General features: G+C 39.3%; 1 protein-coding gene across 1 annotated transcript; it reads right to left on the bottom strand.

The window, feature by feature from the left end:
• Positions 1 to 17,845: 17,845 nt before the first annotated feature.
• Positions 17,846 to 57,248, bottom strand: LOC139744152 (prospero homeobox protein 1-like). Its single transcript, XM_071654606.1, has 5 exons — positions 56,892 to 57,248; positions 49,032 to 50,609; positions 41,643 to 41,859; positions 32,253 to 32,558; positions 17,846 to 18,740 (listed from the first exon to the last, which is right to left on the bottom strand). The coding sequence occupies exons 2-5, from the start codon at positions 50,444 to 50,446 to the stop codon at positions 18,558 to 18,560; spliced, it is 2,121 nt and encodes a 706-aa protein (XP_071510707.1). The 5' UTR covers positions 50,447 to 50,609; positions 56,892 to 57,248; the 3' UTR covers positions 17,846 to 18,557.
• Between the last annotated feature and the right edge of the window lie 8,891 nt (positions 57,249 to 66,139).

A 66,139-nucleotide genomic window follows, 5' to 3' on the forward strand; every position in this document is an offset into this window, starting at 1 on the left:
GATTTGAGCGAATGCCTCACTGAACGGTCCTTACACTCGACATTTGAGTTGAGAGGATCCTACTTGATTAACGCCACTATTTTCAATACTAGTGTGTCACTTGAAAATTTGGGAGTGATCACAAACCCCGCTTATGCTCCGATCGGATAAGAGACGAAACATTTCTTTCTTCCTCTGTGCGCGTGGTTGTAAATTCTCTACAGACGGGGAGGAGAAGAAAGAAAACCCTTATTTTTTACTGTCCATTTTTGTGTATTGACTGTGCAACTTAATTAGCATTTTCTCCCTCTCTCTCATGAATGTGCATGGTTCCATTGTTGCACATATTGCATCTGATGAGACTCTCGCCGAAAAAAAAGACGATCAGACAAAGTGGCCGACATGGCAGCTCCTTTATCGAGCCTATGATATCACTGTGGGTTCCAAGCCGTCCCCAAGTTCTCTCTCGGGCAAATGTCAACACTCCCCGGTCTGTTGTCATCGTAGAAGTATCACTCTAAGAAAAAAAAATCAACTTTGCACCTTTTCTCACACTGGAAGCACCCATACGGGTGCAACTTTGCACCCTTCAGACCAGGACAAGGTGCTCCGGGTGTGACATATAAAGGTGCAAAGTTTAACCTATTTTTTCTTCTTAGAGTTGACTGTATTTTCAAATTGCAGTCACCACTAGTGGCAGTACTTGAATACCCGCCTGTGATTGGTCAATGTAGAATGGCAATCGATTGTCATTGGCTGTTGGTAATTGGACTTAAGTTAAGTTTTAAGAGGACGGAATCCTGTTATCATGTAATAAAAAACTTAACGCCGTTTGAAAACAAAAAGAGAAAGGGTGCTACTGTCATCTCAACTGACGTTGATTAGACAAGTCAGGCAGAGAAGGATATTGAAATCTTTATATAGCTGTCGACTCTTTAAAGAATTTACCCTGATGATTATCAGTGGACTTACATTTCCTTTGTGTGGCCTCATACATTTGAAGACGCTGAAGTATTTATTTCAATTGATATGCAATGATAGAAAGAAATGAAGGAAATACAAAAAATCAAGAAAGATTAGGAAGAACAAACAGCACACGATACATACCAGGAGAATCTGGTTAGGCGAAGAGCGCGTTGTAGAATTGTCCAAGTATAAAAATAAATAATATTGTTGGCCTTCTAAGTCTGAGTTGTAAACATAATTCATCAAAAACATCTATAGAAACGCAGGATTCAATCTTTATTATACGGACCGCACTATTACACCCACTGAAGGGTTCTTCCGCGTTGGTTTTCTAAAGGCTTGGTTCCGGAGCTACTCTCGCATCGCGTTAAGTCGTCCTGCTCTATTCAACCCTTTTCCCTTTTGTGCAGCAGGAACGAGGCCCCTTCTTTATTGCGGTTCGTTTCTCGCAAGAAATGCGGGCATGAACATGTTTTTATTTCGAAGTCATAAAAGTGGTTCCAATCCATTCATTTCGATTTCTTTGGTTAATGATGAACCATTTCGTCTGCGATGATATACGCGCCGCCTGACTGAGTACCCGGTCAGAGAGGTCTCTGAGCCCATTTACTTTGGGAGCTACAAGTTCTGTGTTCAAGTCTTGGTTGATGTAAGAAACAAAATAAACACTAGATATTGTTGGTTTAAGCTTCACGGAAAAACAAAACAAAAACCAAACAAATATAAAAACTATATCATATAAACTATAGTAAAAAAAGAACTAATCTCAGTTCAGTTTGATTCCTTCTATCATGATACTTCCATTCAACGACCTCAAACTTTAACACACTGCAAACTGTATACTCAAAGGCTTTACTTAAAATTCTATTTCTATTCATTCTTCTACAGAAGAATGCATACAAGACTCAAGAAGTTACCCTTTTTGTTCAGGATAGTCATTCAAAGGATTGTCAATCAATCAAGAAACTGTTGCTATCATGTATAGGAAATTGTGCCATGAAAACTTAGAGATGATAACGTATAGATATCCATTTCTGATTGTGGTGTGACAAAGCCATGGTATTGCATTTCACAATTTCATTGATATTTAATTTCTGACAAGTTGCACGGTGACATAATTCGTTTCTTCCAAGCGATGTCTTAGATGAGAGCTTTAGTGAGAAAATGCATTGCATAAGGCAATACAAGCAACAACTTGTTGTTTTATTTTAGTATGTCATTTAATGGAGGTAGTTGGATCTATTCTGAATGTTGATTATGTGGTTATGTCAGAGTGAGACTTCAAGAAAGGGGTGGAAAAGCAGATTCAACTCTTGTTTTTTTTCATAATTATTACATAATTTTTTCATAATGTAAGGTTGTCTTTTTAAGCTTTTGTAGCATTGTTAGCAGAATGTGTTTAAGAAAAGCAAGGACACTCACACATGATAGTACAGTACATTTATTGATTATCACTGCAGGAAGTTTGACCCGATGTAAAAAGCGAGCAGTCTTATTTATTCATACAATCAATTTGGAATATATACCAGAAAACAAATTGCCAACACCACACTTTCGTGTTCTGCCTCAAACCAGCACTGATTGTTATGAAGTAGAAACATAATTATATACTGCTCTAACATATACCTTGCACGTATTACAAATATAATAACGGTAGATTTTTGAAGACTGAAGGACCAGAAAAAAAATCAACCTATCGAATCATCACGTGATAACGTCGTTTGCATGTACCGGTTAATCATGACCGAAAGGTAGACACGAAACGAGGAACGACGCCTTTCCCCCCTTTTTGTTCATCTTCGTGTAGCATATTAATGTAGCGACAAGACAACAAAGCAGGCATCTTTACGGCTTTCTGTGATTACTGCATGCATACCAGTACCTTTGCAGACACTTCGCAGTCTATCAAGTGAAATGCATTTTTTGTTTTCAAATACATTTTATTTTCCCTTTTTTATGAGGGAATCAATCACGCAGGATCTCTCTTTCTCCTCTTCAAAAGAGAGCTGTTTGACTGCTGTTGTTTGAGTGTCTTTCAGAGGAGACCGTCGTTGAGAGGATCCAATTGTTCCTCAAACATATTGCTTGAAGACAGTTCAGGGTACGCCACCCGTTTCGTGTGATTAATGGCGGTAGGCTTGCGTATGGAGCTACAGCAGATTACGCTCTCCTCGTCGCAGACGAGTTGTTTCGTTTTATTTTCTTACTTTTTCCTCTCTTTCCATGTTGACAGAAAGCGACGACGCTCGGTTGGATGGTGAGAGTTGCGCTTCTCACTTTGTTCCCCTGTACTGGCCATCGCGACCCGTATCCAAAGACGACACAAAGCGAGAACACAATAGATTTGACTATCTAATTATGATGAAATAAACACCAAATATCACTTCATTGTTGTTGCTTTTCTCCGAACAGCAGATGATCCCTTTCGTCTGTATTCCTGTGAGAAAATGATGCGGTTAAAATCATCTGATTCTTTTCGGGATACTTCTCTCCAAGACAACATATACTCAACTACATATCATATTATAATCATTTATTCTTGTTAGCGAACAACGTCGTGTTCATGCGTGGAAGAGCATAGTGGAGATGTCGTCAACTTAAAGGGCTACCATCTATCGCAAGAGAAGCTTTTGTAAAATTAAACATTTTATAAACTTTATAGGGCAACAGATCGTCTCAAGACTCTCAACAAGAGTCAAATAACGAGAATGCCGAGACCGTTAGAAAGTCTGTGCATAATTCAACATGGCGTCTTATGAACACAAGTAGGCCTATTCCAAATATTGAGGAGTGTTGTCTAACTGACGCCAAAGAATCTTAGATTGAATAAAACACAGAAGTAACGGCTACGATGATTATGCGGGTGGATGAATGGGCTGAACCCTCTGCATGCTACATTCATTTACTGTCCATTTACTTATGTGTGTGAAATTTGTGCACATTGAGTCACTGGCACAGAAAGAGTTACATGCCGACATTCGAGTGGGCGATGATACCAAATAGCACGGCTTAAAACGTTTCGTATACAAAAACAAAACAAAAACAAAAATCAACAACAAAATAACTAAACAAAAAACAATAACAAAAACCCCCACAAAAATGGTTAATCTTCGTAAAGAATTGTTGAGTCCTAACCGAATGGCTATAATATGTATAAATAAATAAATAAATAAATAAATAAATAAATAAATAAATAAATAAATATATATATATATATATATATATATATATACATATATAGACATATAAATAGAGAGAGAGGGGGGGGGGGGTGAGAGTAACAGTAAGTCATTTTGATGATACTATAACTTGAAATGAGATTACAATTCCACACCATACCATCTTTAGGTATCAATACCATCATATCCGTCTGTATTAAATTTGGATACTATAGGTTTTGTTTCTTTGTGTGTGGACTTATTTGTTTTTCGCTCCTTACCACCGTGTAGAATCATTGTCATGATTCAGAATCCAAATAACAGTGATGTTTTAATGGCTAAAATTAGGGATGTTCAAGACATTTTGCATCACTTTCAGTACTTCTAAACCTATGGAATTCACTTTGGCACATTACATAATGTTACGGGATATCAGTTTTGAAAGTTTGATGTGCGGCGCTGTGTCCAAATTTATGAAACTTTGGCATAAAAAAAGGAAGGAAACCGATATTCTAATTCTCTTTTACATTTCATGTCTACGTGCTCTTGAGTCATATAGGTAATTTAAACGAAAATTTGTCTTGAAAGCTATCATGTTAACCAGATAGGCCTATACTTATATTCGGCCTCTTTGTGTATTTTTTCCAAGGCATTTGCTTACGAAAATATTCGATGATATTTTCAGACAGTTAAGTTTTCTTTTTCAGATATTGTGCGTCTATACATAATCAGAACTAAGATAAGTCCAAGAGAAGGAATGATCGTAAGAGCCTAATTGTATTTTTGCTGATTTTTTTAAATGATTTGACATTCAAAAGAGAATATTGAAATCGTCTAGGCATTCTGCCCTCCAGCAGAGACACAATGTCATATTATAAGTGCGGAAATATTGCTGGTGCTCTTATAAACATCACAGTAACTTTACATAATTTCTTATCATTTATCATGACGTTAGTAGCACTATGTGACATTTTGATCTATTCAATGCAGCTAAGTGCAAATAATATATCGATTGTTTTATCACAGCAGATGATAACATCTACAAACAACCACTCCTCTTCAAATCAGCTCCTGCATCTGGACTCAGTATTCCAGTGCAATTTGTGGCGGTGAGGTCTTTGTGACTATTATTTTGAAGACAGAAGTAAATTGTCTCTTTTATTGAGATTACCTCGAGATGTGAGAACCTTCCAATTGCTCAGCTAGAAAAACATAACCATGGATAGAGCAGGAGGATACATTACCAGTTTACTCATGGCACTGATACATACTATACAGTATGAAAAACTGAATACAAAGAATATCACAGAGATCAAACAAGAATTGACGGCTACTGATAATATGAGGGGCGCACTCGCGGGCTCCGCGGCGCATCGCGCACACTGCACGTCTGTCTCTCGGATGGTGAGACGTGGAAAGACCACGCCTATTGCTGGAGAGTCGCCACGTAAGTGGAGTAAGCGGAATGAGCAAGTTTTCGCAAGTCCGCGGATCGCTATGGGGTCAGAGCGGTGTGACTTGTCGCTGGATTTTATGGGAGGGGAGTAAAGAGGAACTCCATTAAACGATATGGTAGATTGCGATAAATGCATGTTCAGTGTACATAGATGTTGCGATAATAATGTCATCAGTCTTTTGCCACAAGCAGGATAACGTGTTTTGTGTGGCAAGGTAAAGAATATAGCGACTTCCTTCTTTTAGCAGATTCACAGCTACAGTTAAAAAGGATGCAATGGTTTCAATGAAAATACTGATTAAAAAAAACTAAAAAAAAATTCGCACATTTCGGAAATCTTGTCTGCATTATTTTATTGTCAAAATTTTCATTTCGAATTCGATCATAATAATCATTTATACCCAGTAAATTTTTATGTCCTTATATTTATTATATAGTACGAGATGATTGATGCGGAGAGACCAATCGTAGATGGAATTATGAAATATCAAATATCAAATATCCTATCAAACAGTTATTAGCATGTAGGAAAGACGTGGTATCGATATCCACCATTGCATGATCATAGTTGCATCTTATACTAATAGAGCATATTGGTCCGTTAGTATCTCGACCATTGAAAGAGAAGCAGAACAGGAAAAGGTAGAATTTATGGAAAAATAGACAAAATATAGGCATTGTCATCAATATAATTCGCTCTCATCCCTGAAGAGAACAGAGATACATTTAAAACTTAAGTTTAATTTTCCTAAATCAACGCTGCTACGTAATCTGTGTTACATTTTTGTCTCTAAATTATCATCCACTCCCAAAGTCCAATAATCTAATCATCCATTGAAGTGAAGGGTCATGAACTTGGTCGACACTCTCGATCTAATGATTGAATGGGTGCGAGGCGATAGGAAACAAATTGCCTTCACGTGAGAATGTGTCATATCTCACTTGCCTTGTCATCCTTAATTTGTTATTAGTTTGGGTTTTGTGTTTGCCTAAATTCTGAGATATGCTTCATCTGCTTGAGACAAAATTGCGTTCATTTTCACAGTTATATATCACCATCTTCTGCACTTTGTCGCTTCTGCATTTTATTTTATTTTAAAGTATATAATAATAGCTGTTTGTTATTAGTGTCCTTCGAATGCATTGAATCCAATCCGTTTCCGGCTGTACTTTGCGCACACCCGTTCATTGCATGACAGCGATCCGATCGTGAAATTCATTATCTGCGGGTTTTTTTTTTTATGTCTTTCCTTTGGGTGGTGGTGGTGGTGGTGGTGGTGGGGGGGGGGGGGGGGGGGTAATCTTCCTACTCACCATGAGAACCACTCAGCTAGCAGTATCAGGTGTATGCTGATTGGATCATTACAGAGACGGAGTCAATTTATTCACTGTATGAACAAGATAAATATTATGTTAATGTATGAGAAGTGTTTTTATTACTATATCTTAGTTATTTTTTTTCATAATGATGTTTCGAAAGGACGTTTGTTCTCTTGTCAATACATTTTGTTGATTGATTATAGAGCCCTAGTTCTGCATTAAAGTTTACAAAATCTGCAAACAATCTTTGCAGATTAACAGGTAGCTGAAATAGTGTACAAACACGTGAAAGCAAACAGAAAGAATGTCCATTCAAATAAAATGATAGCAAATCAACTTATAAATAAGGGTAACTGTTACGTAATGCTGACTAAAACTTATCACAAATAAGCTTCGAGAAGAATGTCATGGTAATAATTGTCATAATCACCCAAGAATAAGATGTTGCAGAATAAATGGATACATGTACTAAAACAATCCTACCCCACTGTGATGCTTCTATTATCGTTTCCTCTCTCCCTCTCGTGTCTAACTGTCTGTCTGTCTGTATTCTGTTTCCTTCTCTCTTTCTATTTCTCTCTCTCGCGGTTGCGTCAAGGTTTGTATGAGTCAATCGAGTGGATGGAATATGTGTAGGAAAGGAAAAGATCTTGTCGCTTTATGACTCGTTAAAGTCACGCTAGCCCGATTCAAGGAGAGGGAAATATCAAGAGCCTATCGTTTCCCTGTCCCCAATTCGCGATCGTCACACTCAAGCATTCAAGCATCACGACATTGTGAAAACGAAATGCATCAATATGATCGAACTATAGGTACGCCTTCAGGGAGAAGAAGATAGAGATAGAGAGGGAGAGAAGACAAAACAAGAGAGAGAGAGAGAGAAAAAAAAGAGGGCAGATAGAGCATTATAGAGAGGGGGAGGGGAGGACAATGTTTCTTTTTCGTTCAGACCGCCAATCAAGTGAAGCTCTGATGAAACTGGCGCCCTTATGCTTCCTTTGCCCATGTATAAAATAAACCGATGATGATGCTAATCTGGTATCCTTGTAAGCCACGTTTGGCAATTCTTGCGTCGAGAAATTCCTTGGAAACAGAACTTATTTGAATCTTATAGACATCTTACAGACACCTGTAGCGTTCGTAGGAAGACACAATCAAAGTCAGGGGATCACTCCTCACTCCAAGAAGGTAAAAACAAAAGCAATTCGGTACTGTGAATTTAGAAGCCAGTCAGAAAAACAAAAATAAAACTTTAAAGGGATCGTATAGTTTTGGTCGAGACCTAATTTCAGGTTTCTTACATTTTTTGGTGAGATAATGAGAAACCTCTTATGAAATATGAAAGAGCATGTAATTCCATGAGGAATTCAATGTTTTTTTTGATGAAAATTGGTTTTGGAATGGCTGAGATATCCAAAACAGAGCATCAATATTCTAATAAAGTGTGGGATATACATTTTATTACGATCGCTTTGTTTTACTTTGTTTTTGGATGTTTCAGTCATTCCAAACTCGATTTTCATCAAATAAACTTTGAATTCCTCTTAAAATGGTATGCTCTGTACTACATCATAAGTGTTTTCTTGGTATCTCGCAAAAAGTTAAAAGCCCAATTCTCATCTCCACCAATACTGTACCATCCGTTTAAGTAATCTAATCAATGATCAGAAGGACCAGCATTGCTTGGCTTTCTTATGTCTTATCAGACCCAGAGCGCAGTAAAGTTTGTCTTCTGCTGTCCCATGCCTATATACACGTATATGTGTGTGCGTGCGTATGTGTGTGTATGTGTGTTAAGTAACCATTAATATGACCCAAATATTAGGGAAATGTGCCACCGTCCGTTAAAAATTCCACGCTTTAACGGTTCTCCGCACAACCAAAGTCCCGTTCTCATTTTTGTTGTTTGTTTTTCTGTATTCTGTCTTTCTCGCTTGTTCCAAGTCCCATCATCGTAGGAGGGAATTATTGACAGAACCTCGAGCCAAAGAAAGTTTCTTTCGAGCTAATGACGTCATTGTCTTTTTACTTGGAAGTTCGTCAAAGTCCGCCTTAGTCATTCTTTTTTTTTTTTTTCGCTTTTCCCGATGAGCTGACAGCAGGGAAACGCAGAGTCGCTTGCAACACTCCTCCCGCTAAGTTGGATCGCCTAAACTTACCCATCGCGTGCAAGTGATGACACTGCCTTGGCAATTTATTGGTAGTACGGCCTTCAGCTTTGTGCTTCGTAAACACCAGATTACACATTGCGGCAGTAAACAATTATTTGAAGACCTTTAGAGATCGAAACCAAACCTTCCTTCCTCTCTCTCCTTTAAATTAGAAATCTGATCGATTTTACTTGACGGGTATGATGCTTTTGTCCGCTCTCTTTCCCTCTCTCTTTCTCTTTGTTTTTTGTTTTTACATCATTTTACAAGTCAAAGTATACATGTCAAGTTGCATGGCAAATCAATGATTTGATAATTGTCAATACGTCGTGTCAAAAGTACAACTTTACAGAAAATCCGTTTGTGAGTCGCGATCATAATCCACGCAAATTGTCCTGTTGTATATTTTCTAGAGGTTTTTTTTTTTTGCCTCATGAGCAACTACTGCCTTTGTTTTGTTTATTTCAGCCTCATTCTTGGTTTACATCCGATTGTAAGTTGTTAATCCCATATAAGACGAATTGCTGGATTAAGGGATTAGTCCAAATCACTCCTGATGTAACGCGATAAAGAAACGCGAGAGAGTACGTGAGCGCGTGGCCCCTATCACGTGCCAGGAAGATGCACGGGTTGAGTGACAGCGCAATCCATGTATTTCGCCGGAGCTCTTTCTTCCACTGTAACCTTACGGCCATAGATGTAAAAGTATGTGTCAGATTTATCTTTAAGAGACAATCTCATGAATCAAATCTCTTATCAATAGATCAGTATGTAAGAATATCTGGCAATTGAGCAAATTGTGTCCTGTATTGTCCACGGATATCACTCCTCGATTTCTCTCTGTCACTCTCACTCCTTATTTTCACACACAAACATTCACACACACCAAAATGTACGAAAAAAACAAAACAAAACAAACCCTGCTCAAATATTACCAGTCCATCTCTCACCCCCCCCCCCCTCCTCTTAATTTCCCGGAAATAGTATGGGGGGGGGGGGGGGGGTGTACTAGTGTATAAATGTGCGTGCATGTGCGGAGTTGTGTGAGAAAAGGAACATAGTCGAATTGGGCAGCGGATGCTCCGGTAACGGTTTAGGAATTTGAAATGGGATTGTACTTTGGTCTAAATTCGTCTACATGTTGTATGTACGACCTCAAATTAGACCTTGGCACAGAAATGACCCGCTCATCAAAAGTCAATCGATGATTTCCGTCTACCTTCACGTTCACACACACGCACACATGCACACCATACACAAAACAGAACACACAAACAGTGCATTATAACATATTGAATGTCTTCGTATAAAGATAGATAACTGTCAAATCAAATCTGATTATGTAATTGTTTCCTTCGTATATATTCATATATTCATTATATATCTATCACAACAGGAATAAATGTAAGTACATACAGTATGTATCTAAACATATTTGTTCATATATATATATATATATATATATATATATATATATATATATGCATAATATACACACATAAATACATATGCATATGTATGTAGATATAAATTTTATATATTTCAGTTTTCTCTTACTCTCCGTCTTTCTGGTCTTTTATTGTGGCAAATCTTGGTGTATTTAGAAAAGAAATGTGAAATATAAAATTGAAATTGAAATTGCCTGTGCACACACACACACATACACACACACACATACACACTACACAACAAATACACTCACACATGCCACACATTTTGTTTGTGTTGCTCTTATTTTTTTTTTTTTGCATAAATATGATGGATGTCTACTAAAAGCAAATGAAATCCCTGGCAAAATTCTTAATCAGTCTAAATCACTCTACATGATAATATAATACAAAAATTATTTCAAGTCACTTGTAAACTTTTCTACTCATTCATTCAAGATATTTACTCTCTGCACAACAAATTACATTGAGGTATAATTATTGCCTGTCATACTTTTTACTACCAAAATTCATCTCCCTCATCTGGACAAACACACACTGATCAGTCTTAATGCTGAAATGAGGCAAGCTGTATTAGTACAATGACATTTGTTTCTTCATTTTTATTATAGGTATCCCTAGATTCCCAAGTACATCATAACAAAAAGAAGAAAGAACAAAGAAAAAACCTCAATGAAACTGATAAGTCAATCACATCATTATATACATATCACACCTACAAAATACCTTGTGATATTCTTCTAGATAGAGTTGTAAATAATCATGACATAAGTCCATATCACGTCAACATAGTGACTAAGCAAATCCCATTGCTAATACTATTCATATTTTTTTTTCCATCTGACTACAATAAATATCCACTTATTAAAATATGACCTGTAAAACTGTTGTGGTCCAAAGGACCACCTAAATGGCACTCCTGTGTATCACATCTCAAAACCAGCACACGTCAAATGTTTCTACCATTGTTTGATTGATTGACAAATATCAACAATCAAAATAGAAAAAAAAAAGAGAAATGTCATGGGATTTTCAATATCTGAACTCCAATGCTCACTGTAAAAGATGCCTTTAGAACTGACAAGTGCTCAGCCAAATTAATATATTTTTTTAATTTACCAGGGAGATTTGGAATATTCTACACATATTTGTCACAAGAAATTATGCCCTTTGTGCCATTTGTGGTCACAGGCATATAACCAATATGAAATGGTCGTCATACCTTTTAATACTGCCATGCACTGTGCTGCTTTGACAAAGGATATTTAACATACCAGTGGCACTGCTCAAAATGTTCTTGTGGATGGAAAATATATGATTGACATTCATTGATATACATAGAATATTGATTTGAGTTGATAAAGAAAGAAAAAAAAACTGGCAAGTTTTAGTTGATGAGTTGCTCCATAGACAATGGCACTTTCCTAATGTTATGGCAGAATGCTCAAAAGACTTGATGCTTTAAACACATGAATATAACTTAAAACAAAAACAACATTTCTGAGATGGCAGAAAAATACAGACTGATTCTTGGGGAAATGAACTGAATCAAAATATCACTTCATACAAAGAACATTCACCTCACACTCTGTGAAGATCCAACATTGCCAAAGGTATATACACTTCTCACAGCTGGTTGTCTGGTTCTAAATCACTGGAGAAACAATAACTGTCTTATCAAATGAGGACATACCAAGGACTTGATTTCAAAGCAGTAATATAAAGGACATTTAAAGATAAAAACCTTAATAATATATCAAGACATTCTCTAGAATACAAATAATTACAAATAATCATACAGGTATCGATGATAATCTCAACATCTAAAAGATACTTAGGCACAAGTACAGTGTCATTATCAGCCTTTCTGCTTTAAACCTACAAGAATGGAACCTAACAACACAGCAGTCCACATCACCAATTAAAAAAAAAATGACATGAACCAGCTTTGGCTGTTAAGTACATAAAGGATTTGTAAATTTCTCAGTTTAAATATTTACCACCTAAATCTTTTTGGAATAGACATCTGGTAAGTTCAGATCATAGTAAAACATTTACTACTACATTGTCTACATGCAAATCGACACCAGCACAACTGCAGGTAGAAAGAAGCTCCACTATTGGTTAAGAAAATTATTACAACAGGTCAGACAATCAAAGAACAATTATTGTTTCTCATGTTTTAATGACATCCTGTTGTCATACAAGGATGTAAAGGTACAGGCTTTCACTGATCAGAGGTACTTAACCAAATACTGAGGAGGAGGTTACAAGTCTCGTCATTATTACAAGCAACAAAACAATGAGGTAGACATACACTTTACAGAGGATACACTGGTGATGCACCAGTCTGCACATAATGGGTAAATAATTAACACCACCGAAAAAAAAAAGAAGAACCACAAAAGAAGAAAATTGTCAAATGTCAGCATGAGAAGACACATTCAACACAATGCTCTAGTCCCACACAATGAGTTCCATGTCCTGAAGAAGTCATGGACATCAGAGAAAGCTGTTTAACTGGTTCTTCCAAAGTAAGACCCATAAGTGCTGTAGTACTGCTCATGGAACTTCAGCCCCGATGCATCCCTTTGCCAACCTGACAAACACACCCTCTTCTAGTTTCTTTCGTCACGATCTTGGGAGTGGCATTTCACTCGCAGGCACTCATGAACATACTTTCACAAGATCATACATAAATACTAACCAAAATAACACTTATCTCCACAAGAAAGAAATAATCTATGCTATGATAATTCTACTCTACAATTGGAATGTCACAAACACCCATAAAATATTTATTCATAGTAATTTCAATCAAACTTTCTCTCCTTTTTTTTTGAATTTTCTAAATTGCTTTCATACTTTAATCATGCAAGAGAATCAAGTATAAAAGAGGCACAGCCTTGGTGGAAATGTAAACCACAGGCACTGTAATGATATAGAAGAGATTCTAGCAAATTTTACTTGAAATTTTCCTTATTCACAGAAGGCTACCAACCTTCTAACAGATAGAGCTAAGATACAAATATCTTTTAATAAAATAGTTTTACACATTATGCATAAAGATCGAGGTCTTACAAAATGATACATCCCCTGCACTGAATGTTATGCGGGGGAGATTGGTCTATTCATGAATCAATGCATGATTTAAGTAACATTATATGTATTTGCCACAACACTGCAATCATGTTTTTGAGATTCACTACACTGTATAGAAACAAAGATCACTGAATAGTTAAGCAAGAAGAATCAATGTACATAGAGATCATTAGACAAAAAGTGATTATTTGAACAGAGAGGGGGAAAAAAGGGCTGTGCAGTACAAAAATTGTCAAGATTTATTAGTAATGTTGATTGTCCATGTTGAATGCCCAAGTACCCATTAACAAGACATTCTTTTTTTAACGCAAGTTTTTTTCTTTTCTCTTTGATCATGTGAAGACCTTGAAGTCGTCATTGGTTGTAGTGGGGCCAAAGGTACGCAGAGAACTTCAAGCATCATATTTTGATATACAGCGTACAGTGATTTGTTATTGCCTTAGAGCACTGTGGATAATGAAGTTCAAGTACAAGATACACAGACACAATACCATGATGTCAACAGTTTGTGACACCAATCTACCCCATCTTCTCCATGCCCCCTCCCCCCCCCCCCCCCCCCAAAAAAAAGAAGAAGTTATACAGCAGATGCTGACAGCAGAGATAGAACAGTCTTTAGTCCATGGAAATTTTTGTACCTCAGCCAGAGAAAAAGACTACAAAAAGCACTTTAAGTGAATGCAATCTAAAAAGGTACTGAGAGCAACCTCTCATTTGTATGTACAATTTCTACAGTATACATATCATTCATGTACCATGCAAAAATGTACATGCACACACACACACACACCTACACACACCCACACAAGCACAAACACAATCACAAAACATATTTACCATAAGAGTAAGCATACATGATAGAAAGATAGAAATCAGCAGATTTTTTCTTCAATATATTGCATATCATACATAAATATATCTATGACCTATGGCTGCTTTGAAAGTGATTTGTTTCTCTGTCAGCATTATGATGGTTTTGAGCAAAGGAATTTACAGGCAGCCTGAAGTAGGGTGTTCCGGATGGAGCGCTACTTCAGACATGCAGACGAAAGCTCTCAGGTAGCTGGCTATGGGCAGGCGGGAACTTGAGTGCTAAATAATCAGTAAACAAGCTACTTTAGCCCCTGGTGCTAAACTAATCTACAGCAAAACTCTTATCAACAACTGGAAAGTTCACACACCTGTAGAGCTTGTGTGTGTGGTGTGTGTGAGTGTTTGTGTGTTTTCCTCTCTTTTCTCAATTTGTCCTATCTTTTTTTTTCCCCCTACCTGAATCATACATAAATATATTTTCCAGAGATTGAGCTGTAAAACTAATGAACAAGATCTATCTTCAGAGTTGAAGCCATATTTAGCATGTCTGCTGTTTACCCTGATCCTCAAGCACTCGAGAGTCTCCCCTTTGTTTTGACTTCCTTTCGTTCCCCACAATTCAAACAAGTGGAAGAAGCAGCACGCTACCTGCTCCACCATCAGAAACCCTTCGAATATTTACCCATGATGCAATTTGTCAGCAGCCAACATTGTAGGGAAAGGGAAGGAGGGGGGGGGGGGGGGGCAGGAGGAGAAGGGGAGACTGGAGGGAGAGAAGAGGGGAAGGGAAGGGGAGGGAAGGGGAGGGGATTATAGGGGCACAATCTGGCATGGTGCATGTGGCACATGAATCCAAACAGCTAAACCATCTCACAAAATGTGGAAACTGCAACAAGTACTTGATTATCCATGTGTCCCCAATATTCCCTAGTACAAGAATTTAACCTTTAATTTAGATACATCCTGATATACACTTTGAAGTCACAAAAGCTTTGTGGTTGGGAGTAGATTATTGGTTTCTCCAGCAAGAAAGACAAAGATTGCATTTTTCCTTTTATTGCATTCTGAAATGACAAAAAAAAAAAAAAAAAATCACTGTACTGTATTTGCACTTTTAATATTTGTCCCTAAGTGCTCTGACTTTGTGGTTTCTGGCCAAGAAGTATCCCTGCACCTTGGCAGACATTACATCAAGTTAACAAAAAAAAAAATCTGCTTCAAACTTTCACGTTTTTGGCACAAACAAGCATTTCTGCAGCATATGGTAATGACATTGAGTAGTGAATGAAAAGTTTGAGTGACTAGCGCTGTGGTGTTGAGTGTTCCACTGTAGCCAGACAAGACATCTTGCAGATGTTGTGCGTATGCAGTGCAAGCTGACGAGTGAAAAGATTATAACCTAATTACAGTCATGTATACGTTACATGGCTAATCCAGTCAAACTTTTGATATTGCTCTGAAGATACTGTTGACCTCATCACATCCTGCATTGTAAAGTCTTAGTAATGGACCATCACATCTTGAGACATGAGCACACTTTGTAGACTTAATTTTTCATGAAATTAATCCTGTATTTCATACCAGAGTTGAACAACAAACCTTCGCCATGGCTTGGCTGTCATATAAACTTTATCACGATACGTCCATATTTCACATAATTTGCTCATATCTTTAAATATTCAATCATTATTTATCCATACTTGTGACTCCCCGTACTAGATTTTCTTCATGAGTGTATAGCAGATGTATCAAACTGGTCAGTGTTAATAGTGTGTGGTCAAAATTTCAGTTACAAAGATGACATATGAAAATACAAAACTTACTTTACCGGAGGCCTTTGATGTCAGCCTATCTGTCAACATATCAAATCCTAAAGTTCTCAGACTCAATCAATTCATATCTACAACTAGAGAGATACACGAGTCAATATAAAGGAAAGACGTGTCACCTTTAAAGAGCATATAATGTACATCAAAATGTGATGAACAATTGCATGCGTAGCTAGAGATGGCAAAATCAAACTTCACGCCATACACAGTGCACACAGGAAAACTAAAGTTACAATTGAGAAAATGAAGTCGACAAAGGTGGATATTTGGGACCAATAGAAGCGAGAATGCCCCAAGAAGGGAGGTAGCAGAAGGGAGGGTCGAAGTGAGGAAGATCCGAAGGATGGTGGGGTACACGGCAAGGATCTCAGAACTTGCCAGCATGCACGAAAGCAGCATCGAGTGGGTTCCACGCAGACAGTCTGGTGGCATGTTTGTCTTCATGGTTTTAAGGAGAGCATAGTCAACACACCACAAAGGTCAGACATACCCTCTCTCAGCTGGTCTCAGGGGCCAAGATGAATTATTATTTCTGACAGGACCCACGTGTTTATCTTCCTTTGTTTTGCTTTGTTTTGTTCTCTCTTTTTTTTTTGGTCATCTTCTGAACTGGTGTACGGTATACTTGAAGGACTTGATCCAACACCAAAGACATTGACAATCTATCACTGTCTGGTGTTGGATAGGCTATTTAATTATTGTTAACGTATAAGACCACTCCCTACTTGGCTGGTAAGGGATAAAACCAAGGCAGGATTTCATTGTGATCTGCTCACCATGCTACTGTTGCATTGTCCCACACTTCTATTTGGCCTGACATGTACTGGCCCAAAGAAAATTACCATGCTTCAACTTCAATCTGTCAGTCTCTGTCCTTGGTTCTTCATTGATATGAAAATCAATTTGGCATCAATGTGACCAAAAAAAAGAAGAAAAAAAAAAAAGAAGGAAAAATATATGCACACGTCAAAGCAGAAAATTACTCCCCCAAATTCTAGACAATAAACAGCATTCCTTAGAAGAAGAATAAATCTGTAACAACTGACAGTCTACACAGGTAGTACAAGTCTCAATGATTGTATCCACTGAAATTATGGCACATATTCACACAGGTGAGCATACATTCACTAAACAAGCCATGATGCTCGCTGTCAGCACAGTGCTTGGTCAAGCATATCTCAGCCTTGATAAGTACAACTGCTAACAGTTTGACATGATAGCAGGATTGTGCTGGGAGTAGAAGAAAAAAGAAGGAAAAAATAAAAGGAAACAAGACTTCTTCTAAAGAAGCAGCTATAAAGGACATGTAAAAAAAACTGATTACATACAACACCAGAGATTAGGTACATCTACCATAAAACCTGTGATTATCTGCTTATTGCTTGGTCAGTCAGATGAAGAAAAACAAGACGAAAGCATTGTCCCACATATACTACATCACACTCATATTGCTCTCTTTAATTGCAAAAAAAAAAAAAAAGATAAAAAGTATGAGGAGCAAGCTCCTTCTTTATGATAAAACCCTTGTAATATTGGGCAAGGAAAACTCGCAGCAAAAAAAAAAAAACATAATAAACAAATAAAATCACAAATCCCAGCAGAAATTTTTTTTTTTTAACATGTCCACAATAATTTTTAATGCCATGTAGTAAGAAAAAAAATGAAACTATTCAAATCCATGCTGGAAATGGAGTGACAGTGATAGAAAGGGTTTTGCACTTAGAATAAACACTGAGAAAATTCAGTGTCAGTCTGATAAAATGTTAGCAAGTTACATTGGTTGTAAAGAACACGGAAACTCACATAAGAATATGAAGTCTGCTGGTATTGCTGCAAAGATGGGTGTTTGGATAGTACAAAAAGTGCTGGTTCGCAAAGGAAGGAAATAGTGCACACAAGATTTATTGGAGGAAACATGAAAGACTTGAGAGTTTGCTTCTTGCCACTCAACATGCTAATCTACGCATTAGACTATAGAGAGGAAGAAGAAGTAGGGTTGTGGAGAAATGCCACTTCCCAATGAGGCAAAGGAGAGACAACCATCTAGTCCACTGGTTCTCAGCCACTTTTGATGGACTCTCCGAAGTATACGACCTTCGTACAACTCACATATTTTTTTTTTAAATACATTATTTTGAGCATGAAATGTTCACATGAACATTTTTTCTCCTTACTCCTACATTTTTTGCATGGTTCCATGTCGTATGAAACCTGGTTGGGAAATTCAGATTTTTTTTTTCTTTCTTCCTCATCATCTCCTGAATCCAACTTTCAGTACTTTGAGTCCCCTCCCCAACCCCTGGAGTTATTGCAGCATCGTCGGATTGTGACACACCTCAGAGCGGGAGAAGGTCCAGACAGTTGGGATTCTTGAAGAACGGCGGCAATGGCTCGTCCAGTTTGCTGATCACCTTGTAGATGGTCTTCTTCCACGATGGCTCCGTGTCCTTCCCGGACTTGATTGCGGTGAAGAACTCGCGCAGCGTCGTCGTGGAAACGTGCAGGAAGCTCTCAGGTACCTGGAAGAATAAGATGGGGGAAGGTGGTCAGGTGACGTTTGGGAATCTCATCCAGTAATAATACTCTTGATGCAGAGAAAGAAGATTCTTGGTAGGGCTCTGTTCTGTACTATCCAGTGCCATGATTAAGGTGTATTCCATCTCAGAAAACCTATCAAAGGGGTTAACACAACTGCATTGCATATATTTAAAACCAATGTATCTCTCCCTTTTCTCAAGGTTTTATATCCTTTCAGGAGGTAGAGCTGAATGACAAGAGTGTGCCATGCTGTAACTATGACATTATAAAGGAGAATGAAATGATAAACCTTGTATCGCATGCATTCAACTATTACAAAACGTCGTCTCATTTCACTCACTTGCACACAATTTCTATCGCAGATCCTTTTTTTAACAGGTGGATTTTTCATTAACTTCAGCCATCAGTACACATATAACTGTATACACAACATAATTCCACAGAATCACATGCTCTCAATAATTACTCAAAATACCAACTGATACCCATGGATGTTTGGAAAAAGAAGCAACAAGATGTTAGATATCAATGTCTATCCTCTGCATTGCTGGATGAAATACTATATCCATGTCTACTTGCATGAATATTTCAATCATATTTAATGCCATATAGTAATGAAACTGCTTGATCTGACCATGATCAAATTTCTGGGGAACTATGTTCGTTACTAGCCAGACATGTGCTAGTTTAGGTGTTTATCTTGACTAGTCAGAGAATGCTGACTGGTTCATGACCATTTTGGCCATCTTGTTTCAGGGCGTCACTACACATGCCACGCTTCTTCTCAGTTTACATTCTACCTCACATATTCAATTCTACAGATATTTCTTATCCTTCATGTGGGTGTTGTTGTTATAGTTTTTCTTTTGGCAAACTAGTTCAGCCACACCGCAGTAGAGCCACAAGAGCTCTTGCCCTCGCTGGCACGATAACCTGCACGGAGTGTTTACTGGGAAACAAATAAGTGATTTTGATATATTCAGTGTCACAAGCCGGTCCCTAAGCCAAGAAAGTAATCTGAAGATGAATACACACTGATTGACTTGAAGCAGGTGTCTGCTCATCTGCAAATATCATCACGACGGATAGCTACCTGACATCCTTCCAATTATACATCGAGGATATCTTGCCATTTTTCCATCAAAAAAAGCAAATTATGCATTTATATCCATCATAGAAGACACACACGCATGCACAGAGAGAGACACACACACATATACAGTGTGTAGCTCGTCATGGCTTTAAATGCTTGTTCACATTGTTTACATGGCTTATAAAAAAAGAAAAAAAGAGAGACATTCATGTGTCTCTCAGAGAATTGCAGAAACAGAGCAGTCCTGATTTCTCTAAATATATCTGATTACCGGTAATTTTCAGCATGTAGCAGAACTCTGATTGCTGATGCCAAAAACATCCATTTTTATCCTTTGATCAAGTGTAATGTCTTAATGGCCAATTTTTTGTCACTTGGAATATTTCATGTTACAGAGAACTTTGTATTGAATAAATTAATCAAGACTTCTGTGTCACCTATAATGAACTATTTGTTCAAAAAACCACCATCATATGGTCAAAGACACTCTTGTCATTATTCCTGTTGTTTGCTCATTGAGTAACAACTAATGTGATATATCAGACTGATGAGTTCCAAGTTTTGACACAGCCCAGGTCATATCTGTACAATTATTCGCCTCTTGAAGTCGAGCAAGAGCAAAAATGATGGAATCATAGTCTTTGCTGTTTATTGACATAATATCACTCTACTCTCATCCCCTTTCATCTCTGGTCACATGACTAACTAGAAATCTTCCTTTCAATGCTGATCAGCGATTCCCAGCATGGTCACTCATCAAAAATCAACACAGGCCAATTATATTCAATCAGTGGGTATCATCGGGAAGAGTGCATGGATAAGGTATGGGACATGGCTACGTGGCGGGTGGGGGGGGGGGGGGGGGGGGAGTTCATTTTGATTAGGAGTAATAACAGCTTTCTTCCGGGATATTTTCCTCCTCTCTCGCTTCTCGCATCCCTGCTTTTTTATTATTGGACTATCACTTGTAATTTGCTCAATTCACACTTTCTCTCTGACGTATGAAGTATATATTTCAGAGTTGAAGAATTCAATGCTAGCACAATTAGTCACTGTCGAAGCTATACAAACCAGCCAGTCCAAAAGGGGCAGAAGCTTCAGCAGTGACTTGATGGAAGGCTAGTCGAGACCTTGGTCTTTAACCAGCACTTGATACTTTCTAATAATCCTGACATAATAGCTAAAAATCAAATTCTCTCGCTGGATAAACTGCAGATTGGCAGCACGATGTGGTATATGGCCAGAGATTTACATTGAATTTAGAACTCTGGCAAGATTTCAATGTTCTTTTCACATCAACTGCCGTTAGACCGACTGCAGTTTTATGCTGTGCAAATGCTGCTCCTAGATCGCCCTTAATCAGCTTAACCTTGTATTGTGAAGCAGAGATTCTGTCAACAAATCAAGTTCCAAGAGTAGAAAGATAAGAAGAGAGAAGAAGAAGAGGAAAGAGTAGGGATAGCTTGAGCAGGAGAGAGGCATAGAGAGTAAAGATGGCTTTATGGATTCATCCAAGCCAAGCAAACCACATCTTGCTGGGTTTAAAACCACTTCCCCTAGAAATTCATCTGAATAGATTTTGGGGGGATAAAATGAATGATGAATTCAATGATATAGAAGAGGTCAACTGCATTGCAAATGAAACTGGCCACAACTTGGATCTAACAAGCTGGCATCATCGTATTGATAGTAAAGTACTCTATACATTTCTAGATTTCAGCGTGGTGTAACTGGGATCTAGCCATGTCACTTACAAGGTAGTGACTTCTAACAAGACTGGTACACTGTGGCTGTCAGTCTTTCACATCAGCCATGAGTCAAAATTTTCTGGCTTGATCACACGGCAGGCACATGGCCTTGCCAAGACTCCACAGATATCAGAATAAGAAAACTGAAACAGACTTCAGACCGGAAGTTGAGCCCATTACCAAGACTAAGCAGATGATGTCAAAGTGTACTTTTTGATACAGTTCCTTCCTACTGCTTGTAGAAGACTACAAGGTCTTTCATCACCAACATAGAGAAAGGGAAAGAAAGCGAGGGAGTTGAGATATGGATATGATATTTAAACAGTATTCAAAGGAAGAAGAGGAAAAAAAAAAAGGAATCGTGAGAAGGAAGGAGCAAAAAAAAAAAAGTGCACTGGTAATCACTTAACCACAAAGTCTACAAAGTCAATGATGTGATGACAGGACTAGAGCCTCAGGAATCAAAACAATGCTACAGTTGTAGCAATGCACTGTTAACGGTTCACGGTCACTGCCAACGCTACGCCAGTCCCAAAAGGAAGAGAGGGAGAGAGCGAGAGAGTGAGAGAGAGCAAGCGGAAGAGATGGAAAGAGAAACCTAGAGTCTGCAAAGACCAAGAAGGTTGGTGGTTAAGGTTGGCAGAGGAAGTGTGAAGGAAGCTGGGCACGGATGACTGGAATCAAGAAGAGAGAGATTCTCACTCCCCATGACCCACGGCTCAAATGGAGCTGGGGATGACACGGTGGAGGTTGGAAGAAAAGAGAGATGAAGACTGAGTGGGGAAAGATGAGGGAAGACGTGGAGAGATAGAAACAGACGGGGGGAGAGGAGGAAAGATGGGGAGAGACAGAGAGAGAGAGGGGGAGAGAGGAAAAGAGGGGGAGGGAGTGGGAGCAGAAAAAGTGCTGTGAACCTAGAATAATGAGAGTTCCTGACAGGAGTAGGGAACTGAGTAGTCTACCAAATGAGTCTTTTACAAGAGGAATTAATTTGAGAGGATGATACAAACAGGGCGTGCTAGAAAGGAGTCAGGGTGTGAGTGACAAGAGAAAATCTCCAGTCATGTCCCTTTGTAATCCAATTAGACTGCCCTTACGTCTCTTAAAGATGCGCTAAACGAAACGACACCACGCCGAAATGGAAACCCATCTGATTCGTGCCATGCCATTTCCGTCCCAAATACCGCTGCAGCCAGCCAGCAATTTTGCGCGTCATTGTCCAACTGTTTATCTCCTAATCGTCCGTCAAGGATTCCCTTATTGGCATACAAAAGTGTAATTTTCCTCCCCCTCTTTCAGATGTCATTTTCTCCTAAATCAGCCTCAAGAAAAACAACCCCGGTGAGGTAGAGTGGCATATTCTTTCCCCTGGTAATCCTTGAGCATTAAGTCAGCTACCACTGGTCTTCTCAGCTCCGCTCCTGATGCACTTACCCCACAAACGTGTTTATTGGACATCAAGCGCTGAAAAAAAAAGGTGTAAGTTGCTTCCTAAGCAACCACAAACATAACAAAAACAACAGCATCCGTCTGAAGGATAGGAACCTGTTGCATTTCTTCACTCAATTGTAGCAATAAGAGTAGAGATAGTGAGAAAAAAGTACAAATGCGGGGCATACTAGTGGAGGACTACCAACTCAATTAAGGCCTTATACCTACCTTGAATTCTGTGTAAGCTCCCTTGGATCATCCCAAGCCACACTACCACTTTCTCCTTAATCACTCCCATTTTTCATTAATAAATGCAGCTTTCACGGGCACGGGGGGTGTCGCCCTGAGCGGACCCCAGATGAAAAGCATCCCTAATTTTTGTAGCACGCCATGAGAAGATATTGTGACATTAAGCACCAATGCTGAGGATTTTTTCTCCGGGATTGCAAGAAGTGCAATCAAATTGCAATATAGTTTTGAAACCTTTAAATGGCAGGATGGTGGGGCTGGTGTAATTGCTTTTTTATGATGTGTCTCTCAATTAGTGCATTAGCCAGTAACTTGGAAGTGCACAGGGGGATCTGCAAATTAACTGAAGTAGCTGCTGGCGAGATGCTAATTTCTTCTAAACTGGATGAAATTGATTTTAATGTTGACTTTCAGCAATGCGTGAATGAAACTAGCCTCAGGTCTCAATTAATGCATTTGTGTGGCTCCCAATCTCATTTCATTTTTTCCCCTCCACTTGTTGAATGAACTTTGAGGGATATGTTTTTGCAGAATATCTTCTCGACGTGATCTAGGCAAAGTGTTAGATGGCGACCTGTTGAGACTTGAGAGATCCCCCCCCCCCCCCCATGGACTGTTTCTTCCGGAATAGAGCAACAAGCTCAATGTGAACATGAAATATCTATTTATCTATCTATCTATCTATCTATTTATCTATATATCTATCTATTTATCTACCTACTTACCTACCTACCCATCTATCTATCTATCTATCTATCTATCTATCTATCTATCTATCTATCTATCTATCTATCTATTTATCTATCTACCTACTTACCCACCTACCCATCTATCTATCTATCTACAATATTTGGCATAACAGCATGTCCTTACATACAGCTTTCATCCCTGAATTGAAATCAAAGAGTAAAATGGTGATCCACAGTCACAAAGTACAGAAACAAAGACAGACTAAACACATGACCTCCCTCGGTGATGTGCGGTAAAGGAGAGCACTGAATTCAGCCGAATTCAGCGTGATCCAGCGGAGAATGAATATTAATAAGAGCTCTGACACTATGATGAGCAACGACTCCCTCTAACTTCGTGAATGGACGGCAAAGTCTGCTTCATGTGAAACATTTTTCGAGAGTTAGACACATTGATTACATCCATCACCAGAAAGTACTTTGAACCTCAGCTTCCTTCCAAGCCTTGTGCTATATCAATTACAGACCCCCGATTCCACTCCTCCAGTCTCGTAACAACGGGAATGTGAGGGGTGGAGTTGGGAATAAACTGAGAAAAAAAGAATCACAATGCAAGCCACATGATGAAGGTCTCAAACTCAGAGAGTGGAGGGGGGGGGGGTTCTAGGATGTGGCTTGTGGTATCAGAATCAATCATGAATATTCATGAGTGTGAATATCTATGAGTAATCTTCTATTGTCATCTTACTCCTGCTCTCCACCACACCCTCATCCATCTCTTTTGATAAACTGTGAAACGTGTTAGCTCCTGATGAATATTGTGAGACAATTCTTCACACAATGGAGAAGCCAGGATTAGAGCCTTGTTTGAGCATCAGGCCAACGGAGCCGGACACCAAAATTATACCAAAGAGAAATCTGTCATGTCTCATCGTCTGGGAAGATAATGAAAGGTAGCGGGGGAGAGGTATGCCAAAATGAGCCCCCATCTTGCAGAGGTGTACGAGCAACTGGCATGAATCACACGCCTCCCCTCCCACCACTTTTTCAGTGAGAAAGACAAGAGGGATGGTATTCTCATAAGAAAAGTACCGGTGAACCAAGCGTCGGCTCCAAGGTGCAAGAATCCCTGAGTGATGGGGAGGGCTGACACGACAACCGCCCCAATGGTTCTGGCCAAAGGTGCCATGGACAAATTCGAAAATCAGATGTTGGGTCGAGGGGGGAGGGGCGACAATGGCAGCTGGTTTACCACGGCAAATTCAATCATAACCTGTGAGACATACAATGCCCCTAACACCTTAACTGGGTTTGGGGACCCGGCCAAGTCCTCAGCAATCACCTCTGTGGCAAACTTATGCCACCTCCAATTACCTGCATTGAGGAGTGACTGGGAGGGAGGACTCCAAACCCTTATCAAAGAGAGAGGCTGGAGGAAGATCACTGAACACCTTAAAAAAGACTTGAGCTTGAGAAAAAAACAACAACACCCAGGTAAGATGGGAAGGGGGGGTGGGGGGGGGGGGCAAGAAGACCAAGGCCAGCAGAGTTTGCGTGTGGAGGATGGTAAGAAAAGATTTCAGGCCAGCTATTGTCAAGGCCAGTTCAAGAAGACTTTAATTGCTTTAATACTCTTGTTCCACCGCAGCAGTCATCCTCCCCATCCAGCGACAGTCGTTGCCATGGGGACGAAGGTGCGTGAGGTGCAAGGGGGTTCCTTGCTCGCTCCTTCACTCTCTTTCTTTGCGCTATTGAATTTCCTGTTACTCATCATCTTATATCAGTGCGGCTCCTTCAGAAGCCGAGCAGCACATGTCCGAAATGAATGTTTCATTGGCAAACTTGGAGATAATTTCCTAAATATCTCCTCCTTTAATCACATTATATCATGGTTTACAACTGATGTATATCCAGCTTACTGTAAAACCAGAAATGTTTGTGTGCAGTTTAATTTTGTGAATTTCTTGAGGGCCAAGATTCCAAAATTTAAGTGCACATGAAAGTTCTTGTCTACACTATATGCTAGTGGCAATGTGCAAAAAAAAAAAATGATGATATAAAAAAGGCCATCGGCTCCAATTCCCCAAAATTTCACTCGCAAAATATCTTGTTCTACAGTAGTTCTTTCACTCATAAATAAACTCAAGATTTTTTTTTTTTTTTGGGGGGGGGGGGGGGGGGAGGAGGTGACCTTGTGCACATCTTGTGTGAAAATAAGATAAGACATGATTTTGTGTTTTGCAAGATATCTTTTACTGCATTGTTAACTAGTCACATTTCCTCAAAATATCAATTTTACAATGCTCAGGGAATTCATGAGAGCCTATAGAAAGATGTGAATGGGAAGAGGTGAGTATCAGTTGTTCCATGGCATGTGTGACTGTAGACCCACTGGGTCAATTGTGTGCAGAGAATCTTCCAAAAAGGTTCTGTCACCTCTGACAAGTTTTTGAGGATAAAACAAGATTGTGAGTCAGCGAATAGGGAGGACAGTTTGAGAACCTTTGTTGCCCTCCACCCCCCCCCCCTTTCCTATCTCTGACCGGCCATACCGAATCAGTCCAGTGGTGAGAGTGAGAGGCTTCATACTTCCGAATATCTTGTTTGAAAACATTCTTTCTCTTTTTCTTTTAAATGTCAGATAAAAATTTGTTTAATTCTTCAGGCAAACTTGAATCACACTTCTCCATAACCTATTTCTGTTATCATGTCTGGCTAATGATGATCCAAAATGTGCTTTTCAAATTGAACTGTGCTGGATTCTGCATGCGATTTTGCTCCATCTGAAAACATGATTGATGAGGGGAGGAGTTCAGCTTGACCCTACATGGGTCTCCACCAAGGTGCGTGCCAAAATCTTGCACACTTGACTGAAAAGCCACAAAGTTTGTGACAGTTGTTGGATGTATTGTCATTAGTAATTAGTGGTCAGTGAGGAAGTGTTTGAAAGCTCAGTATCTGTTCACACAATTAGAAATGCCGTCCAGATGCACATAACAGGCAAGATCTCTTCAGGAAATGTGAAACCCTCAGTGGCTATTTCTTGACAGGCGGCCTCTGACATATTCCGAGCTTTTGGTTCAAGGCAAGGGGACAGCCTGTTCCTTCACCTTAATCCATCCATGGGGGCCCAACCACAGTGAGGACAGTTGGAAGTCACAATGACAGTGTGACGTTTCAACAGTGTGACGTTTCTCTCCCACCCCCCCCCCCCCCCAGTGCATCATGGGATATATCAAGCCATAAAGAACATTCCAGCATCAACAAATCCAAAACAAAAAGGTGAAAATCTATGTCTGTTCTACAGATCTCTGTTAGTTCATTTGTTGTGATTCTGCATTGGGCTTGAACAATTTATCAGCGTGTGTTTTGGCTAAGATGATGAAAATTTTCCACCGGAAGGGCATCATTCTATTCACCCTGATGGCAAGTTTAGAAAGCTCTACAAATAACAAAATTCCTGGCAGACTAATGCTTTGATAATTAGAAATGCCATACTAAATCTATCAATCAAGACCACTGCAATGAGACTCTGAAATAGAGAATTGACGATGCACATTAGCCAGTAATCTCCCCCACAAATGACCTGTGGAATCTTGCATACGTCAATCACGCTCATTTCATCATTAAGGCTGGGACTTTTTCAACAGCTAAAATTCATCCAATTCTTCCCAGTTTTTCCATTCAGCACAGGAAGGCCGCACAGAAAGGGATCCAGGAAATATTGCTGTAATGAATGAGTAAACTGACATTGTGCGTACGACCAAACAAGCATCTTCCTTTTACTGACATACGACTTGTTCGTCCACGGTCTATTTCTAGCCATCGATGCAAGACACTAGTTTAGGAGAAAAAAAAACCCAGAAAGGAAGAGACACTGGCTATTCTTGGGGTTTATCTTGTAACTCTTTAACAGCACAAGGTGTAGTGGCCTTGTAAATCGCACGCAATTGGGTAAAAGTCTCTATCCTTTTCCCTCCTTCCCTCTCACTGGTGAACATCACATATTATACTCGTACAGCTGCAATACACAGACACTCACATCATGGCCTTTTCTCCTGATACTCTCTCTTCAAGAGTAAAACCAAAAGTATGATGAAAATGATAAAGTCACAAAAGGAAGAAAGAAAAGCCACACAATTTCAATATCAAAATCATCTAGACCCTTACAAGGAAACAAAGGGTGTGCTGCTTCCAGCATTGTTAGGTCAGAAAAGTAGGATAATGTAATGAGATTCATCAAAGTCTCTATGAGAAGGCTCGTTTGAATGAAATGTCACTGTACTTTGTCGATAGTTAGATTATCATTTCAGATCTATACCTGGCTGGGGTGTGTTGGTGGGGTTGTGTTTACCCTCTTCTTTTTTCCCCCCCTTCACTCTCTACACGAGTCTGACAGTGCATGAAGATAACAGCATAATTACGTGAATTTGCTTTTTAGGTTACCCATACAGATGCAAGAAAGGGAGAAAGAATCATTCATGAATACTTCACTAATGTCCATTTTGGACATGTTGCAGCGATATGCAGCAACTTCAATCATATCAAATCTTCTAGTAATAGCTGATGAATTACTTTTTGATGCAAGCTCAGCAAATTAGCACACGCATCTCTGGCAGATTTTACGTGGGACGGAGTATAATATTTTCACTTCAATATGTGTAGCCCTTAATGTTAAAAATTGTGTTAAAGTACATTCCCATCAGAATCTGATTAGGATTGGGTATGAGTCGTCAGCTGTCAGGACACACAGAACACGATAAAACAATGTCCCAGTGATCACCACAGCTACACACAGCGCCCCCCCCCCCCCCCCCCCCCCCCCGACAGCACCCCATGGCAAAAGAGTGTTTAACCCCTCTTCTGTGGATAGTGCAGTGCACTCTTGTTGCTCTGAAGGCAAGCAAGGGGAAATGCCTGGTAAATACCTTCCTTCCCTTCGCGATTCAGGATTCAAGACTGATTTCTATGGAGAAAGAAAAGGCGAGCAAGGCTAAGAGATACTAAGTATTAAACAACACTTCCCTTTCTTTTTTTCCTAAACAAAACAAAGAGCATGCATTAACTTTTGATCCACAAATTGATTGCGCAGACATGAAAGTGAAGTCAGCCTGCCCTTGACATTTTGGTATGAAGGATAAACTTCCATAATTACCTTTTCAATGTGTCTATACTTTGGTTCTTTGTAACAAGTAAAAGCAAGAGTAATCTTGGATGATTAGTTTACCTTCAAATGATGGGAGCTACCAAACAAGCAGATATCACACCGAAATGCAGTTTTCTGAATGGACTCAGTTGAAAAACAAAACAAAAAAACAATTTGGCTCAACTTCAAGTATGTTGGCAAAGAAGAAGAGTGGTAAACAACTAAATAACCTTCTTACAGCAAACTGACATAATACTTGTCATATTTTTTTTTCATGGACTGCACAGATTAATCACAATAGTATTCAAAGTTGACAGTAAGGTCAATTCAACTCTGTGCTCCCTTTGAAATTAGACATTTAAATCCGTATCTTGTGACTGCCTGCCAGTTGTATAGGCAGCCAGGTCATTGTCATGGCTGGGTCTTGTCACAGGTACATCAACAACAAACAACTCCACACACATTCATGACTGACTAAAAACCAAATTTCCTTGGAAGGAAGCATACCTCGAATGCCCCCGAAACCTGCAACTCTGGGAAATATACTCTGTATGCTTTACGTAGTGATATTAACTATTCAGTCTTGATAGTCAGTTCATTAGTACAGGCGTTTCATGTAAACTACACTATTTTCACCTGCGGATGAAGTCATGTACAGGGGTATCTCTAGTAATAAATGTATAAACTGACTGGTATGGCAGTGAGTCTTGACGACAGTTAGAGAATGAAAGCAAAAGAAGAGCAAATACTTGACCTATTTTTACAAGAAGAAATAAGATCCTACAAAAACATGCACACGAGATATACACATTAAATACCACAATTCATGTGTGACATAGATTTGACAAAATGAGTTACTAATGTTCAAGACAAGAAAAAAACCAAAAAAAAAAACCCCCACTAAACATAAATATACTTTATGTGCATCTTGCTAGATATAGATAATAAAGCATGTAAGAATCTTTTTCTCTTCACTATCAAGGATTAAATACAGAAGTGCCAACAGGCACTAGGATTTTAGTCAGATTGAAAGACGTGTAGGATCTTTATCATTAGACCATTGCTATCTTTCATGGCAAACACAAACATATTTCTCTAATTCTCATTAAAAAAAAACAAACTTACCAAAAACCTCCACTGCTCTCCAAATCGTCTCCCTCACAATGCCAAAGCATTCAAAAAATTTTCGTAGCCTATCAAGCATGACCATGGTCAATTCAATGCAAATATGTGGTTTACGCCTAGAAGGCCGAGTGAAAAACACCCCAAAATGGTTTTAGCCATTTCCATTACTAACAACTTCCTGCTAGCAGTGTTATGTGGCATCATCACTTGAATAAACCATTACCGTTCTCCTTCATCTCTTGTAAACAGTGTGGCAGAAAAACAAGACACTTCTTTCAGGTTTGACTATACCTCGAATAAATACGGACTGGAAAAGATTCATCCTCAATGAATGTTTACATCTATCTGTGATTGGTAATGACATTGAGTCTCAAAGGGTTAAACATCCCTACTATCTTTTTGTCTGAATATTTCTCTTCCCCCCCCCCACCTCCTCAAATCTGATAACCCTTAGCTAAACAAATTAGATGACAACAGATCCGTGATCTCATACTGTGCATACATCAAGAATATTTACCGTCTAAATGTTCACTTTATTCTCCAGCACCAACTGAAATTTAGCACTAATTACTGGATACATAATATTGTTAATGGATCAGTCATAGCAGCTTAGTTGAGATCCATATCGCTGAACTGCTCTATATGCTTATTGATAGCTTAAATTTTTACAAATACATACATATGAATCGGCACATACACTGTTTATTTTGCTTATATCTCTGTTTTTATTCCTAGTCCTATTCAACTTTCACATCTAGATGTCAATGTCTCTATGCTGCATTTTATATCTACATCAATAGCTACACCTATGTCTATGTCTCAACATATCAAGCCACAAAATATGTGAAGCGAGTCTTGCCTTGCAAACAAGTAGTTGAGCTTTTGTGTAGTATCGCAGGCAGACATCTAGAAATCATGTACAAGCTTTAATTCATGATATTATCAACAAAATCAGATTATGAAGACTGGAGATACCTCGCAAACTGTGTTTTATCAAATATTAAATACACACGCATATGGGAGGTGAGTTTGCCAAGTAACTTATTGGTAACTTGGCAAAAGTGAGAGAGTTCCATTCATTAAAATAAATTTCATTACAAGTTGTTGCATAAAGCTACTGTGTGTCACATGTACTTACGTAAACAGGCACTTGTGCCAACAAGCAAAAGCAGTGAAAAAAACAACAATCAAATAAGCACAGCACAGAAACAATGTGAAGACCACATTTTGCATGCCCCCAAGTATTTCTGTTCTATCTGAAACATTGTTTTCTTTCAGATCCTACAACAGGTTCTACAAACGTTATTTTAACTCTGTCTGGTTAATACAGACTGTGATAAGTGGAACTGAACATGTGACAGAAACTCAAACCATGCATAATATGAAATAGCCTTCTTTTAAGCCTGCATGCCAAATAATGCTCTGCTGTCTTTTATCATGCAATATTCATCTTTATTATACTTTCTTGACATATCCCCACTCAAAAGTTTGTTATCTCCATTGCAGAAAGCTGGCCTTTATTCTTAGTGTGGCAACAGCAGTTTTTGGTTTTTTTAGGGGGAAAATGACTCAGGTCATCATCCCTGGTTGATTACGCAAATTTCAATCAAACAGGCACATGAAATTGAAGCAAAATTACAAACACGCCCCAAACTATCTTTGCTACAGAATGATGGTACAGACAAGGAAACAGGAAATAGATTGACCACTTTTCAGATGCATTAATTTGTTGGTCAAAATTTGGTCAGACAATGATATTCCTTTCTATGCTTGTTTTAAAATGTGTCATTATCAAAATGTTGGCCAGTCTTGTCTTGACACACGCAAACTATAATTTTGCAGTATATCTCCGTTTTCCCAAAAAATCCATACAATAATTACCGGTAATGCAACGATGAATACATTTTACTCAGAAATAATTTCAGGCAGTTAGTTTGTTTGCTTTTTATTCTCCCGATGCATATGCATTATTAAACGTGCAAAGGACATTAACAAATTGGAGGTGCACTTACTGTGAACTCGTTGCTCTTGTTGTAGTGGAGGTTGAGGGCACGGTAGAGCTCGGAGTCCCTTGAGACTTTCAGGTCCTCCACCTCCTCCACGTTGTCGCTGGCCGCCTGCCGGGCGAACTTCTCCATCTGGATGTAGTAGAACTCGCGGAAGTTGCTGAACCACTTGATGATCTGCGATGTGTTGTGCCTGTTGAATTTGACGTCGGGAAAGTGCTGCCGGAGCAAGGCAGAGCTTGGGTAGCGTGTGAAGAAGAACATGAGCTTGGCCTTCCGCAGGTGGGTTGGTGTCAGAGTGGATGTTATCGAGTGCAGGAGATGATGGGTTAAGGGAAATTAAATGTGTCCTTTTCTTGCCTTTAAAGATGGATTGATGATACTTAAAGCCAAGACTGCATTGTTCGGTACATTACAAACCATTTGTGGTTTGATAAACTGGTGAAACTTTAAGTGGCTTGGCCACCAGGGATCTATCTTCTTTGCAGACCACTTAGAATGTGGTATACTAATCTGGGCTCTCAACAAAGTTAGAGAACACATTGAAGGAAGGGAATCCTTAAAAACCACATCCGGAGACACAGATCTAAGAAGCATTACTTAATAGCAACATGTAATGTAATGGTTCTACAATTAATTCCTCTTTTAAACAGGGTTTTTCTTCTGCCCTTCTTGGTTAACAAAACAAGGGGGTGGGTTAGGAAGGGTAAATAAGGACTTTATTTAAAGTGGAGGCTAACTTCTTACTTATATATCAACACTGATTTTGACAGTTTTCAAACTTTCCATATTCATGAAGTCAAATTTCATGTCATCCTCTTTTATCTTGCTGTTGAGTACAATTTCTTGATATGGACAGCATATCAAAATCAGAGCATTTTTTTCCCCCGATCATCATCACAAATATACCACTACTACCATAGTATCATAGAACCACTGTGATAATGCAAAGAACACAGTGAGCAAAGACTATGGCGTGAGCTGGAAGATCAAGCTTGCAAAGTAATATCAGCATTAACAAAATGCAGTTTATCATGACTCATAATTGCAATAAAATGATGGGAAAAAATGGAACATTTTTTCCCCTGGAGTTATGATCTTGTCATACCCTAGAGTATACCAGGAATGCATAAATTTCCTTAATTTTTACCATGCTACGCCCCATGAAGCAGGTCTGGTAAATCTAACCAGTAATCAACAACCTGAACTTGGATTTTGGCTCTGGTAGATGGAGGGGAACGATGAAATAAGCTTGGTCTTCAGTGAAAATTCTTGTTTTTCACATGATAACAAAAGAGGGAGAGGAAAAAAAAAAACCCTTCGTACAATCTAATAAAAGATTGATATCGTAATAGAAGATGAAACCCTTGAAATGGGCCTCTCAACTGAGTTTGGCTACTGTCCTTAAATACTTGGAATAAAGAGTGCATACCTCAACCATGCCAGAAGACAGCCAGGCAGAAACTATTTTGCTTTCAAAGGACATGGAAGACAGATAGTATAATAAAGGTGCTCCTTTCATGAGAATTTCTGTGGCATGAAATCCAAGGCCATTTTTATCCTTGATCTTCTAGAACGTGGCGTGTTTATGCCACTGTCTTGCACTGCTGAGCAGCCTACAGGGCAGACACACAAAAGATTGTTTTGTGCCCATGTTAAGATTCCGGTGGCAGGCCACAGAGTGAGTTTAACCCGCGACACGAAATGATCTTGTACTTCTTGGTGCATGACACCACACTTGACTTCTCCGCAAACTGAGTTACGGGGGAACACAAGAGGGTACAGGTAAGAATGACTAATTTTTTAATGGTATACATGAAGACATTACATGTTACATCTGATAAAAGCTGGTTCTGTGACAACAATATTGGTTCAAAGTCCAAATACAGTCATACATCTCTAGATGATGTGATTTTCACAAAAACATTTTCATATTCATCTTTGTTTCAACAAGTTTATAAATGCCTTTGCCATCTATAAATAGGACTTTCATCATATATGTACCAATATACAGAAAGATATGAAATCAAAAACATTAGGTCTTGTGATAATGCCATTTACTCACTGCCAAGGCATTTGTAAAACAGTACACGTTGTTGTTTGTCTACTTTTTTTTTCGCATGTGTACACACATTATGCTAATCATTTCAATGAAACGAAGTCAAAGTTTCAATTGTAAAACACCCTCTGGTGGCTGTACATGCTTGAACAAATGCACCGAGGAACTAGAGATAAAGATTTGAAAAACAACTTTCAGAGACATACAGAGAAAATGAGGGCATAAGGAAACAAGCTGGGAATACTGGAAAAAAAAAAACACCCACAAAATGACTGAACAAAGATTCAACTCAAAGCGTGGCCATTACCAAATTTTGCCACGGATACACATGAAAAAAAAAAAAAAGAAAGAAAGAGGAGAAAAGAAAGGGAATTAGCACTGCCAAAGCTGACATTTCAGAATTGCAGAAAAAGCCAATTACACCCTTTGTGTGAAAATTAAGGATAAGAAATATGGCAAGGCGAGCACAGAAATTGAAGCCACAGAGCAGAAATTTCTCTCACTCTCTTCTTTTTTATGAGTGATACCTCTTTCTCTCTCTACCTCTCTATGTTGGAAAAAAAAAGGGGAAAAAACCCTAAAATCAATTAAACTAATCATGCGAGTCACGCCCGAGTTGGTCCACACCCTACAATTTGTATCTGTTAATGGAGGGAAGCGGTACGACAGCGATTTTGCCAAACAAGAGTCCGGAGAGACGGACTCGCAAACGCGGACTCCGGAGGAAGCACCATCAACCATCCCTGACTGGCAACATCTCCCATCTTACGGCTTTCACATCTACCCACAAACAATACAAGATGATTAGCTATCCAGTATGGACCCAATGTATTTTCTCTCAATAGTCTTTTTTTTTTCCTCCCTCCCTCTGCTAGTTGTCAGGGAGGCGAAGAATGAGTGATATGAGAGAGAGAGACAAGGCCTGGTGGTGAGGTTTGAATGGGGCGAGAGAAAAGACCTGGGTAACCATGTAGAACCAGCTACTGCTATATACTGGCCATGCTATCTACCAAAACACACAGGCACAAAAGCCAACTTGGTTCTGTTCTCAAGCTGCAGATTGGCAGTGAGAAACAGTGGGAAAGAGATAGAAGATAGAGAAATTGAGAGAGAGGGGCAGAACGAGGGAGGGAGAGAGAAAGGGTATGTGCGCATGTGTGTGTGAGTAAAAGAGAGAAGGGGTTAAAAGGGGAGGAGGTGGTAGTAGAGAAGGAAGAGAGGGGGAGAGGGGGAGAGGGGGAGTAGAGGGGGAGAGAGGGGGCACAAGGGCAACAAAAAGAACTGAGTCTGTTACGGATGAGGCGGCATCTCAAAAGGCACCCTGACAGAAAAGTGCAAGAACCTGGGCTGATACCGGCCAAGTGCAGAATGGAGCTAGGGAGGGGGGGGGGGGGAGGCGAGGGGTCATGCTCTTCAATGGGCATCATGCATCTGACTGGAAGGAGGATGAGGGGGGGGGGGGGGACGGACGAGGAGGAAAACACACTGGCAAGTCACAACTCAACATCTGAATTTACCTCTAGGAGCAGGGACCAAGCAGGGATGAAACTTGGAGCAAAGGCAATGAATTGTTCTGTTAGAGGAAGAAATAATGGCTGTGAGGACAAACTGGCTGGATCGATCCGATGCCCCGATAGAGATAAAGGACTTTTCAACCGTGAAGACGAACAAACAAAACTGATGATTTGCAAAAGAAAAAAAAAGCATCAACAACCTCTCCGTGGGAAGTCAAACCAATAATGTCCGCCAAAGAAAACGCTCATTGTGGGGAGGAAGAAATCAGCTAAGTAACTGGGAAAGATGAATATAATAGCCAGATCAAAAATATGTCCTTGTTGCCACCAAAACAAATCAATTTTGTGGCCATTGATTCTAACCTCCAAGAATACAGTCAGTCATAGGTCCTCAGCTTGTTCTCATGCACTGTGAAGGGAAGAGAAGTAGTCTTTGTCTGTAAGGGTTGCATAGCAAAAAGACCAAATAGAAGGAAGAAATCCTTCTATGCTACTCATTTTCCCTGCAATTACAGAAATCATGTTCACACAAAAACATTGGATCCATTTGGTTGTTGTTGTTTTTTTTCCCCCTACGAGAAATCAACTGCATTCAATTTGCCATTCCTCTCTTTTTCTTTAATATTGCCTGGAAGGACTGCTTTAAATAAAATAATTATGGCTATGATTACTAATACAACATAATCTGTAGTACACATAGTAGTGGATGTTGGTATGTGTCTCAAATACACTTAACCGATGCTATAGAACTACCATCAGTCTTGGAATTATTTCTAGCAAAAATGAGAGGGTGCCTAGAAAATACAAGATGGTCTGCAACTTGGCCTCCTTAAAGAGCCAGTTATGACTCTACAGATAACACACCAGGATATCCCGACAGCGATGCTTAGAGAAGCAAACGGAAATGCCCACTTTCTTCACGAGGAAATAACGGGATAAATTTTCCAAGAATTCTCAGGTTGTTGCATTACTTCATTACTTTCCCTTCATTATCGAAAAACCTTACCAGAGAATAGATCTGGCTCTTGGATGGAACATGAGGCACAATGGCTTCACAAGAGGCAAGCACTTTCTCAAGGACTCCTGGGGCATTCTGTAACTTGATCCTACAAGAGTTCATCGTTAGATCAAGTGCAAATGGTGACTCTAAGTTGTAATCTACTATAAATACGCTACACTCATGCAAGCCAAGAGATGTGTTGATATTCTGCCATTGAAGTAATCCACAGATGACATTGGATCAATCTCTAATTTTGTCAACACCTTTTGTATGTCAGTCATACCTAACTTTTCAACAGATTACTATCAAGTTTGGTGAACAAGAAAGTCATTAGTAAATGGTAAGAATCATTTTCATAGCCACCCATAGTTATATAGTAAGATTAGCATTTTTTCCTTGAAAGAAATAGAAATAAAAACTGGCAGCAAAACAGCATTACAGCCCATGAAGTGGGAAAAAATGTACACAGGATCATCACTCACTGCCCAAACATTTGTTGTTGTGTTTGTTTGTTTTATTTTTGATTGTTATTGTTATTGTTGTTGCTGTTGTTGTTTTTTTTTTTTTGGGGGGGGAAGGCACAGGTAATTCATATTTGTGTACACTATGCCCTTGAGAAATTAACTCTGTGATATGGTATGTGTACAATTTGTGGTTCAAATGCACAATGAAGCATGGTGAGTGGCTGCATAAAAAAGAAAGAAGAGGAAGCTGAATTACTTATCATTTCCAGAGTGAGTGCAATCACATGGGGTTCCAGTTACAATATCAATTTCACTCATTCTACATTGGGTGAATATATTCTTGATCCAAAGGCCAAACAAAATATAAACAATCTGATAAAGTTATGGAATACTACCCATGCATTGTCAAACTTTTGCAACACTCGTGATTTCAACTGAAAATCCACAGCATGCTGCTGCAACAAACAAACACGCATAATGAGACTACCACCACAAAACTGAAAATCAAAAACAAATAATGTGAAGCTTGTGTGGTATCAAACATCTGAAATGTGTATCTAAAGTTGCAGAATACCTAATCTCTGCAGGATAACCAGTTTGGTATGTCACACACGCAGCTGTTCATGGTTCATATCACACAAAGAATTTGGAACACACAAAAAAACATATACACCAACCCATAAAGGACTCCATGGATATGAACAATAATTGAGAAATACAATAACCTGACTCCACATCAGATAGCCAGCACAGCCTCCGCAGCGGCCATGCTCTGCCAACGGAGGAGGGAAAAAAAAAAGGTCTTTCAAGAAATCTCGACATGTACATTAGATTTGGAGTCTTGAGTCAAGGAAGTCATGTTGAAGTACCCACAAAGTACATTGCCCTCCTCGCTGCATCTTATCAGCCAAGATTTATGAATCAATTTGAACTTAGTCAATCCCCTCAGCTTTATCACTAAGAGTTCAATGAGCAACAAATACTCTACGCAACTGGGAAGAGGGGGGGGGGGTTAGTGGATGGAAGGGACACACAGAAAACATGGGAGAGAAACACAAATAAGGACAAATAAACACACACACACTCACACACACATACACACACACATATACAAACATGGCCATCTTGACGTAACGAAAACTGCCTCTCAATACCATCAGATATGATTGGGGGATGAAATTGAAAAAGCAGAGAAAGGCAAATTTTTTGGTTGTTGTTACAGAGATATTGTAGACGAAGGAACATACAAAAAATTACATGCAAATGCATGAACTGCAAAGAAAGTCAACAATTATTTAGAAAATTATGTATGCTAGAAATGTTTAATTTGACAGCAGATTTCTAAAAAAAAAATATGTATTTGAGTTATTTCCCTCGTACATTGTGTGTTTATATCTTGGTCATGCCATTCCATTTTGCCAATATTCTCTTGGTCACAATAAACCAACTTCTTCCCACATGATTCAGCACTAAATGCTGTAATCACCCCCAAACAACTGCAGTTGCCAATCTTTTGTGCTCATCCCACTCAAGAAAACTTACTTAAGAAATCTCAAATGACTAAGTACATTGAACTTGCCACTCATTATGTGTGTGTACTGGAATATAACCAAAACATTCCTTCTCAAAGACCCGATTACTAGGAACCAAAATACCACAGACCCGGAAACTGCGGCACCAGGAGTTGTGTCAGAAATTAAAAAAATCACCACATATCATCCCAGCTGCTGCACCGAACTCATTAGGAAACCCCTGTGTCAAAAGTGAAAATAGAACACGTCACCGATAGCATCGATTATTAGCAGGAAAAACATCTCGGCATATTGGAAAGCTTTTCTTTCTCTCGCAAATCCCGAAGTATTGACGCCAAGACGAGTCACATGATATGGTTGTTTGGTTTCCGAGTGCTTGCTTCTTGGAGTCTTGAAGGAAAGTTTGACTGGCTTTGCTGGCACGCAACTTCCTGAATTAATGGCAATACCAGCAACAGGCTCCGCGGCCAGTTTCCTTCACGTGCACAACTCAAGATCTCCGTCTACGGCTATTTGTGTTGGTTACAGTATCACCAACCCAAGCATGAGCGGGAGCCGTGGGAAAGGAAGACGCCTCTATGAAAATAAGAAATTGACCGCGCATGTGATCAAGACCAAGATAAAGCACGAGCGAGTGAAAGAGAAAGAGGGAGAGAGAGAGAGGGAAAAGAATAAAAAAGGTGCAAGGTTAAAAGGAGTTATGAGAGAGAAACAACCATTGTTAGGATGAAGAGCAGACTGTATTGACATAGATGGAAGTATTTCTCTTGCCTTCCATGGGATGTTAATCCCAGTTTGGGGGCGGCCTCAAATCATTGTTGTGACCCAAAATTAATCACTCACAGCTGAAAAACCAGAGTGATGATTTTTTTTCTTCCGCATTTGGGTCTCAGCAGTTCTAAATGGGATCTCCAAGACTGCTTCTTGTTCTCTGCCAGTTTAGTAAGCACAGCACTTCCAGGTTATTGTGCAAAAACATCACACTTATTGAGAAATAATTAATGATGTAGAAAATGACAAAGTAAACCATGAATGCCATTGATGCATTTTGGCTTAACAAAAAAAAAAAAATAAGGTAAATGACTTCCTGAAGTCCTCAGAAAAAGGAGTCATCTGGTTCTTTTTTTTTTACATTCCAAAATTCTCTTGTGAGCATGCCCTCTTTCTAGGCCACTTCTCAATGAGTGCTAGGAACATTTGAGTTTGTGAAGTTGGGCTTTTTTTCAGTCATGCTGCAATGAAAACTCACTATAATAACGTTACTATAATTGGTATAACTTGTGGATATTTTTCTCTCTTTTAAAAAAAAACCCCCATACTGCACATGCGCAACAGACTTTGCCCTTCGCTTGTAGTTGTAACTATATGACACTAAAAGCACAACATACCTTGGCCGGCAGGAAACTCACTATTCACATTTTGTGCGCATGAGGTGGGTGGGAGTCACTTGACAACAATCACAAGTTCTCCAAAGTGATGAGAATTTACGCCGCAAAGTGATGAAATTTCTAATGCAACATTTCTCTGGCCATATTGCCAGCTGGGTCAGTTTTTTGGCACACTTGCCTCACATAGCAACTTTTACCATCAATGCGCGATTTTGCACATTCATAAATGTTCCCTGATGGTAAGAATACGCTAAGATTGTCATCTCCTGTGTGAGAAAAAGCACTTTGACATGCAAAGACTCTCCTGGAGAGATGGTGAGAAATAACATCCTCTAAATTTTTTTCTCAACCTCTCACTGACAGCGGCTGAGGTAAAGTCCAACAGGCCAGAGAAAACCATGTCCACTGACTTAATGCAGCCAATCTATACATCACATAAATGTATAAACATTCATGGTCAACTATCCACTTACTATCATCTCAATCTCATCCTTCAAACTGCTATTGACATGCGGAAACAGGCTCCGAGGACATTCCCAACTTGTTTGCAAGACAGTCAACGCCTTCCACAAGTTCCTTGTGAATATAATGATCGACTCTCCTGTACTTGGACTTAAAAGCTCACCAAACCTTTGTGTTTTATCATTCACATTAACTCCTTATCCACTTCTTTAAATAGCTGATTGCTCCTCAACCTTATTCAATTTCTGTCAAAAAAATTATCTTGATCTACAGTCACACTCAATCTTTGCTATTCCAGTAACAAGGCAAATTCTTTCAAAACTGATCTGAAGAAAATCTTTTCAGTTATATACAAAAATCTATTTTAGCCTTATGGCCAAAGCCAAAGTTTTATACATTTTCACAATGAAATTGTGAAACCTTGCTGACTCATTAATAGTTGCAAAAGAACCAGAATTTTACTTTCATACCACGTTATCAGTTTGTTGTTGTTGTTTTTTCCTTCTCCATTTTTTTTTTTTTTTTGCATGAGAGCGACTCAGTATTGGGATTTGTCTGGGTGTTCATTTCAAAGGGGTAGTTAGGTTTCTATTCTTAGTTAGTTTGTGTAATTAAGCTTTGCAATTCAGCTTTTTTATGTAATAGTATCAATTGTGTCATTTCTATTATTATGTTGGAGGGGAATGCAACCTACAAGAATTGTTTCTTCATCATTTCTCCCTATTTCCAGCATTTTCTCTTCAGTTTTGTTTACCCTCCTTATTAAATGCAAACTTACTGGTATACATTTCATTTCTTGTACATTCTAATCTTAATATTTTTATGTACTTATTTTCTGTGAAAGCTCCTATTTGCAAGTTTCTGTTTGAGATGGAAATATAAATGAATGAACAAGGGCAGGAAAAAAAAAATATATATACATATATATGTATACATAATTAAGTGAAGAAAAATAATGGAAATCATGAAAAGGATATTGTTCCATTGACTGGGGAGTAATCTGAGAGGTCTGCTGAGCTGGGTCTCTCGTGAAGGTGGTGCGGTGAGGTATCCCGGCCCTCATGCTTAACCATGGAGTAGCCGGGGCTCTCCCCCGAGATGTGGGAGAGATTCCCGGGCGAGGACCGGTGGTCGCTCAGGTAGTGCAGGGGAGACAAGTGAGTGCTGGAGATGAGGGGACTGTTCTGGTACCCTCTGGAAGGGGGAAGAGATGAAACAGAACATAAAAATGATCACTGATTGTTTCTAATGATACCACCTGTACACATTAGTAGGGAGATGCTGTACATGTAGATGTGCTTGGATTTGGTACTGTATATTACTTTTCCTGCGATGGCATTACAAACATTCAGTGGAATATGACCGAGTATGTTTGACATTCAGACTTCAAACATTCCACAACTGGGTTGGCACTTGGTGCTAAATTTTCAACAGCAAGCTATATACACAACATGACAGCTTCAATCCCAAATGAATGAATGAATGAATAATCAAATGAATAAATGAAGCTATATAAAGATAGATAGATAGATAGATAGATAGAAAGATAGATAGATAAATAGATAAATCATAAATAGATAAATAAACAAACAGATAGACAGATAGATAGATAAATAAATAGATAAATAAATAAATGAATAAATAAATAGATAAATGTTGAAATAATCATATTATATATGAATACATACACATATACGTGAGTTTAAAAAATATCGAATTATTCTATGATCCACATGGTAACATAACTTTGGAGATATCTACATCTCTGAGGAGAAAAATCATATCCTGGCAGAATAAAGGCTGCACACACGGAGAAATGCTTGCCATTGTCAGCAGTTTGATAGTATGAACAGAACAAATTATGTAGTTTCACACAAGATGATTGTAAAACTGCTGAAAGGAAGAAAATCAATATCAGAGTTTGTGTATTAGGTCCATGAATCTTTCTTCCTCATATGAAACTGAAACCAAAGTTGTGACCAAATACTGACTTTTACAAAAGCTTGGTAGCACTCTAAACTAAGTGTGCAAATAGATCTCTCTCTTGAAGATTACCAACTCTGCTGGATACAAGCCCAGGAAATGGTGTAATTTTAATTCCATAGTTTTGAAATAAATTGCTTATGCCACATGCTTTGAGGGTAGTTTTACTCCGACATATTTTGCTGAAATTTGAAACGCACTTTGCAAAACTTCAATAGTGTCTGTTACATACATTCTTGCACTCCAGAAATGTATATTTCTGTGTTAGATCAACTGATGTCTCACAAATAATCCTCACACACATCATATACCTAAATCACAGAATCAAAACCCTTAATCAAGCTACAGTGCTTGGTCATTGCTGACCTGTCTGTGTTTGGTTTGGACTCTCTGGAAGAATGTTTAAAAAGCAGCAAAGAAAATCTTTAAAAACAGGCTACAGAAAATAATAGGCACATCAATCTAGAAATTCATATTCTTTTAAACCCACAACAACAACATATTTATGATTGATCAAATAAATTGAAATTGGAGATGAAATGTCATGCATTTTCAAGAGGGATGCAAATAAATGCATCAACAATAGAAGACATGGTGGATTGATAGCTCATACACACACACACACACACACACACACACACACACACACACACACACACACACACACACACATAATGTAATTGGTTTTCAAAGTGTGTGTGTGCATGTGTGTGTGCATGTGTGTAAGGAATGCTATCCAAATCTGTCCTTACATCACCACCGCAGTGAATATGGTATATAACTCTTTATATCCACACATGCACTCGTCAAAGGTGACCCAAAATTCTGATCGAAGTTACAGCGAAATGAGAATGCAAAATGGATGGTACGGCATATATGTAGCAACTCTTTTAAGTAATATAACTGATTGACAATATTGAAATATTCATATCACGCTGGCAGATGATCTTAAACCATTAAAAAGAGGAAGTAAGGAACATCACTCATAAACTGCAAATACAGGTGAGCCTATTCCTGAAGATGGGCAATAAAAGTGTTTGATGACTAGTTTCTGAATGAGTGATCTTCCTTCAAACAATGTAGGCTGCAGATGGAACCTCACAGATAGATACACATGTCCGAACTCTCTCTTTTTTGTCCTTTCTTTTGCTCGTTGCGTCTCTGCCTCTTTCTTTCTTGTAACCCCATCAAATCCATCAAAACAAAAACGGAAGAAAGGAAAGTGAAAGGAGAGAGGGGAGAGGAAAAAAAAAACTGCTGTAGGTCCCTATGCACGCAGATTTCCTGCGAAGATGTTTTTGCAATGTCAGTATGAAAAGCCCCTACGGCCGATTCTTTGCACGCCATCTTGCAATATCCTGTGGTGTGACAAGCAGCCATTGTGTATCTTGAGAAATGCACTCCATACAACAGGTGGAAGACTTCATGGCCGTAGAAGAGATGAACGCTTTTTTTTTTAATGGGGGTGGGGGGGGGGGGGGTAACCTCTCACACGACTCTGAAAGGTGCAAAGAAAGAAGGCAGGCAGCTCATCTTGGGGTGATTCATATTGGAAGACAAGAGGCCATTATTCATGAAGGACCCCCAACAATGCATTCAGATGTACACATATTAGAAACATCCTCCTGATCTTTCTATGACTCTATGAGAGCAATGAAGGGAAACACACACACACACCCACGCATACAAACACATAAATGTTCCAACTCATACATGGTGACTATAACATCACTATTCCATACTCAAAGACGAAGCAACGGTGTTGTAATTGAAAGTAACTAGTCTTTGAAAGACTCCTTAATTATCGTATCACATCATCTCAAAAGGTGTTTGGCATCAGGTTATATCAAATTTCGCATTTTCTATTTTGTTTTCTTAGAGCATTTTTAATATCTGCTGTGTGTCTTGTGATGAAAGCAATTTATATGAGATGTCACACATTTGCTATCATTCAGTATACCATATTCATGCATGGTAGAATTGATTCTCTCCTGGCTCAAGAACGTGTATAACATGATACACACAGACTAATACTTTAAGGCAGCATAAAGTGGCTCAGCAAGATCATGAAGTTTACTAGGAGTTGGCAAATTTGATTCTCTGCTTGTGAAAAAAAAAAATGGGGGTTAACACTTTCAAGGTGTGTGCATGAGGCAGCAAGGCCTGCAAGAGTAGGGCAAATCAAGCTAAGCCAAGGAATGACTCTTACCTGCTCCTTCTGACTCATTTTTTTTTTAATCTTTTATTTTTTGGCAAAGGAAATCACCTTCTTGTGCCCATATAATGTGTCTGCCTACTGGATGGTCTTCACAAAATGACTCCAGCATTAATACTGATTAGGATATATACTTCCCCCCAGAGTCAGGGAGGGGGGGGGGGGGGGGGGGGGGGGGAGAAGCCAGATCCAAAATGTTTGTTAATGCTCATATAAATCTGCAAATGAAGCACAGCTTGAAGCTTGAAGCTTGAGAGAAACTCAGATCGCAAGGTTTGACCTAATCCTCGAGTAATCACAGAGAGAGTGGGAACATCTGATAAAAAGATGCATCCTTTTTTTTCCTTCTTGCTGTGAGCCATTGCCGAAAGAGCTGAAATTTGTTCTTGATCTCAACCCTGTTTTGCCTCCTGAAAACTGAAGAACTATTTTCTGATGTTGAAAAAATCAACAACAACCAACAACTCTAATCTCCAGCAGAGTAGCCAAGTCATGGTCTTGTGTAGTAAAATCTTGAACATGTTCTTGATGTATTTGATTTTTGATAATCAGGATACGATATGAGAGTAAGCTTTTTTTTTTTTAAAGATTAAACATCAGGAGATTACAGGCAATTCCTGTGATTAACGGTGCGGCATTAGCCAAGTCGGAATCATCTTCAATCAGAATTAGTTACATTTCCAGGTCGTCTGAGACATGAAGGTGAAGTGTTTAAGCAATAGCCAAGAAGCGAGCTGATAGAGAAAACACAAGAGTGAGCTGACGTGGAGAAAGAAGGAAACCTGGTCCGCGTGGAAGCAGATCAAAATGTCAACTCTGCGGGAATGCTTCCTAATGCACACAATCATCAATAAATCAGGGACTCATGGAACAGTTTGTAATTTTTAGATGACTTAATTGCCCAGTCATTCCGGGTAAGAAACCAAAATATCTGCTTCTTGAATTCAGGACTCGTTTGAAGAATGCACTTTTGGGGTCACAGAAAAACAGACGATAGTCTTTTATTAGTCCTATTCTCTTCCTCTCAACCCCCCCCCCCCCCCCACCACACTTGCAGAAGTAATTTAAGCCATTTTCTCTCTTTCTGTTTTTCCATGTCTGTATGTTTTCCTTCTTTTGATCAACAAGTGAAGTTTACTGACAATCACAATGAACTATTTCCTATGCTAATGAAAGGCTGCAAGGAGAATTCCTTTTGCGTCCACAAGATTGATGTAAATCCCACGGTAAGACCGTGATTCAATGATCCAGTGATTGACACTGTTGACTGTACGAGGTTTGATCCTGAAATAGCGCTTTGGCTGGTGAGAAAACATCAGCATGAAAAGAGGGGGGAAAAAAAGTGAGAGTTGGTGAAAGCTGAGCTGTCTGCATTACAAGGAGCTGATCCCGTGCAAAGTCTTGGCAAGATCCTTAAGGATTATGTGAAATCGTGACAATTCCAGGATGAAAACACAGTCTTCCTAACCACAAACTATATTTCCTTCTCCAGCTATTAAATGCTCTTTCTGACCTTTGCTTCACAGGATGTGGTGCACTTTAATGCTTGTCTTTTCTTTTGTTCATTCATTTGTTCTCAACTCCCACTAAATGACTGCTTTGGTTCTGAGTGGTGTCGACTTCATACCGGTCACAAAAAATCATTCTATAGATGGAGAGATTAGTAGCTCAGGCAAATGATTTATGGCGTCTGAAGATGAACCAACTTTTGGTGATTTCCACACATGCAGTGTTTCTCTTAGTCTTCAAAGGGAGCCATTATTGTTATCGATGCGCACCATTGGTGGTATTATACCTATCCATTACCCTGACTTCTAAGTATTAGATGAACTGCCCAAGAAAGAGGACATAAATCAGTTATCCACATCTTTGAGGTAAGAGCATACATCATTGATTGTGTCACTGCCTTATTTTTAAAATTCTTTTTATCAAAGTAAGTGGTTAGATTGCCTCATACAATTTGTCTTTCAAGGCACAAGTAAAGAAAATGCTGCTCAATTATTTTCATCTTCCTAGTTTTGTGACCACATTAAAAAAAAAAAAACTATTATGGAATGCTTGAAGATAAAGACAAGGTTATTAATGTCAAAAACTATACACATGACAGTAAGTTGGAGTTAAATTATTTGCCCCAAGCCCCATCCCCCCCCCCCCCCCCCCCAAACTAACAAACACACAAAAAGAGATAATAGATCACACTGATATTCTTGAAGAAAACAAAAGCAAACGCTATTTTGCCTATTAACACAACCACACACACAAGAATTCCACAGTGCTGCGCCTTATTGCTGTGTAATAAAATGACTTGAACTATTTTTTTGTAACTTCATGCTGTCATTTACTTCTCTTCCTCTCAGTGTTTTGTTAAGAGCGCTTTAAGGGGAAGTTGCCCAAAAGTTGCATACTCCTTGTCGACCTATTTATTTATTTCATTTATCTACCTACTTTTTTTCCTTTGGTCCAACATCTTAAGAACAACTGTGAATGGGTCCATGCTATTTGATACCCATGGATGATATATTATGTTATAGAATCAAGTTACTCCCCCGGCATTGCTTTTGTAAGACACAAGAATCAAGTTGATGAGCATGGAGGACTATCAGCACAACGTTAAACTCAATGCACTCCGAAGAAGGGTAATCTAATGCATGGTAAATGTTGACAAAAAGTCCACTCTGCATCTTGGCTATGCAGGAGACATGATTCTGCCGTTAGAAAATACACACAATTGAGTCTGCATTTCCATCCATGGTTGTGATCTGAGCTCTAACCAGTGCAATAATTACCCTGTGGGGCATTGTGCCTGAAAGTCTACTGTACTACAAATCTTGAGAATATTAACACTTACAATCATAAGCGCAATTTACCTATCTGAATTATACTCATTTATATATTATCTCATGTTTACATACTTAGAATGGAAAAAAAAAAACTCAGTTGAGGTATTGAGAGGAGAATTTCCAGTTGCAAACTGTGTGAGTTGCTGAAATGATTTTTGTTGGACAGGTCAACAAATCTTGGCTAGTCCCTGGCTGGACTTCAAATCGATAGCAAATGAGCTTTTATCACATCGAAAAAGTTGATGTCCCATGCTTCTGTTGAAAACAGCAATGTGTTACTGCTGTTGTGAGTTGCTGAATTACATGGGCTTTTAACCATAAAGGTGAATACATGTTTCTCAATCCTAAACTGGACTTAAAATCAGTTGCAAAATGAGCTTATGAAATATCATATCACACTGTATCAAGGACAAAATACATGACGTTTTCACTCAAAGAATGCATGTACTGACAGCACAAGTGGTGATCAAGAATGAATGCCATCTGATATTCAACTTAGCTGAACATGATGGTCAAAACACCTTATAATGCAGCTTCAAGATCTGAAATCTTCATCAACAAGTCCTGTCACAAAGGTTACAGACATCCGTCAGCAAGGCAGATGTTTAAGATGGCATACCTAGGCATTTCTTACAACCTCATGACTTGTAGAACATCACAATATGTGGGCATAATGCTAGGGTTAAAACATAATTTGCAAAGAATTCAGATGCGAATGGCAAAGCAAACCATCATGGGCAAATTTAATGTGGTGTTTAATTTCAATCTCATTAGCACACATTCTTCTGTGGAAAATTGCCCACTCACATACCTTTGTAGATAGTAATGCTACAAAGTCATAATTGAAAAGAAATATGAATAGATATATAACTGCATGGTGTTATTATGTGCTCTCATTTGTTTTGAACATAGACAGAGACTAAACAAAGAAAACAGTTGGTATGAATCCAACTCTTCAGCCATCATACTGCAAGATGTTCCTTTCATGTATAAATGCCACTGATGATTAACAAAGTGTGGTCTACGGTGTATGTAAACATGCTACATATGAGTTGACTCTGAATCTGTGAGTCATCTCTTTGTTCAATCACCATCAACAAGATATCAAAATATTTACTACTAAATGTATTAGTGATGTAAATAGCTAACTTATATAGGTAGTTACATAGTTATTAATTTACCTAGTATTTTAGCATTTGATATTATCTTGCCATACACCTTACCCAACACTCCAACAGAAATAACTATTTCTACTGCAACAACCATGAAAAAATATTGTGAGTTACATTTGTGATATTTTCTTGCATGAAGTAGAAGGAAGAATGTACCTGAGACTCTCAAAGTGCTCTCGCGGATCAGCCATGGATGGTGACATGAAGGAAGCGGCCAGTGTGTGGTGGAGGCTGGGGTTGGGAATGGCCACGGAGGTAGGCAGACTAATCGGTATCAGGGGCTCTGGCTTCATGGGCATGTCCCCCGGGTGGAAGGAGGAGATGGGGGACCGATCGCTACGGACCCGCTTCCGGCTAGGCACCACCAGTGCCATGGCCTCTGTCTGCTCCAGCGGTGTGGGGAAGGGGCGCATGAAGAAGGGAGGGAGGATGGGTGGCTGTGTGGGCTTGTGCTCAGCCGCCATCGACAGGGCCTGTGGAGGTGGGCTGGTGTGCTGGGGTGCTAGTACTGAATTCCTAGATTGATTTATTTCAGCGTGAGTTGAGTTGTTGTTACTGGCATGTTTCGGGGCACTCTTGGTGAGTTTGTTTATAACAGAATCGACAGCGTTAAGCAACAAAGGTGGCAGTTCCTCTTTCAGAGTCTGTTTGACAATGTAGCTCGTCGTGCTGTCAAGTACGCTACTGCCATCAGCTCTTCGCTTCCTTTCACTACTCTGTCTTACAGGCGAGCTATTGTCACTAACGCCATTCATTTCACATTTGGGGATTGCACTGGGCATTTCAATAGGTTCATTTATGTCATCCAAATCATCTGAATTGTCTGATAAACTGCCATCCTCCTCATCAAACATAGTGTGATATTTTTCCTGCAGTGTGTCGAGCTGCGTCTGGAGGTGATTGAGGATTCCCTTAAGCTTTGTCTTTTCCTCCTTTCGTGATGTCTTTGAGGGAGCCTCATCATCCCCTGAGTCCCATCGCTGCTGCTGGGGCTGATACTGCTTGCGGCGTGGCTTTCGCAAGCTGTCTTCGAGACTGGCCGCGTCGGGAGGGCTGACGGCAGGCGGTGAGTGCCTCATGCTGGTGATGATGTTCTCCACACGGGCACGCTTGGCTTTCAGACTGTCGGTGATGGCTTCTTGCATTGGACTGCTGGATCCGTTACACTCTTCCCACTGGGCTGTTTGTGCAGTGGGCATGGCTGGAAAGTGTCCACTGTCTCTGGCCGTGTCAGGGCAGTCGGACTCCCGGTCCTGCGGAATGTCTTGGCCGTCCAGGCCTTCTGTATTATCCTCCTCAAGTGCCCGATCAGAGCTGTTGTGGCAATCTGCTATCAAAGGTTGCACAAGTGATTCCGCCCCACCACTCGAACCGAGGGAGCCTGTTGGACTACTGCGCTTCAAATTCAACAGATTCCTCAACACCTCAGAGTTGTTTTCAACATTTTCCTGGAACACGCCGTTAGTGCTTGCAATGCCGTTGACTTTTGTGAAGAGACTGCCCCGGGGTAGACCGTGATCCACTCGACGTCGCTTTAGCTGGCGACCGGCTGCATCCCGAACCTCAGACATTGGCTTGCCAAGCAACAGCAGAGTATTTTAGGGCAGTGCACGCGGCCAAGAGCACGTCTCACACTGTCACGTCTCACAGGAGCAAAGTCTTTGGAGCTGTGTGAAAGGTGTGAGAAGATTCAGTCAGCTGACAGCCAGTTCTTCACTCACCACGGATCAGTCACTGTGTGGGGAGATGTGAGGAAGGGAAAAAAAAAAATATGAATGGGTTAAGTATAACAGCTGACAATATTGCCTGCTCCCTGAAGGCTGAGTTACATGCATTCATAATTAGGGCACAGATTTATGTACCAGATGCACTTTTCTGGGGGACAGGAGGAAGTGGGAGCCATGGCAGAATGCGTCTTACCCAGATGGCTTCTTGCTTCTTTCTGTTGTCACCAGAAAGTCTCAGAGCAAGATCGCTGGTGCTCCAGCCAATTGTTTTGCTTAACTCGTGATACCCACTTCCTCTTTCCCCGGTACACTGTAGACAGCCCAAGGAGATTGGCTTGTGGGAATTAGGGCCAAGATAACGCCTACAGCGCTAACCATTCACTACTGGCAACCAAAACCAAAAGAGATATCTCCCGTAATACTCATTTAACCCTTGCAAATGAACTATTGCATATTCTCTGCAGCACTCGTTGGAGGTTAAAGTACTTTCTAGTGCTCATACAAGGACACGCCAAGACCCGCTTACCACTCGTGCTGCAGTTGTAGTTGCTACTTCCTAAATACAATTGCAGATAACATTTCCTCTCTTCTACATGATGTCACTTGTGGATTTTTCATATCTTTCTTAACTTGCCTTGGTAATAGAAACAAAAGATGGTTTGCAGAGACAACGAAGTGCAGAAACTCCGTCCAACAATAGCCACACAGCTGTGCGAGTAAAGTGCAAACAAAAGGAAGCAGAGCTTGCCTCAAACAAATGTTAATCACATATCAATCTGAAAAGTGAAGGCACATACCTCTATGGTCTAGCTTGAATGACAGACTTGACTTGCCCTACACTTTAGATTTGCAAGATAAAGTAAAAAGTGCAGAGCCAGTGTTACACAGGTCATACAGATGTTGGAATTACATAAACATCAATTCAATGCATACCTGTTGAAAACCAATTAAAGTATATTATATCTGATCATGGGATGCAACTTGAAAGTAAGTCAGAGGTATTGAATAAGTGTTTAACCAAGACACATGTCATGGTTAATTTTTTCTGTCATCATGAACTGAAAAGCAATTAGGCTTAACGAAAAAAAACTAACAAAAAAAAAAATAACTGGAATATGACACATAAAACACAAAAATTCCTTCACTGAACTTCAAAAAAAAAAAAAAAGCAAAGGCATTGCATTGCCCCCCTCTATCTCTTTCATTCCATTTCTTTTCTTTTCTTTATCTTCTGCTTTGATTTTCCACAAATCAAAAAGCATGCTCTTGTTGCTGAAAGAGCACCTATTTTTCTAGCCTGCTTGTCTCAGTTTGAGTGAAATCTCATTTCAAAACTAGAAGATTAAAACAGATACACACAAAGGGAAGAAGAAAGGTTTGAAGATTGTTGAAATTAAAAAACAACTTTGTGTACAGCAAAAGAAAAGGAGTAAAATGGGAGATATCAAAGAATAGGGTGGTGAGAAGATAGGCAAATCTATCTGGTCTCTCTTTTCTGAAGAAGGATCAGAAAACCCTCTTCTCACAGTAGACAACTAAGCATGTCCTCGCTCAGCTGCAGGGGACAATTGGGCAGATGCTGGTCATCGGTCACCCGCCGTCTATCCATTCATCAAATTCAACCCTGGCCTAAGTTGAAACAGTGTTATAGAGTCATTAAAATCCATACAACATAAAAAACCTATTCAGTGGTCATCAATTTATGTGGCTTCCTCATATCATCATGTCAACCCTTGGGGGTCTTTTCACTCTAGCCAACTGCAAATGCAAATAATGTTCTGGCACTCCTCTTACAACATCCCTTCATTCGGTTTGAAAATCTACAATCTTCTTGCACTTGCAGCACTGTGAAAAAAAAAAAATCTATAGTGGCAAATCAGTGCAGGGATCTTTGCATTGTTAATACATTATTCCCAGTATCTGTATCATCTTATTAATGATATTGTCAGAAAATGAAATATTCAATTTCACATAGCTAGATGTTAATTTACATCCACTGATGAACAAACCTTAGAAGAATTCATGTAACAAGTATTTGTCAAAAGGATCTACATTTCAGAATCATACATAGCTCCTCTTTAAAGGCAAATTTCACTGCTTAGTCATAAAGAAAAAAAATCCATCTTTACATGGCTTCCTGTGGTTCATTACTTGTAGCTTTGAAAGAAAAAAAAAAAAGAATTCTTTTTGCAGGAAGAAACGACCTGCACATTTTGATTTTGAACAGTAAGCAAAGTGTACATCTACCTATATATACACATCTTATTTTTTGTGATGTGTGTATTCATATCAACTATTCAAAAACATATCAAATATATGCAACCTTGGAATCTATGAAAAATAGCTTTGAAAACTTACTTCCTCAGGAATAAATAAGGGATACCTATTCTTCCGTGCACATCACTGCACTTCATTTGAATTATCAAGCTTATGCAGAAAGGTCTTTGAAAGTAAATCATAATTAATTAAATTAGCAGATATCACACAGAAGTGACCTAGAATATTGTAGAACACAATGCTATACCATCTTGACTGAATTGACAGAAAACTGAGAAACAGTCAATCAATAATTATGTTTATAGCAGTCAAAAAAAAATGATTTAAGATGCCCTTCAACAACAACAATGACAACAAAAACAATGACAGCAATGACAGTGACAACAACAACAAAGCCATAGGAGGAGTGAGAACAAGCAGCCAGGCCATTCATATCTGTATCGACCATGACAAGGCCTGTCAAATCCACATCATAGAGCAGCGGCATGAAGCCCAGTGCCAATTGCGTGTGGGGCTGTCGATAGCTCTCTGCCCGGCTGCCAGCCAGTCTTGGCAGGTTCCCACTTGCGTAGCAATCTTTGCGGCAGCCACGTCCTCTATTTCAGCGCTTCAGTTGGTGTATGAAACATGCTGTATAGAACACTGCCCATGCATGTTACACCCTTAAAATCTCTCCCTTTCTTCACAGCTAAATAGTTTTAATTCAACATTTCTGGTATTGTGTATGCTGGAAAGCTTTTTTTTCCATTCAAGATACACAATAAGAGAGATTACTGATCAAACAGATTCGTGATGAGTTACTCCAAAAGAAGACACATAATTATGTCAATATATCGTCATGGGATACATGAAAAGAGCATGATTGCTACAAACTTCCACAGACCTTAGTCAGTGTGAACGTATACTACTAGTACTGGTAATTCTGGCTTTATACCACACATAACATTCAGACACTTGCCTCCTTTCCTTACTGGCCGAAACATTCTTTTTGCGTCATGATGTAACATGAATTAGATGTCAGAGATCAATCATAAAGCAGAAGATTCAAACATGGTAAGGACGACAGACTGGTAAAGTGCATAACAACACAGCCTAGCGGACATGCACTGATTCCTACTTCACGCCCCTACTGGTAAAACAAAATAGCAAAAAAGAAAAGTACAAAAAAAAGAGAACCCAACCCTGAAGGTCTTTGAGTTAGTTAATCTCTTTTTCTCCATTGATATGAGATTGTCAAAACCAATTTTTTCTTCTTCTATCTTATCAATGGGTAGCCAGATCCTCCCCTTCAATAGGTTCACAAGGAAGGAGATAAGGGGTCATATCTTACTGGCAGTACTCTTCAGCCAAAGGAGGAACTTCTAAGGGAGATACTGAAAACAGGAAAAGCGGATTATGGCTGCACTTGGGAATAAGAAGAAAGCATATCTACCCAAGATGTGTATTACATAATGGCTGTGGCATGAAGGAAAAGCAGCAGGAAGTGAAACTGGCCTTCTGGACCAAACCAGACCAGATTTGGGTTAGTTGTGAGGTCCAAGCATGCTTCTTCAGAGGAATACAATCCCAAAGACAAAATGCTTTGATAAAAAAAACCCCTTGTATTCTTATCACGAAGAGGTTGTCTTCTTTTCCTCCTTCTTATATAGCGCAAATGTCCTGTCAATAGTCAATATATAAATTCCCCTTGGCAAACACGTTTTTATCAATCTTCAAGGGGGGGGGGGGGGGAGATGGGACGGACTCTGGATAAAATAGTAAAGGTTGAAGCCAAGGAGCACAAACATATGTTTCTTGAGTTAGTCCAATATCTTTCAACAGGTTGCTCCTTGCTCGTGGTAAATGAGTCTACACAATTTCCCCCATATATGACTGAGACCTCGACGCCGACCTTTGGGAGAAGTCTGCCAGTTTATGACTCTCCAAATTATGTGTGTGTGTGTGTGTGTGCTGTGTGTGTGTGTGTGTGTGTGTGTGTGTGTGTGTGTGTGTGTGTGTGTGTGTGTGTGTGCGTGTTCAACATTTTAATCATTGCACTACACATTTATGGCATGAGTTCAAAAGAATGGCACATGTGAAAATTATGGGGCTTATTTTTTGATAGTGCATTTGGCAAATATCACAGGACATAAATGTTTATTATTCTAATATTCATGCAGCATTTTCTGCTGCATTACAATGCATTACCTACATTGCAGTGAATTACAAATCAAAAGGCAACTCTTATATGTTCAAAAAGAATAGACGGAAATATGATGTTAGAATAGAGTGTTTAGTGATGCATATAATACAGAACTAATATATTTTAATACTGTGCATCCACATTATTCATGATTAGATATGAAATGATTCAAGACTTTGATCTATCCATCCAGTGCTAGAATAGTGTGAATAAAACAATACAGTATCACTTCAGCAAGTTTACAATTGTTTATGACTGGTTATTTCTTAACAGGTCCATAAAAATATCTGAGGCATATACATGAGATTGAGAATGATGCTGTATGCTCAAGAGACTTCCTCATTTGTTGGGATTTAAAAAAAAGCAAAGGTATAGGCTCCTCTCACAGTACCTTGTAATCTTAACACTGATTTTCCTGCTCTCGTATGACGCTATCTATATCTTTACCTATATTTTGCCGAAAGCTTCTATAAATGAACTTTTCTGACTCTTTCATGATCCTTATGAAAAAAGTCATCACTAAGCACAAGTGTTACATTCACTTTCATATCATGTCATGACATTGAGCATCACATTAGAGAGTACAGAGCATAGCTTTGCAAACAGAAAAGAAATGCTGTAACGATTTTCCGACAAAACCGGAGGGCTCCAGCCTTCCGACTAATATGAGATGATCGATATCTCAAAGTGCATGCTGGACTCTGGGTATCCACACTTGAAGAAAAGAGAGAAGTGTGCGGATGTGCCTCTCAAGGAAGTGTATGGTGTCTTTTTCCACTCCACAGGAAACCTCTCCTTGAAAACCAGACAAACTGAGGATCTGGCACAAGGTTGTATCTCTCGATAACAATACCAGCGGCTTAACACAATTTACACCTATAAATCATATATTCACAAGCCCCCACCCCCCTTTAATTTTTCCTCCTTTTTTTTGGCATTAGCCAGTTTCTTGAGTTACATCGCAGAGCCAGGCACTGTTGCGTGCAAACTGACCAGCATATATATCCTTGACAGGATATCTTCTTTCTTAAGAACACTGGGGAGATGGCACACACAATGGTGTGGAACAGACTTAAAGGACTCAACATTGAACTTGCAAGCTAATATTCAAATGCCCATTATAATCTAAATGAAGAGAATCCCCCCAAAGTCTTTTTTTCCCCATCAAATGGAATTTTATTTTGTCTGTCTTCACAATTTCAAAATGAAGATGGATACACAAGCAACATACAGGGTAGGTATTTTGTGGACAGATGGAATGAAACATATTTTTTATCATCAGATTTCTATAGATTATAGAATATGAAGATATGGTAAGCTTCAACCTCTTTCATTTAGCTTTCATCCTTCTATTGCCAATTGCAATGTAAAGTAATGAAGATGGGAATATACTACTCCCCTGCAAAAAAAAAAAGGAAAAAAGAGATAAGAAAACACTATTTATCTGAGAAATGTTATTCATTTAGCTGAATAGATTATGAACAATTTGGGAGGTGTTTGTCACTTCATGGGTTTTTTTTTCAGAGAAATAATTGAGCTTTTCAGAAAAAAGAGTCCGAGCGTATTGTAATGGACGAGAAGTGTCGTGCCCCCAACACACTACTCCAGACAGCCACCCCCGCTGCGATCCCCGGGATCCCCAAGTCTTCAGGGGGTTAGAGTAGTTGTGACTGCTGCTGAATGCAGTCAGGGGGCAGAGCAGCACACGCTTTCTGTTTCTCTGCCGCTTGCTACGAGCCAACCGCCGCCCCCTGCCCCCGTGGGAAGAAAGTCCTCTACACTGCCGCAACGGCAGTGCGATAAATGATACATACGACCCAAACACCTCACCTTTTACAATCGGTGCTGCCGGTGGTTGGTAGTAGGTTCCTTCTCAACTTGTCCTAATCAAACACGAAGTCTATGAGGCCAAGTCATCCAATTTATGGAAACAGGAACTGGTGTGATCACTGAAATCCCCGAACAAACGAAACAAAATGATAAAACAGTCTTCTCCCACTCCGACGATCACACGCAAATTCCGGATTGTTATGGCGACAAATTTGCAGCAAATGACCCCTTGCGGCAATCCTTGTGAGTCTTGAGTCTCTCACACATGGAGCAGGAATAAGGTGGCTGCATGAAAATGATACCTGGCCCAAGCTGGCCGACAATGCAATGCTGAGCCAGCCGCACAGTAGCTGGAAAGGCAATACTCTCCCCACAATGAGAAGAAGCCGAGCGTGCAGGGCGGCCGTATTGTTATAGATACCACAAGGGGCGGAGCTAGCACTTCGATGGGTGAGGTGGCCTTTGGTATGGAGGAATAAAAAAGGGGCGGGTAGCAGTCCATCTCTCCCTATCCCCCCCCCCCCCAATTCTCCAGCCTGCTTTCTTTCTTACTCTCTCTCTATATATCTATGCTAAATTTACACACAGTTCCATATAAGGCTAAACTTACATAATGATAAGCTGAGTTACAATGCATACAGTTTTATTTGCACATAAACACATATACATGATATCCTTTGACGAAGCCCAAGTATCTATTGGTCATAGGGCCTTGCCGCCAATTCTGCTCATTCTTTTCATCTGATGTCTACCAGTATATGTTTCACTTCTGCAAACAAAAGACTTGAACTTTGAGCTAAGAATGCCACTGCCAGATGATTACTTTGTGCAGTAAAAAGAAGAGACGGGCCTGTGTGAGCAAATTCTCAAGATTTCTGAGACGTTCTTGCATTAGGGCTCTTCGAAAGTAGTGATGGGAAACTCGACGACTGGAAGGTGAGAAAACAAGAACTGGTATGGGAGAGTGACAGACTATGGGCTATAGCTAATCATGTGCATCAAATAATGCTATCAAAAGGAGAAGAGAGAGAGAAAAAAATTAATCCAAGTGAGAATCAGACGCAAACAAAAGGAGCTGTATGCCTGCCTTTGCATGAGCGAACCCCCGCTTGGCAATGTCTTCAGAGCAGCATTGTTTGCTGTGATGGTATTTTGCCGAGGCGGGGATGGCCGACTTCAAGGAATGGTGAACAAGGATAAGGATGGCGTGATGTCACAAAAGCATAGCCTCCCCGTGGCCTTCAGGGTTCTATTCATAGCAAGGCTCTTTTATGGCATCGGACAAGAAAAGGCTTGACAAAAAGGAGCCACCAGACTGCAGTCTTGACCTGATCAGGTCAGGGTGCTTGTTTATGTCGGCTCTTGCATTGAGATCTGCTTTAGGATTCATTCTCCTTTTTATATTGTATATACATTTTTTTTTTCTTTTTGTTTCTTATATAGGGTTGAGGGAGGCTGGGGAGGGGGAAAGGAAATATTCTGAAGCTCACACAGGTTGGATGATTGTCCTGAACATTCAAGAAATCCTTCTTCTCAAATGGTGACCCGGGACGAACAATGAACATGTAACACACGGAGAATCTGCTCTTTGGGGACATCATGTTTTCATTGAAGTCTTGAACATCAAATAACAGCTGCTGGTTGAGACCAAGAATCTATTTATCTCTTCTCTTGACTATAATACACTCATTGCTCCCTGTGCTATGTACATTGTGTTCCCCTCCCCCTTACCACCACCTGGAAGTTTAATAGAAATGATAGAATATGATACTGAAATTGGAAGTATTCGTTTTCTTTCTTCCATTTTGTTTCAATGGAAGGAGCGTCATATTGGTTATCTCGTCAGCCTGTATGTGGAATTTAAAGAAAAAAAAATTGTCTAAACCAGAAAGATCCACCCATCACTTGTGAATATGTGTCCTCGCTGAAGAAAAGACAGCGAGAAGTGGAGAGACTGAGAGAGAGAAGGGGCGCCTCGGAGTGATGGGATGATAACAGCTGTGGGAGATTAAACAATAAAAATGATACAAAAGCAAGTCTAACAAAGATACAGGCCACTGCTATTCACACGTGCACACTTCCCCAGGGCTACTAGGCTTGAGCCTTTTTTTTTATAATCTTTTTGTAAGAATGAAAAGGAAAAAAAAACCTGGTCCCTTTCTTCTTTTCTTGTTTCTTGGGCTTAGAAAACATATATCACTGTCATAATTCAATCTCTGTCAGTTTTCCTATCACTACCCCAGTTGTCCACCTGAGTTCTCCCACCCCTTGTCCTCTAATCACTCTGCCATTCTTCGGGATAGTATTCATCTACTTGCACTTAAAAAGCAATGAATCAAAATGCTGGATCCGGGAGAACCCAGAGGAGACGGAGGAACCAAGCGGAGACTGCAGAGAGAGGGAGACTTGGGGGCGAAGAGAGGGCCAGTTGAAAGGGACTTGCACATGCATCGAATCTATCTTTTTCTTCCTAACCTGACAAATGCATAGAAAAGCAGCCAGACATTTGGCTGCATTAATCTTTAAGGGACACGCATCTTCTTGGCAAGATGAAGAGCATCACATATAATGTATTTTGGCTCCCTCTGCCAGTCCCAGCCTCAGCCCCAACCCACCACCATCCCCCCCCCCCCACCCCACCCACAACTCTCATTGTCGTCTGTTTCAGTTCCTTTTGTGTCTCTAGGATTATGAGGCTGGCCTATGAATACAAATAAAATATTCTTTGAACGGAAGGACTGTCTCTGCTTGATTCTGGTATGATGCTGCAAGTTTTGAATAAATAGATTGATTTCGATAATTGATATAAATTGCATCCTTTGCATTTCACCTTTATAAGACTGTAGGCAAAAAATCTAAATACTGACAATTAAATCATGGTATATAAAAGCACTGATCTTTCCTTCTTGAACATAAATTTTATCATAAACTATAATAGTGCAAAAAAAAAAATTGTGAGGTAACACAACAACAGAGTGAGAATTCGTAAGTTCCACGGATACAATATGCACATATCATAAAGTTTTTAAAAGGGTCATCTCAGTGTGTACAAGAGAGAATAATTCACTTTTAGAGTACTGATAACACAAGGGTGAAAATCTACTATGCACTTCATGAAACACTGAAAACAAAGTTGTTCTTTCTTCTGCCTTAAAAAAAGACACAAACAATATTGAGCATGAGTATATATGCATCAATACTCATATATTCACAATATACCTGTTATAGCTTCTCAGTACCAAAAAGTATATCTCATAAATTGTTAAAATGAGAAAGGCTTCAAGATGTATCTGAGAACATCAAAAGGAGTCTTGCATACAAATGGAAATATACAGCTAAATAATCTAGCAGAGTGACAGACATACATGATTCCGTGACAATTATGAAGTGATGTCTACATGAGAACTTGTTGATAAAGTTTCTGTCCATAATGCGATTGCGAGATGCTTTGTGTACTCAAAGAGGATATGAGGAAAAAAAATGGAATATAAGTTTCAGTTCTCATTGCCAAAGTGAGAGAAAAAAATGAATTACTATTCTGAGACTCGTAGTATTTTCCTGTAAAATGATTTCTGTGGGGAAACACTTGGTGGAGATCTTGACTGTCTACACGAGATGTTCAAGTCCATAGCAAGTCTTTGCGAAAACAAACCCTGACCACGAGTAAGACCTATGCATCCATGATTTATCAAGTACCATCAACGAAATGTCTCCTTCGCAGGCGTCTCCATAGTTACACAAATCATTTCTCTGTAGCCAAATAAAACAAATGAAATGAACACAACAGCAACTACAGCAAAAAATACATGTCTAGTGGTTGATCTTCTTTCAGTTCTGCACTGAGATGCTGCGAGGGAGATGGAGGGGAAGAGATAGGAAGAGAGCCATTCAAGCTCCCACTAATGCACCGCAGCAGCATGTAGTGAGAGAGGACCCCTCCACGACTCGATCGCTCGCTGATCTGACAGTCAGGTATGCATGATGCCCTCTCTTGTCCAGTCTATTCACTTGCCGCCGTGCAGGATAGTTAAGTTTTCTTCTTGTTGTTGTTGTGGTGGTGCAGTGATGCCAGACTTTGGGCACAAGAGATCATTAATGCCAAGAGAACCACACATGACAATGTCAAACCTAGTGATCTGTGCTTTGTGAAAGCCCCAGGAACATGCAGAATACTGTGCAGAATGAACAAATTGAAGTCATTCTACCCTTTTTTGTGACTGCACTCTGTTGCAATCATCTTCTTCCCTATTAATCTTAAAATAGTTGTTTTTAAAGTATGGATGTAATGCCCAATCAGACATCAGGTCATCATTAACTTCATCCTTGTCGAGATTAATCATGATTTGGATTTCATGATGTTGGGTTATAAGAATAAATAAAATGTGACAAATTAACCACAGCAGCCTTTTTTTGTTTTAAATATCAATTTTGTGCAACTACAAGTTTACTTCAAACTTCTTCTTTCAGAAATAATGCAGATAGTAATCTTGTACCATCTTTTACATCAAGGTATACACAATTTCAAATCTAACCTGTTTCTGCTCATCAGTGTGGGTATCAATTGCAATATCATAGCATCACAAGCTAAAAGAACCTCACAAATACATTGGTTTGATACAAATCATAACATGAAAATGGAAACATTTTGAGCATGTCACCTTCAAGTCTGATTCCATGAGTAATGTTCATTTGTTTTGCAATTTAAAGCTTGAAGTGACCTTCTCATTTGAATAAATTCCAATTGAGCCACAGTCTAATCACTTTCCACACCACTCATGTTGTACATGACAACGAGGCAAACATATTTATTGTCTGCATGCATCGCCAACCATAATGAACTCTCTCTTTCAAATTTGAACTCCACATTCTGGCAGAGTTATGTCTTTCATATGCTGGTTCTGAGCTTGCAAAACTTTGGCTATATGTGTATTCAAATGTTACTAGCTTCGTCTGAAGATCATGTGAGTGTGGTTTGTGCAAACAATTGGAATAACCTGTTGAATACACTGGAGTATGCCACGGTATGTGCAAATGGCTAGTTAATTCACTTGTGAGTGGAGTATTCTGTTGAAGAGCAACTGATTTGGTATACCATGTATTATCAAGAGACACCATGCTAGGGTTTTTCCTCTGACTTGTCTTGGCAGGGGTTAATCAAACATCTCGGCTTTGTTCCACAATGCAATCGGAGGCATTGCCATGCATGGCTACCACTGAATATCATTCCTACTGCACAAGATTTCTACATGCACCAAATTTAATTGCATTGCACTATCCCTCAGTAGGAGTTGATGTTGAGTTGTTGATTCATTTCTAATTCATCAAACAACAGAAAAGAGAGAGCGAGAAAGGGAAGAGAGTGAGAAATTGAGAGAGAGAGAGAGAGAGAGAGAAGGGGGGAGGGGAGATATAGAGGAGTCTATGCTAAACAGTATATCTCTGCCGGGGCCCTGTTTTACTTCATAAACCATAGGGTGGGTAAAATGGAAAATGAAATCATACTTCGCAAGAACCAATCCACTTTATCTTTCACTATTTTATCATATATGTTCATATCCTGCCATGAACCTCCTTATACTTCAACCATTAATTTTAATGCATTCACTTACGCTAATAACCCTGGCCAGCAACTTCATGTATTATTTGCCAAGACCAGAAAGCCCACTGCAGAGACTCCAAACAATTGTGAGACCAATTCTAGATTCTGTAATTACTTGACTCTACGCACGCAGTGCCTGCTTGGGAAGCCAAGCAAGAATACAACCGTATATCTATTTTTTTCCCTTTCTTCATAAACCTGGCTCGTCGTCGCCTGAGTAATGAAAGAAGCAGCACAGAACAGAGTGTCCTGTGAAAAACAACAACAACAAAAGTCTCACAAAATGGTACTTTTACTCTCTCTCTCCTTCCCCTCTCCCCCCCCCCCCCCCTTTCACGCATGTATACTGCTCCAACCAGGGAGCCACACCTCCCTGACTGGACAAAGTGCGGGGGTGTTGTACCAACAATTGTTATCAACATGCCTTACATCTTTCCTTCAAATTCATAAGACTCATTTTTATTTGGCTTATGAAATACTTAACAAAGATTGATACAGAATAGAGATGCAGCAATGTGGGAAATGATCTAAAAGCTGCAAGTCAAATACTATACTGGCAATACTGAACAATTCTGCTGATATTGTTAGCAGGGTTTTTGTTGTTGTTGTTGTTGTTTTGAGATAAATGGTGATGCTTCATCCTACAAATCACTTCATGGACAGTGCTCATTTACAACATAAGTTGATTATCTTTACGGATATCCAATTCTAATTATTGGGTACATGAATGAAACAAACGACAAATTGTACAAAAATGTACCCATAAGAGAGAGGGAGAGTTGTTTAATGAAAACTGATCATTCTATTCTTCAACCTTACAATTAAATGAGGACGTTACGGCCACTTGAATATCTGTAAAGTACCGAATGCTGTGGACTTCTTAAAATCAGATTCCATGGTCATAGCAATGTGATGCCCTCACACCCTACTGTTCACTATAGCTTTGTACAAAGACGGAACAAATTCATTATTCTTGAATTTGTGCTGTCTTGGAGAATCACAGCTGGCTACAAGTCTCCTCAACCAACATTTCAAATTATTTCAATTAAAATACTCATATTCAAATCGTAATTCATTTGTTAGCATTTGTCCGATTTTGATTAATGTTCATGGCGATGACTTAAAACCACAAGATTTATTTTTGTTCAACATCTCTTGTATTGAAGAGAAGATGGAAAGAAAGAAAAAGACGCTGCACGTCCCTGTAATCTAAATGTTTATTTTATTTCTATCTCACCAAAAATACGCATATGTGGCAAAACATTTCAGCATGTGCGTACACAAAGGCCATTAGTCATACTGTAGAAGCATGACATTAGTGTTCTTTGTCCAGGCACACAACCATTTTTGATGATACAGGTTAGCAACATAAGCCTGCGCACTTGGTTCATAGTCAACATGCTTGTGCGTATGCCCATATACGTGCAAATGCTCCTACTGTGGTTGAAATTAATCACTGTACTTGCTCAATGTGCTCTATGCATTTATTCTATCCTTTTGTTTTTCAATTTAATTGTCATTAAGGCAATGGGACTACATCATCTTTAATGAATGTTTGTGGTAGAAAATGATATGTAATTCTTATCCACTGATGGATATTTGTATCATATTGCAGACTGGATTCAATCTTAAAGCCTCTTGATTCATTTTTCAATTCAATTTTTTCTTTTTTTTTTTGTTAAGAAAGGTAAAAATCACAGGAACACATTTTTTCTTAATCTGAAAACAACAACAAACACAGGGACGGGGAGGAAGACACGCATTGCCAATTTGAACTTAATGAAATGGGCATAAATCCCTAATCTTGCACTCTACAATTATGCAAGAACAAGAGAAGTGAGTGAAGAGAAAGAGAAAGAAATTCAATAACAGCATGAAGCCTCCTTTATCACCCTTTTAATCAATTTCTTTCTTCCCTTCAATATTCTATCAGAGCATATCTTGATGTCTACTGAGAGTATGACCTCTTAAATCTGAATTTTCCAGCTCATCAAAATTCAGTCTAAGTAATAAGAGCTAACCTTATCACAGCCATCACAAGGCAGGATGCTGGACTCTTTGCTTTTCACTGAAACACATGCACACCTCTCGATGTTCCACAGGGGACAGGAATACTTAGGGTAGATTTAATTGACCACAGTTGTTCCTTGGGTTTAGTTATGCAGGTGGCACAAAGTTGGCTCTGAAACTCATGACACAAAGCCGCTGAGAAGCATCATGACAACTCGCAAAATCTTTGTCACTGCAATCCATACAGAGATTGCATTTGTTCGAGTAAATGATAAGAACTGAAGATTTACAACAGGAAAGGTAGATGCTGGCAATGAATATGCATATATAGTGCCTTTACTTCTTACATCATAACCTATCTGCCACAGAATCTGTGAATATGGCATTGTTATACTCAAAGTAGCAGAAAGCACTAGACTACACCTATGAGGAGTTTAATAAAATTCTATTGTGCTCATAAAATGAGCTTATGGCAAGACTTTGATCTTTATTCTTCATTCACCTCTAACACATCATAAACACATCATATAGTTTGTGGGTCATATGATTTACTTGATGTCCACGTAATATTATCCGGTATGCACAGGTCTGAGTGCATCAGTAGGAATTGTGCCCATGAGGTTACTGCGGAATTGGGTTTAGACAAGTTTCCATGGTAACAGGTAAGCACGCTATTCCTACCAATGCATGAAAAGATATGTTCATCATCTATCATAATCGAACAGTGGACAATTTTTGGCTGATTTATTTTATTTTTTAAAATCATGTGTCCTGTGTTACTGTATACGCTATATATTTCGCGGGGGTTTTATTTTCGCGAATTTCGCGAGTCGGGAGCTATTCGCGAAATTAACAACACGCGAAAATATTACCTTCCAAAATGAATCCCTTGCCTTGATGATACGAACATTTCAGTACTAGTATACCATGTCACGGCTTACCGAACAGACCATACTGGCTAAGCTTGTTTACGCACGTCCACGTCTACTTACGAATACTGTAACGTTAGAGAGCCAATCCATTATCGCAAGGGGACCACTCGTCAGAAATCTAGCGCGATGGACTTAACCACTTCAAAAACGTTGAATTCTAACTTACTAGTTCGCAGAGTTTGGTAAGTTTTTTTCATGCAGTGTATAACTAGTATCATTCTTATTTGCTAGAAAGTTGAAAATTCACACTTTCTTTGCCACTTCATATTTTCTCTGGTCCCCCAATCGCGAATTTAACCACTCGCGAAAATGTGTGACAGCAGCAATTCGCGAAAATTTATGTACGCGAAAATTATAGCGTATACAGTACTCATGTGTGGCAAAATTATTGGATGCATGGCTTGCCATCTCTTGATCTTGAGTGTGCGAAAGCATGTTTACAGAGGTTATCATCAGCGAGTGTAATAATTATTTGATATCAAATGTCTGGCCAGTAAAAATCAATGCACAGCTCTTGGCCCTGTTTTATGAAGAGTCATAATTGATTATACATAGTTGATTTCTATCATAAGTGTACGGCAGCCTGTGTGGTAAGGGAATTTACAATTGATTATATCTTTTGATAAAACGGGGCCCTTAACTGATAAGATTGCACAGTTTTCTCAACTCTTCTACAATTAACTTTGTCAGTACCACTGCAACATGTT

Source organism: Diadema antillarum, unplaced genomic scaffold (genome assembly GCF_040938485.1).
Source record: "Diadema antillarum isolate AM-2024a unplaced genomic scaffold, OU_Dant_1.0 seq00001140_RagTag, whole genome shotgun sequence".
Taxonomy (NCBI): Eukaryota; Metazoa; Echinodermata; class Echinoidea; order Diadematoida; family Diadematidae; genus Diadema; species Diadema antillarum.

What these genes read in the sequence shown, in the direction of transcription:
- LOC139744152 (XM_071654606.1), bottom strand. Translation starts at nt 50,446, where the DNA reads ATGTCTGAGGTTCGGGATGCAGCCGGTCGCCAGCTAAAGCGACGTCGA. An exon ending in GAGCACTTTGAGAGTCTCAG is followed by an intron (nt 41,860 to 49,031) that starts GTACATTCTTCC and finishes TCCCCCTTCCAG; the next exon opens with AGGGTACCAGAACAGTCCCC. An exon ending in ACTCCCCAGTCAATGGAACA is followed by an intron (nt 32,559 to 41,642) that starts ATATCCTTTTCA and finishes CATCTCCTGCAC; the next exon opens with TCGATAACATCCACTCTGAC.